This window comes from Argiope bruennichi, chromosome X1, assembly GCF_947563725.1.
Source record: "Argiope bruennichi chromosome X1, qqArgBrue1.1, whole genome shotgun sequence".
Lineage (NCBI taxonomy): Eukaryota > Metazoa > Arthropoda > Arachnida > Araneae > Araneidae > Argiope > Argiope bruennichi.
The window spans coordinates 75,246,995-75,308,173 of NC_079162.1; the positions used below are offsets into that span (position 1 = coordinate 75,246,995).

Below are 61,179 nucleotides of genomic sequence, written 5' to 3' on the forward strand. Positions count from 1 at the left end.
ATTTTAGTTTTCATCAATCAAATTTAAAATTTTGCAGAACAGTCTTTGTAAAATAACTTAAGGTAAGTGGGCCATTTTTTTTTTTTTTTTTAGTTTTTTCAATAAATACATTTTTATTCAATTTTACTTTTTAAGCAAAAGAAAGTTAGTTGAAAGATTAAGCAAAAAAAAAAAATTATTTTTGTGGAATGAATTTATTTATTTTTATTTCACATTATTCAAATATTAAAAAAAGTCCGATTCTGTCATCTGTCTGAAATCAAAACTCTGTCAAAAATTCAATCGATGAAAAAATTTGAAACTATCACTAAAAACACATAAGATGGAGCAGAATAAGGTTTTAAACAAAATAAATCCTAAATTTTGAAACTGCATTAAATATGCATTGCATTTGAAATCAATAGAGTATTTCGTAATGCTCTATTAAATATTTTGAAAACTTCAGTAACGCAGGTTTTGAGGAAGGGAAATCATAAACTTAACTATTTATAAATATTTTTGTCAATACATGTGTATGTTATGGTTAATATGATTAATCGAATATTATTGACAACAACAGGTGAAAGTGATTAATCACTTTATCAAAATGATTTGTTAATATTAATAATTATCGGTTATTATCAATTCCAACCATGGTTGTTATTAATAGTAACCAATTAATCACATTGACCAATTAATCACAAGAAATAATATTAATCGCATTCTTAAATTTCAAACAATAATGAATTGAAATTGCTTTAAAATGTTTAAATTCGATTAAATATTCTTAATCAATCAATTAATTAATTCTTTATTAATTGATTTCCAAATATTCGATTTAAGTCAAGAATGAGTTTACATGGTCAGAAATTGGTTTTGGAATAATTTATATCCTAAAACTACTAGTTTTTCCCCTCTAATAGTTCTTGAATTGACAAGGTGCAAGACAGGTGCCAATGCTTCTATGGATAGAAAATTCGTTGAACTTTTTCATTGGTTTAGATTCTTTTTTTATATCCTTATTTATTATTGCAGTAATCACTGCTTTTCAATCGTGCCAATGTACTTTCTAAGTGATCTAGCAAATGTATTTTTACTTTCTCGTATACGAAATATAAAATATCGTAATCGTCAAAATTTCGAACTCGAGATTTTGATGAATCTGTATGTTTCAAACATCCCGGAGTTCGAAAAACACGTTTGCGGCAGTATGTCTGTCAGTCTATCTATGAATACGATATCTCGAAAGTTCTTTGAGCTAGATGGATGAAATCTTGTGTGTGGACTATAGACCAAATTTGTAGATTGTTATCAAGTTTTGAACGAAAGCCAATTAGAGGAAATCTGCTAGTTTGGTTATCCGCGTACAAGTGAGCTCGGTAACGTTAAAATGTAAGGAGCTAGACAAATAAAATTTGGTTCATCAGTTTAACAGCTAAAATGTAGATTCGTATCAACTTTTGAACTGAATTTGTCTACAGATTTATCATCCCTCTATCTGTAATTTCGCATGTAAGTAAACGCAATATCTCTTTAACGCGGTGACATAAATGAATAAAATTCGATATGCGATCTTGTGACTGCAATTGTAATTCTGTGTCAAATTTTGATTTCAATCAATCAGACAGACATCCAAAATACATATTCATATGATAAATTCGATAATAATGTTAAATTCATGCCAAAGCATTATATATCGTAACTATTTTTGCCACTTCCATGAAAGGCATTCGCAACCTTACCACGCACATGTCCACAATTTTATGTGGGTGGCAGGAGTTAAGACCTCTATTAAAGAGTATGCAAGAAAGTTTCTGGGAGATTACTCCCGCAGATTTTTACTTGTTTTTTTAAATACTGTAAGTAGTCTGGGAACAAAAGAAAAAATTTTGTAATTTACTTCCACAGGTTGATCTTGAATGAAAAAGTTTGAGTGTATTTTTAGAGCATACTACGCATGATCAAACTTCTATACTTCCTCCTTACTACTCTTTGAAAAAATCGGCTTTGATAAAAAATAAATAAATAAAGACTGCGAAGGCTGTCTTATGTCAACCTGGAGTGTCCAAATTAAATCTCCTTTTTCAAAATCAACATTTTTTTTTTCAATCATCTGATTTGATAATGTTTTTTACTGTTATTCCCTTTTTCTATTTTTAATGCCCACCCACTAAAAAAAAACGAATTGCCTTTTTTTTTATCTCTCTCTAAATGATTCACAAATGAATCAATGAATCTCGATGTTGAATAGTTCATTATGAGCTATTGAAACCATTGAGTTTATTTGAAACCTTGAACTTGATTTGGACGTTATTTTGCCTTTCCCTTGTTATGGAATTATAAAACACATTTTGTTACCTCATGTTGCTACCATACAACTATTCTTTTATCACAAATGCCAACCACTTAGCTTTATAACCTCATATATAACATAGGATCTTGTTAGAAGTATCTAATATATCCACGTTCCTTTTCTTTCAGCTTTTAATTATTTTAAGCATTATATAAAATCTTTAAATTAGACTTGAGTGAACGTATTCAATTGGAAAATTAAATCATTCCGATAAAAGATCAAGAATAAAATGGTAACCAAAAGGTAAACCATATTTACTTAATGAATCGAAAAAATGAAATCATTTCAATAAAAGATCTAAAAATAATTACCAAAAAGTAACCTGTTTTGTTTAAATTAATTAAACGAAAAATGAAATCATTCCTCTAAAAGGTCAAAGATAAATTAATAATCAGAAGATAAAACTATTTTTAGAGCAGCAATTTAAAATGACATTTAAATTATTAAATACAGTAAAATCCCTTGTAACCGGTTCTCAAATAACCAGCAATATTAAACTAATGGCAATTTTAAAGATAATTATTTGAATCGGAGTGAAAGCATAGGAGACTTCTAAAAAAAACACGCGAGTTTTAACAATCTGGAAATTATGTCATATGTATAAAAATAATGAGGAGAAGGAGGAGGAGGAGGGAACGGATGAAGACAACACTAAAACTAAGAAATTACGTGTGAGAAGGCAAATGAAGAATTAGTTTCGCAGGATTTGCCAAGCAATGTTTGTATTTCTTAAAACCATAAGGCTTGTAATCAGGCAAGCTTTCAAAGTTATGTTGAAAAAATGCCGGAATTATTTGTTCTTTTTTATCACAAAGTATCACTTTATTATTCAATTCAGATTTTCATTTTATTTTATGCTGAAGTTGTTAAAATCACAGTATTTCATAGAGAAGGTGGCGTCAGAATGTTTTAAGATCGTTTAAGATATTTAAACATATTCTAGTCGGAAAATATTTGAAGAATTCAAGGAAGGGCGAACCAAATAACATGTTGACTTTCTTATTAAATCCGAATGTTAATCTGACAAGTTAACGTTTTAATATAAATGAATCTCATGGTGGTTAAAAGTAAAACTCCATCGCGAAATTGTGCGCTGTAACATTTAATAGGTATTTTGCATTGTTGCATTTGTGGCGTAATATGTTGTTACAAAAGAGCCAAATGCAACCATAAATGATTTCAGAAAAGATCATTTCCAAAACAACTCAAATGTACCAAAATTTATTTATCTTTTTAACCTTATTAAACCTGTCGAAATCAAAAAATTTGGGAGTTAAGGAAAGAATATCCGATTACTTATTTATTGATTTTCAACACAAATCAAATCAATCTGGCTATGGCTGAATAGCAAATTATGATTAAGAACTAAGCTATTTATAACAATTTTTTGTTAGATAATTAATTCACTTACAGTATTCAGATGTGTTGTGAGTTTCCTGAAAAGAAAGCTTTTACTTTTTTTTCAGTTTGCTGTAATTTCTTTCCGATCAATAATATTGAATCTTTTATTAAATTTTAAGACTTCTTATATTGCGTTTTTATTAAGTTTTATGACTTTTTACATCCGATTCGAAAGTCCTTTTTATGCAAAATTTATTTATATCTGAAGATGACATAAAAAACATCATATAATTAGTATGCAATGTATAAATATAAAAAATATCAGAAAGTTATACGATTTTTTATCAATGAGTGAAATTTCTTATTATCTTTCATTGAAATTCTTCTTAAAAACATTGAAAAAAAAAACTAGTTTGACTGAAAAGAAATCCCAAGTAAAATCTTTTAAAATCTCTTTTTCTCTCATCTGCATCCTTACATTCTCTCTCTTCTCGCAAATTTTCCCATTTAATTTTTTTTTAATTTAACCAAAAATGAAACTCGCACAAAAACTATAAGATTGTGCGGATTTAACTTCAATATCCTTATTAAAAATTCAGCCAGTTAGGGAATCTGAATGAAAAGGGGGTGGAGTTTCTATTGGGTTCAAGGGGAGATTGAATGTATGGCATTGCGAGTCAGTTGAGGCTTTTTCATTCGAACGTGAATGAAAACAGAGAAGTTAAATTATAGCATATTTTACTCTAACCTTTTGTTTATCATTATTCTGGTATATTTTTCTAACTTTTAAATTAATTTATATTGATTTTTATTGTTCTGAGCTCTCATTCACTTTTCTTCATTGCCCGTTTTTTTTTTTTTTTTTTTTTTTTTTTGTTATGCGGTATGCTATCAAAGTCAGTTTTTTTTTCGACGATGTCTAATGTATAAAGAAAAATGGTTATCACAGAATTTTCCCGATAATGAAACATCCTTTGTTTCTTATCACACTCAAATTTTCATTATTTTAAATACAATTACTATTTTTTTTCCCACAAGGATTTTTACAAAAACACAAACTGTTTTGAGATATAGCAGTGTGCATTTTGAGCTCAGTAGAACATTTAATTATTTAATAAAATAAGAAGATAGGAGAAAGAAAAATAAGGGGAGGGAAACGAATAGTGTTGCACGAAAAAGTGATGATGGGTTAAAAAAATGTAAGTGGATTTTTGCGTTTCAGAAAATTACAAGACTTTATGAGAAGTCCTTAAAAAACCCTACTTTTATTTGATTAAATAGTTAGGGTCATCACATATTAACATACGTACCTTTTATTTCTTATAAATTATCACCAATAACAAATTTTGTGCTATAATTTTAAATCTGTGTTATGTTATAGTGGATTAATTCGTATCTTTTTTTGGTGTTTTGAAATTTCATGATCCCATTATATGCAATAAGAAATTTAATTAGCTATAATTGGTCCTTCACTTGGAGAAATCTTCATAAAGTATTTTTATTAAGTCAATTATTCTTAGCGATTTATTTTCAACGTTGCATATTTTTTAGCTAATATACTGACAGATCCAAAAAAATATCTACTTTATGACACATGCCTTATATAATATACTGGGATCTGTTTTTCGTACAGAGCATACTGTTATTTACCTTGAAAATGCCAGATAAATTTTAGATTATCTGAAAAATCTTGCTCTTATTTAGTTGGAACTAATTAAGTTTAACAGTATAACAAACTAAAGAGTAAATTTAGTAAAAGTAAAAGGATAAGAATCCAACCCCATTCTAATTCAAACTTGAATCGCGTATGTTAATATGTTTGAAACCATCTAGTGTTAATACTTAAATAATCAAAGACAAATCTGCCTTAAGTCAACAACAACAACAGAAAGAAAAAAACCGTCAGAAGAGTCCCAAACATTAAATTTATTTAATCCCATCCCGATCCAATTAATAATTGGACAAAAGTCATTCTTGCCGCCTGTTTATGAGTGCACCATTAACATAATAAAAATTATATTTCTGACTTATCTTTATAAATATCTGAAATAAATAATAAGAGATTGTTTCTTAAAGAGTCGACACTTATCATATTTAATGCGTGGTACATATCAAATAATGGACAAAAAGTACCAGCAACCATAGTGTCAAAATCATGCTTCCCTTCTTCCTGCATTCGATACATTTTTCAAATTCAAACTGCTGATTCATGAAATGATATTTTATTTTCTAATTTGATTGACAGCGCATTTAAGATATGTGGCATGCAAGAGGGAAATCTGATTAGATTTCGTCAATATGTAGACAAAAAAGAAATACATTAATGTATTTGGGGGGGATAATAGCTAGGGGTTGGTGATCTAGAAGGTTGTAATAATAGGCATTTCCTTCTTTCTAATTCTTATAGTTTAGAAGCAAAAGCTATTATTTATGGCAAGTATAAGAGAAACATTTCGCCATTTAGCTTAAACTCAGCGATAATTACATCCGTAATGCATCTCTTGGACACACTTCTTTTCCTCAGTCATTACAAATTCCAAATGAGCATAAAAACATAAGCGTACAAGAAGTCTGAAAGAGAATCATATGACTTAACTTCGATTTATTAGCGGAACCATTTATCTAGAGAAAACATATTATGCATGTTAGACCTCATCTCACATGTATGCATAACTAATTTCCTCAAAGTTATATGACGAAACAACATTGGCAATTTATCAGGCATTTCGCGAATGTATACAATATTTAATGCTAATTAACCTTTTGATAGCCCGATACCTTTTAATGCACCTAGGCAATAACAAAATTATAATAATCATAGAATAAAAAATTTTAAAATCTTTTTTTTTCTCTTTTTTTAATCTATATAAATTATTTTCATAAAGTTTACAAAAATGACGCGTCTTTTCTTTCAACTAAAAATGTTACTTTAATACTTCTGTACAATAGAATAGTAAATACTGTACTTTTTTTTTTTTTTTTTTTTTTTTTTACGTATAGTTCATTACTTTTGGGAATCTACTTTTGTTCCAGATACATACATAGACACATGGATCGATATTTCCTCTGCTACTTTTATTTAAAGAATAGATTTTTTTTTTTTTTATCATTCGAGACTTACAATTTAATCGCAGAGAATCTTAGATCTCATTAGTAGGCTAATTAGATCATTACGAAATCGCTCCTTCGGATAACTCTCTGAGAAAAAGAAATTTATTTTTATTAGAAGAGCCATGAAATAGTTGCTAGCGGTGGTTCATCAATAAAGGAAAATAAAATATGTTTTTACAGCAAAAAAAATTTTAAAAAATTCGGTAATGCAAAAAATATGTTTAAAATCTCTTTTTAATTGCTTTTAACCCAATATTTTTTTCATTAAATGGCAAAATTTGACATTTTATTCGTTTTAACAACATTAATTGAATAAATTCTATTATCTGCTTAATCTGCTTGCTCCTAGTTAATGCAAAATTTTTATTTAAAACTGTATTCCGAAACACATTTATTTTTTCACGTGGGATTAGTCATAATTATCTGTACCAATAATTGATTCATAACAAGAGAAACGAAGAAAATATTTAATTAGCCCCTAATAAATAGGACGCCTTGAAAATAATCAGGAAAGGAGGAGGAACAAAAACGGGAAGATTGAATGAACACCAATTTCTGAATTACGTAAAACTTGAACTTTATTTAAATAAGAAAGGGTACTGAGCTAAGAAATCCTAATAATATTTTCCAGCATCTTCGTTTAACTTATACATTATTTTGGCATTGCACTTGCCAACTTTCTCAGCAATTATTACAGCGAGAAAGTGCTCAACAGCTCTAAGCGTTGATTCGGGTGGAAACTTCGCTGTTTGAAGATAGGTGAAAAAAAACATGCTATTATTATTTATAAATATGTTTGATGTCGTCTTTGATGTTACTGGAAGGTTCTTCTATTTCATTTTGTAGTCAGTGTAGTTCATTGGATTTTTTATTTGAAGAAACGTTCGATGCGTTTGATGTTACTGGGGTATTTTTCAATTTCATTTTGTAGTCAATGTGGGCATTAGATTATTTATTTAGAGAAATGTTCAATGCCTTTTTTGATGTTACTGGAAGAGTCTTCAATTTCATCTTGTAACCAGTCTTCAATTTCATGTTGTATCGACAGCGGCAATATGTTCGATGAATTTGTATTGTTTCACTGTTCCAAAAGTAGTTTCTAACACTGCAAGCTTGACAATGTGTTTATTCTTCATTATATTATATTTTTTTCACTCTATAGGTAAATAAATTACTTTCGATAATCGATTATTATCAGTATATATAATTCATGCACTGATATTTCAATTAAAATTTATAACAGAACTCAGAATTCGAATTTATATTTGCAGTTAATTATTTAAATTGGAATGTTAGCAATTATTATAATGCAGAAAAAAAAGCATCTTAAGTCAAGATCAAGGCCCGACAAAGAATTCCGGAAACGCGTGCATCTTATTACGCGCACATGCATTACCTACCCTTTAATTAAGTTAATCGCCTGAAAGTGAATCCTGAAACTAACAGTACTTAAAGTTTTCGCATCATAAATGCAGCCAAATCATTTATTTACTTCACTACTTAAAATAAAATCTTTCAGTAAGTTTATTACACGTTGTTTTTAAAGTATACTTCAAATCGGTAAAAGAGGCAAATTCATTAAATTGTAACCAAATCTAATCACAATCTTTTTGTCTGCACCTATAACGAAAGTTTGCAAAGATGGAAAAAAATGGATTTGAAATAAATGAAATCAAATAAACATCTCTTTATTGTGGTATGATTGGTATTTGGAGAATCAAGACTCTCGATCAGTAGATTTAATATTGGGCTGGAAAAAATGAAACAGAAATAAAGGAACACTTTATTAGTTTATATTTCGATTTTTTTTTTTTTTTTTTTTTTTTTTTTTGCAAAGGTTTGGATAGTTTATATTTTATTTTATATTAACGATAACATAGTATTGTTAGATTGATTTTTTTAGGATATTTTGATTGGTTTAACTAGGTGAATTAACTGGCGGACAATTTTTACAACAAGATTTGTCATTGGATTTTATGTTGGTTGATATCCTTTGTAAAAGGGTCAAGCCATTATTTCAATAAACAATTAACTGTCATTTTATATCAATCATTAAAGAATTCAATTTATTATATTGTAAAAATGCCAACTAATAAAATTCAAGCTATTATTAATATTTAGAATTGGATGAAGACAAATTATTCCCATTAAATGAAAATAAGTCCCATTAAATAAAATAGTCTGTGAATTATATCATTTAATGCTACGAGTCAAAAATGAAAGCAAATATTTTATTTAGCAACAGCTAATATTCAAAACATATCCTTTTTTGCTATAAATTATTTAATAAACTAAAAATTGAAAACTATTAGCTTTTACATTTGGAACTTTCTCCTTATATATGATATTTCTCATTATTTATAATAAGAAATTAAAATTATTTTGTGATGACATATTAGAATATCGGCAAACTTTAAATACTATTTAAGTTATTTATCAAAATGCTCAAAAAATAAAATGAAGATCTTTCAACCATCAAAACTTAGACTTTAAAATTTTGAGAAATGCTGTAATTTCAAATTTGCCGAAAAATATATGTAATTACAGTAATAAGTTATGTTAAGGTTTTAATACAATGTATTGAAAAATTGGGGAACCCAACTACACTGCGAGGGGGTCACGTAGAATGCTTAAAGCAACTTATAATCTTTCAGAGTGACATCTTTCAGTTTCATATATATTTTTAAGCGAAGAGAAGTAAGGAAAGCCATTTTCCGATTTTTCATTAAAAAAATTTCTGAATAATTATTTTAAGCTTAATTTCATTGGATTTATCGTTTCTTCAATCTTCTGTAACTTATTTATGATTTCTAATCAAGGGGCAACAATAATTTACTTCCTAAAAAAATAGAGTCAAATTCTTTTTTTCATCCTAAATAGATTTATGAGAATAAAAAGTTTAATAAATCTTTAAGTACAACGATTACTGAAATGAGTCACAAACTTTTACCGTGTGAATCATAATAGTAATTCTTCAGATGCTGAAATATTAAATGTGGTTTCAATTATGACATTTAAAAAGGTATCATCACGAAGAGCTGTAAAATCAGAATCTGATTCTTCAGTAATTTTTTTATCAAAATCTTTTTAAATTTAAATAGCAACTACAAAAAAAAAAAAAAAAACTTTTTCTTGTAATGTTAGATGTTTCTGAATTTTTTCAGGCAAAATCTAGAAATATATATTATTAGTTAAAATATCAAGGCAAAAATTTAATGTTTCTGTCAGTATCCTTGAAAATTACTTTTATATTTCAAAAGAATATATTTATTTTTGAAAATTGTTCTCTAATGCAAAAATATCCTAAATTATTTTGAAGAATACAACCATTCTAATGCATTCTTTCAGTTATTATGGGAAATTTCAAATATAATTAACATTTTATTGCATTTCTTTTCATGGTATATTTCGTATCTATCATTTCTGAATTCAAAGTAATTTTAATATTTACTTTAGGGAGGAGGGGAAGGATAAGTTGTGGCTTTTTGCTTTATAAATATAAAGCAAATTAATTTGAATATCGTTTTTTTTTTAAACTTTTATTTCTCTCTTTTTGTTGTTGTTGCTTATTTAGTATGGAAAAGAAACGCGTCGAGCTATATATTAATAAAGTCTCATGATTCGAGAGTCTTTCTTTTCCTTCTTTTTCCTCTGCGATGTACTAAAAATTAATTTTCTTGATTAACCAAACAATTTCTTTTTTAAAAAAATGCCTTAAATCTTTCATTGTTCAGTATAAACTCTTTCCGTAAGATGGCTTGAATTTTTGAATACCATAATAAAGCTATTAACATAGTAATTAATCATGTAAATAAATCTCGGGGTTTTTTTTTTTATTATTATTATTCTGTCTCCCTCTGTTGTTGTTATTGCTTTTTTGGTAAGGAAAAGAAATGCGTCGAGGCATTTATTAAAAAAGCCTCATAGTTCGAGGGTCTTTCGTATCCTTCTTTTTCCTCTGCGATGTACTAATATTTAATTTTCATGATTAACCAGACTTAATTTTTAAAAAAAATGCCTTAAATCGTTCACTGTTCAGTATAAACTCTTTCCTAAAGATGGCTTGAATTTTTGAATACCATAATAAAGCTATCAGCATAGTAGTTCATTACGAAAATAAATATCGGGCTTGTTTGTTTTACTGCTGTCTCTCTTTCTTTTGTTGTTGTTGCTTGTTTGGTAAAAAAAAAAAAAAAAAAATGCGTCGAGGTATTTATTAAAAATACCTCATGATTTGAGAATCTCTCTTCTCTTTTTTTCTTTTGAGATGGACTAAAATTTAATTTTCATGATTAACCAAACTTAATTTCTTTTAAAAAACACTTTAAAGCATTCAGTGTTCAATACAAATTTTTTCAGTAAGACGGCTTGAATCTTTGAATATCATAATAAAGCTATTATCATTGCAGTTAATTACGAAAATATAAGTCAAGTGGATTTCTTGAATGCTTTTGTTTCTATGATTCCTTTACATTTCCATAATGGAATGTATCATTTAATTAGATAATTCATCTCCCTTTCAAGGGTTAATTTCCAAAACATTCTTTAAGCCGGAATTATAATGGAGAAAATAGATGTAAGAGTTATAGCATGATTACAGTTTTAAGCTCTGTTTAATAAAGTTAATGAGTAACTAAATAGTCACAATAGCGGAAGCTAATTATAATTGGTGAAGTTAAAATTAGTAACAATCGATACTCCTCAGGCACCTATGAAGCGCTCTTAACTTAATAGTGATATAATAACTGACTCATTTTTATGTGATGAAACATTCGTTTGATTTACGTTTAATTGGTTAATTAGACATTATTAACTATTTCTCCTTTTATGCATTGGATAAAAGACTTTTCGGATAACACTGAACTTATGTTATCTTTTAAATCATCTTAATAAGAACTAAATTAATTATACTAAAATTTAATTGGACTTAATTGTAACTTAACATCGTAATTTGGTCAAATATATGATGCTATAAGTATCAAACTTTAAATAAAATTTTAAATTATTTCATCATTTCTGAAGATGAGCTCAAATAAATAAAAATCGTAACAAATAAAAAAAAACTGAAAACTAGTTATAAAAAATTTAAAAAAAAGAATGTCATATAGTTTATTCGTGAGAATCAAAATTTTTATAATTTAAATCGAAATAGAAAATTGGTTAAAAATGAATAAATGGATTAGACACATACTGACACATTTGTACACACAAACTTACTGACACATTTGTATGAGAGAACGAATTTGCATAAATACTAAGTTGAATAAGTAAGCCTATAATCATGTTAAAGTCAAATGCGAAAATATGATCACGTCTTTATTCATCAAATTTGATCTTTTTAGCTTTAAGAATTTGGAAATAACTAAAATAAAGTTTTCTTGATACAGTTTCTAATTTATTGGCAACAATCATCCCTTTAAGAAACCAATGAGTAGTGATTTACGAAAATCAGAGTAGATCAATAATCAAAGATATATAAGCTAAATTGGTTTTTGAAACTGATAATTGATTTTACAAAATTTGAATGGAGTATATACGTTTTTTAATAAATCTGATACATTTCTGAATTTGTGCTAATAAAAAGCTAATAACTGTTTATCTATACTGTCATTTTATAATAAAGAATGATTTTGATAGAAAATTAGTACACTTTTGCTACAAGTACTATATCTAATCCAATTTCAGTAAATTATATTTAGAAGACGTTTATTGCACATTGCCCTTTTAGATACCTAGTGACTAATAAAAATGGCGTATCCACTCGCGATATAAATATATCTGTAAAAGCTCCCACTATACAAACTTCATGTCAGTGACAATTTAGACTCACAAACTTTAGAATTTAAAAAATTTTAAATGAAACTTATTGATATTTTAGATATCCTATGCATTATTTTTGTTATCAGTATCCCTAATACAATGCCTAAGGCTACAATTAAAAATTCAATTTGGATGCAATTAAATGCTATTTGAAATACAAATATATAGATATAGCTTAGTCAGTTTACACTTAAATACATTGTTTATTTAAAATCTAATTTAAAACAAAAATAAATCATTGCAAACATTGTGACGCCATAGATAGTGAAAGGAAAACTAAAGGGTACGAAAGCTCCCGGGTTCTGTTTTTACTGATTATGACGACGTATCCCTTATGAAGTAATTGAGGACAGACAAACAGAAATAAAATATATTTTATATTAAAGCATCTTCAAAGATAATTCCACTTATTTTTTTAAAATCATTTGATGGTGAAATTCAAACTAAGGACTGACATCGAATACTCAAGTTTTCTTAAATAATCGAGCTCGAGCCACATTCGTGACAAAGTTATGGATTCGTAACAGCTGATATAGTTTAAATAATTCTGCCTTGTCATTTTATTTAACTAATTTTATCATACAAGAACTGTTACTTATTTCCATGATCCCTACCATTTAAATATTAAGCTACGGTCATTTATTACAATATTTATTCGGACATTCAAATAAAGAAGAAGAAAATTTATTTTGCTTCGTATTCACTATCAAAGAATTTTGAGAAAAAAAATCGATCTAAGAAGTTTTTTTTAATTATTTAATATTTTGTATTTTTAGGAATTTAATAAATTACATATTAATTTATTTTTATTAAAGCGTAACTTTTTCTATACCTCAAGAGCTAACTTAAACTACTGAATTTAAATATACTCCAAAGAAAAACCTATTTTTGGCATTAAGTTTGTTTGTGAACACGATAACTCAAAAGGACTTTAAGCTAGACGGAAGCATTCTCTATGCTGCCTTTAAGACAGAAACTATAACATAATCTGTGAAAGGAAACATAAGAAATAATTTTAAACGATTTAGATGGTCACATGTGGTTACCGAACGCACATTAGTGACTGCGAACATGCTTTAAAGTGCCTGATATGAAATGGAAGAATTCAAAGATATTACCAGCTTTACCATAAAAACTCACATAAAGCAACTGTTAAGTATGAAGACAAAAATTTAAGCTTCCTTCTTTACTATACTCAAATTTTTCATTTTGTCCTTGTTTATGAGGAAGTTATAATTACTTGTAATCAGAGTAATTGTTTTGGATTATCCTGTAAATTATTGCTTTACAGTTTTAATCTCCTTCAAACAGTTTTTTTTATTATTATTATTTCTGTTAAATGACAGATTACCTTACTTCAATGGAAATTTTAATTTTTCAGATGCGTGGCCAGAGAGCTCCAGAGAACTCCTCAACGGTAAGTTGACATCTATACGTTTTATATTTAACTTTTTTCTTTTCTCTTAAATTCAAGCATGGTTCATAGGTATAAGATGTTGATAATATACTAGAATTTTTTTTAAAAATTGAAGAAAATTGAACAAAAATTGATGAAAACAACAGTTGGACTCGATTCATGCTCACGTTAAATTTGCTGTGGTAATTAAAACTTAAGACTCCACAGCATATCTTGCAAAGGCGCGAAGTCACGATAATATGTTAGATGGTAAATGTTCTCAATAATATGTCAGACGGTTGGGTTTGTCGCAGGAATTAGCTCCATTACATCTTTAAAAAATATAAAATGTGTAAACTAAAAGATCTGGCTGTCAAAGTTTACTCGCAGAAAGGCAGCATGCACTTTCCACTAGAATATGAGGATTGTTATCTGCGCCCCCTTCGGATCTATTACATTTAAATAATTCAAAACGACGAGCAAGTTCAAAGTTCGATAGTTGAGATGTAGCACATACTTATCAATTGAATATCAGAATTGTTATCAGCGCTCACTTAAAATCCCTCTGTAAAATTATATGAATCTCTATATCATTAAAGCTAATTATGTTAAAAGTTAGCAGTTGTTTTTATAATAATATTATTATTTTGTCCAATATTCATTTCTTACATCGAAATGTCGTTATAATAATAACATATTTTACAATAAAAATTGGTTTTAAAAGACAAAAATTTTGAAACTTGAAGATACAAAAAATGACAAATGAAGTACGAATTGGTTATACCATTCAATATTGCCTTCGTTAGAAAGAAGGGAATTATACACACACACGCACGCACACGCACACACACACACACACACACACACACACACACACACACACACACACACACACGCGCGCGCGCGCGCGCATATATTGCTAAATCTACTATGATCTTCAGCTTCAGAAGCAATAAAATTTCTGCAGAATTATGCAAATTATAAAATTTGTAATGAAAAAAGGACCGTTTAATCTTTAAAATTCTTGCTTTATGTTATTTTATACTTGAGTACAATCGTAGTAGTGATTGAATACATTTATGAATAAATATTTCACTAATACAAACTACGTTCATCATTATTTGCCCTCTAGACAATATTGCTATGCATTCTATTTTTGTAGTATTTATTTAAATATTAGTAGACATTATTTAATAAGTTAGTATTTATTTAGGCATTAGAAATTATAGTATTTTGTTTTCAATTCTTATGGCAATTATTTCCACATTTCCAATTTCAATTTCCGTAGGTCCAAAGCAAAACCACTCTTTACTTCGCCCGCACTCCACTCCGGCTACGCTTGTATGGTAAGTTTTTCCCATTTGTCATTATTGTTTAAAACTTATTAAAGAAAAGCTTTCATTAGTCAATAATACTTATAATTCCAGTCGTATAGTCGGTTTAACTCTCAGTAATTCAATATTTATCGACAATAGATATTAGTGGAACTGATACTTACAGTCGAATGTCTTAACTATGACATGTACTGTTTTCCGATGCTTTAGGGACTTCATGCGTGATCCTTTTAACACAACTGAATAGTAACGAATAGGTCAATCAAAGGCATTAATATAAAAACAATTGCAGTCGTAAAACGCCACTTTGGGACATTCATTAAGTTACCAAGGCATTTGATTTCAAATGTCGGAATGAACTGTGAATGGCATGTTAGCCACGCTCACATAATCATGAATCTGGTGCATCATTGAAAAACTTCACCACGTGACATATATATAGTCCCATATACAATCCTCATTCAATTGCAAATACTTATACGACTAAAACATTGAATAAAAATTCATTATTATATATATCATTCAATCCTGAAATCATTTTTATTTTTATTTTGGCAGGCGGTGACACCATTGAATCAAAATTTAGTGAAATTAGTCATTACTTGATAATTAAGTTCTGGAAACATTAAAATAGTGTCTTTCTGTCATAAAAAACGTTAGTGTATAAAATTACAAAACTTTATCACATTAAGATGTAAGTGAAAAATTCCGTCTTTACTATCATAAAACGAATCTTCATATAAAAGTGCATATATACGAAGATAACTTAGACGCTTAAATATTTATTTTAAAATAACATACAGCTTATGTGTTGCCCCAATATGCATCAGCGACAAAGTTTTTATAAAGAATTTCAATAAAAATTTTTGAAGGAAGAAAGCATTATTTACAGTATTCAAAAATTTCTAAAATTACATAAATAATTCTTAAACTTAAATATCTGAAGAGATAAGAATATGTTTAGTTTCTTGTAAGCATTATTGGCGACTTTAAAAAAAATGATGCCTTTATTCTCTTCCGTTCAGATAACTTACGATTCTAACTTTTTGAATGCTCCATTCTCTAAAGCCCTTTCATTTCAAATAAAAACCACAAAAGTATAAAGAAATATTTTTCAAACTTTTTGAATAATCGGCTTTAGCTTTATTCAGCTTTCAGCGTCACAAATGTAAAAATACACTTAAGTAAATAATAAGATCAAGACCATACATAGCCATTTTTACAAAATATAAAATTGTCCCTTTTTTTGCCTCTTTGATTTTTAAAAGGTTTTGTTTCAGGATTTATTTTTCTGCTATATAATTTTTTCTTACTTTCATATATCTGTTATATTTTCAATTTTATTTTTCTGTCTTTCTCGAATGAATGCATGAACTATGAACTTTATGCAAATAATATTCTTTTATGTAATGAATTCTAAAATTGAAAAATTCAGTTACAGTATTTTTTTTCCTTTTCTCGTTTTATTTCTTTTTAATAATTTTAGCTTTCAGGGTAATATACCGAGTTAAACTCAAATACAGTGGCTGCCAAAAATGTTAATACACATGCGAATTTAGTGAAATATTGCTCTATCCATTTCTAAAAAATGAGTTTGAAATGTTTCAAAATGATAACTTTTTAAATAAAATTTGTGACTACTTTTTAAAAAATTTCATTAAATATTTTTAAAACATGTCTATTTTTAAACATTTTTTAAATCAAAAAACGAAAAGAAACTAAAAAATTATCTTCACAAAAGTCATCATAGATTTTTTATGCATATTAATAAGTATTAATTAATTAATAATTATTGCTTATTACGCATCAATAAGGAATCTATGCATATTAATAAGTATTTTAATATTTTGGTTAATTGATAGGATATCTTGCAATATCCACAATATTTACATTCTCATGCTGTAATTCTAATGCAATTAAATCCCTATAAGTATATTTACTAATAATGTAAAAATAAAGTTATGTGAAAGCATTGTGAATTCCAAGCTAATAAACAGAAAGTCATATATGCATGTTCAAGAAGAAAAATGCTCTTAATGGCACAAGGAATTATTTTTTCATATCATTTGATTTAATAATTTTATCACTGAAAAAATTATTTATTAAGTCTAAATTTTTTAAAAAAATGACCCATTATCATTTTAAACAAACAAAAAAAATCCTTTCTTCTGACGTCATAACTGATCGAGTTTTTAAACTTTGAATTTCATCATTTTAAGTCAATCAACGGATGCCTGCTGATTTGCGAATCTTCTTAGAGGCCACCATTGGAATGATCTGAAATCATATAAAGTAGTAGTATTCAAAATTTCATAACTCGGTTAATTTTAATCACACGAAAATTGAGCTTTTTGATTAAAATATCAGAGCCAAGAATATTTTATTAAATATGATTGATAGGATCTGAGAACTATATAGATATGCAGGTATTGTACTAATTTCATAGATGCATTTACTGATTTAAACAACAAAAAATGTAATTCTTCAATTTAGAGCACTTTTTAACTGGAAGTATATGGTTTACTTTAACGTTATTAAATATGATTCATAGGATCGAAGAACTGTATAGATGTGCAGACATCGTATTTTTTCAAAAATACATTTACTGACTTATACAACAAAAAAATAATTCTTCTTAGAGCATTTTTTTCAACTGGAAATATATGGTTCACTTTAACGGTTTATAAATTAGATGTTGGACCACGATTTAAGGGGCGTCTTGTATGAAATAATATTATTTCTAATTTCTTTTTAAAATAACAGAGATAAAGTTATTTATTGATCTATAATGTTTTGATAATGTATCCTCGTTTTTATTTTGAATGGATTTCAATTTCTTTACATTAAATCTTCTTTTTTTTCATATCTTAACAATTAGAATTTTTCTTACGTTTTCTAGTTTGTAAGAAATGAAAAGCAATATTCTAAAGCTTCAGAATGTGTAATGCTCATTGTTTTTCGAATTTTTTTATTTATTTCGTACTTCGTAATAAGCCACAAATACAAATGAGGGAGAAAAAACGTATTCCGCATTTCCTTTAGCAACGGCATTTCTAGAAAGAGGAAGATAATTTTTCTTTTTTCTAAATGAAACTAAAGTAACTGTCGATTTGTTTTCCCGATTTGCTTAATTCATCTTAATTTATCTTTCGTTATTTTTATTTAATTATTTCTTTGCAAGTGTAGGAATTGGCTTAATTTTCGTATTCTGGGATACATTTCTTTTAAATCACATTAATTAAGTGTTTCTAATAATGCTTCAATTACACGATAGTTGTAAGGTTAAACGTGAATGAATTAAATATAATGATATTCATGCTATATTTAAAAACTCAGAAAAACATCGTAGGCGTTGAGAAAAATACTTAAAATATTTTTTTATTGTAGATTATAAATGATGGAATTGTTTCTCTCTATCTGTGATTTTTTTTCTATTTTTAATTAAATTTTATCAATTAAATATGTAAACATGTCATTGTAACAATTTTACAACAAAGATAAAAAATACTTTGTTAACTAACTCGACATAACAATAAAAAAGTTTCTTTTATACCGTGGATGTGTAATGTTCTGTTGAAAATTAGAGGAAAAACGCCGTATCAAATGAAAAAAAATTGTCATAAAACTTTGCAATTTGAGTATTCTGTTTAGAATTTAAAGCTTTTGTAATAATAAACTAAACGAAGAAAATCATATATATATACAGTAGGCAAAATGATTATTTGTACACCACTTTTTTTTAAAGTTTTAGAAACATATAAGCAGATATTTTATTCATTGCGACGTGTGAGCGTGAGTTTGTTGTTTATTTCTAAGTAAACGAAAAAAATATTTTTAAATAATTGAAAATAAAATCTAAATCTAACAAACTTGGAAAATTTCTTGCAAAAAGTATATTTGTACACCTATATCTCCGGTAAGTATTACTATCATTTCATGTAATTTTTCACATTATAGTTAATTTTTTGGATAGTTTGTATTTTTTAAACATTGAAGGTTATCTTTTTTAACAGTGAAGGTCACTCGCAGAGAAAAGTTGAGAAATGGCCACGAAATCAAAAGAAGTCTCTTTAGCCATGATAACTCATATTGTTAACCTTAATAAAAGTGGAAAATCTTATCGCGAAATTCAAAAGATGATTAAGTTACCCTTTACAACTATTGGTTACATCGTAAGAAAATATAAAAATACTGGACGCGTTGAAAATGAACGTAGGCCAGGCGGCCCGAGTAAATTAACTTAAAGAAATAAACGAAGTATTGTTAAAGCTATTAGAAAACCACAAATTTCTGCTCAGAAAATTGCAGATGACCTTCTCGCATCTTCTAACATTAGAGTGACCGCTCAAACAATAAGAAATGTGTTACATAGTGCTGGTTTAAAAGGCAGAACTCCGAGAAAAAAAACCAATGATCTCTGAATTAAATAGAAAGAAGCATTTAGAATTTGCTATGAAATACAAAGACAAACCGATGGACTTCTGGAAAAAGGTTATTTTTTCAGATGAGAGTAAGTTTGAAATTTTTTCATCCCCTAGTATCCGAAAAATCTGGCGAAAAAATAAAACAGCCCTTGATAGTAAAAATGTACTTCAAACCCTGAAACATGATGGTGGAAATGTGATGGTTTGAGGCTGTGTAGCTCATGGCGGTGTTGGAAAATTATACTTTATTGACACAAAAACGACAGCTTTAGGTTACATTGATGTGTTGCGGTATAACTTATTAGACAGTGCTAGAAAATTGGGTATCGGTGACACTTTCTTATTCCAACAAGATAACAATCCAAAACACACTGCGATAGTTACTAAAACACGGTTGCTTTATAATGCGCCAAGACTCCTTGGAACTCCACCACAATCCCCTGATATAAATCCAATTAAAAATTTGTGGGTGCTATTGGATGCTCAAGTCCGAAAAAAAACAACATTACAAGTAAAAATAGTTTGAAAGAAGCACTCATGGAAGCTTGGGAAGAAATAGATCAAGAAACCACCAAAAAGTTAATAGAATCAATGCCAAGACGTCTTGAAGCAATTGTAAAAGCCAATGGAATGCATACAAAGTATTAAATTTCTATAAAATAATTATAATTATGTTTAAAATGTGTCACTAAGTAAGTGTACAAATACCCTTTTTGTACAGTTTTTATAAAGTTTTATTCATTAATCAACTAAAGTTTATGTGATTATTTTTTGTTGATATTTTATTATTATTTTACCTCACTAGAATATATTTCTGCAATTTTAACTTAGTTAACTTATTTTATTTTGCTATAATATTCCAAAATTGAAGTGTACAAATAAACATTTTGTCAACTGTATATATATGGAATTATGATAATATTTATACATTTTCAACTTTTCTGTCCATGTATTCAACATAGGTATATAGAAAGTAAATGAGGCGCCTGGAGTATGCCATTATTCTTCAGCCCTCTCATCGTATTTAACTTTAAAAACTAGCATCGTAATACTAATATTTTGTCTTCATGGCTCCCCCTAAGATTGGTACAAGGGACAAGGACCCTTCCTTGTCTCTTAGTTTCTACGTCACTGGTATCACTTGTTAGCACAAACAAAAATATGATATATTTGTATTAGAAGAATTGTGCAATAGATATCGTGTTAGAAATGGCTAAAGGCAAAAAAAAAAAAGAAGAAAAATATATTTTGCCATTAAGTAATTACAGGTACAGATAATTACTTATGATTAATGATTAAGATTATTGATAAAATAAAGTTAAACTCTTCAATTAAATTAAAAAGGATGGCAACAATCACCATTTGTATTCAATCAATATTTAATTAAATGAATCAATTAAATAATAAAATTATTAAATTAAAGTATTACAATTGAGAACACAGAACTATTCAAAATTTTAAAACTCAGTTACATAGGAAGGTGAGTGGAATATCCGTTCAATGGAACATCTCATTTTTATAATCATGAAACAAGTCAAGTTAAATAAAAGTTTGTGAAATTGCCCTTATTTGTTTGAAAAGCGAGACTTTTTCCCGAATAAATACAAAAAAAGAATGTATGTTAAGTTTTAAAAGTGAGGCGAAGAGAACATAACTAGGATAGAAACCCGGTATAGAATTCTAAATAGCGTTCTTGAGTATATAATTCGATACAATTTTAGAACTGACTATATAAATTATTTAATATTCGTGGAGAATTCATTTAGATTTCCCTTAATAATACCATGTGTGTCTCTCCAAATTGAGAATAACTCCTGCCTTACCTTGGCATCTGGATCATTCTGTATAATCATCATTGCAATGGAGGGAAGCGGGAAGCTGGAGTTGGGTTCCAAACCGTAGCCATCACAAGCTACGATACAACTCCCGTAGGAGGTACGCCTAGTTATTCGAGGCTTATCCGCCAAAGCTATGCTTATCAAGGAAGTAGTGAAGACCAAAGTAAGGGTAAAAAAAGCATTTTACTTCCATAAATTTAAAGAATATTAGTGTTTTACTGTATATATCTGCGAGCTGCAAAATAATGGATATATACAAATATAATTTTGAAAAATATTAGCATTTTTAATTCGAAGGAGGGAAAAGAAGGAACAGAGAATAACTTAATTACAAATCAATTCGGGTAAATAACCCGGTTAACTGAAATAAACCTAAATAGTAAAGTTTTAAATTAAATGAATGTTTAATGAATCCCAAATGTCATCCAGCATTGTTTTACATCTGGGACGCGTTATTTTTAGTTCTGCAATGTTTATTTTGATCTTCTTTTACCACCAAAGGGAAGTCTGACTTCATAATAAATTAAAATACTCCAAATTACAAAAATGAATTTGTAAGATTGTCGTTGTCATTGTAAAAAAATATAATTGATAGCTGAAAAACAAGGAACATTTTCAAAACCAGAATAATAAATATTTATAATTACTGCTAAAATTTTAATAACTTTTAGTACCAGATTTACTCCATAAAATATCCCCCCCCCCTCTCCAGGAAAAAAACTTGTAAATTGCATTCACAACGCCCATTTCAGTAGCCACAGTTTCCATAAATTGAGTTAACAAAGGGGTCCTACAAAATAAAACAAATAATCAAAATTAAATTTTAAAAAATAAGTTTAAAAAGTAAAAACAGTTTCAGCAGTTGTAGAATTAAAATTATGGAAACAGATTAGACATTAAAAAATAACACCGCCATATACATATTGCAAAACATAAGCCATTTATAGCTGAAAACTTGCAGCTCAAAGTTAACAGCAAAAAATGGCGGAACGATCCCGATTACCCTTGCACCTGCCATTTACAACTTCCGATCCTACGAAAACCCTTCAATAGCAACAGCTTTCCAAAAATAGTCAACAAATCCTCTTTTTCAGCAGTTCCCTGAAACTCGCGCCTTCCATTCAGATGGCTCATGTCATGTCAAGTGGAGCGCCGTCGGTTGTTATCCCCCTCCCCCTTGTGACAGAAATCTCCCCATTACAAACGTATTTAAGCACTCTCGTGCACGTGCGCAGAGTGTGCGCGAGCTTAGGAAGAGAGCATAACAACGATCAGCCCAGTACCTCCCCACGATCACCTAGGTGTAATTACTGGTGAAGACTGATGTGATTGAAATAGGGATCAGACTACTTAGACCGGGGAGTAATACGAAACAATAAAAGGAAAAAGGGGGAGTTAGCAACCATGTTAGAGATTGGTGTTGGACGTGAGAATGTAATAAGCGTCAAGAATAAAATATTTCTAATAGCACAGTATGAATGAAAGGAGAAGACACCTGTGATACAAAAATCAGTTATTAGTCACACTCTTTGTGGATGAGTTGCGAATTACATTATTTGAATAACTTCAAGGAAGAATTTTTTGTTTTCTCAAGTTGTATTAAATAAAGCATATAAATTGTTTTTCAAGGGGCTTAGTTTCTTGATTTCGTTTTCTTGACTTTTCAGTCTCTGAAGCTTGTGCATTTTCAGTCTCTGCCTTATTTTTATTCACTTATTTATTTTTGAATCGGTGATTTGACTTGTACACTTTTTTTAATTTTCTTTTCTTAACTTTTCAGTCTCTGAAATAGTCTTATTTTTTTAAAAATTTGCTACTTAGTTTTATTTTGAAACTTTATTTTAGAAAATACGTATCCTCTATATGTGGACATAATCTACCAGTTAAACTCTGTCCAATTTAATACAATGTAATTGGATTTGCTACTTCCGCGGTCGGCTTATAAAAATCAATTTGATTTGTTATATTTAATTGCTGCTACTCCAGCTTCTGCTGTTATTTTTCAAGGAGCTATCTAGCTTTTCTCTGTCTCTTTTATCTAGCTTTTTCTAGAAACAACCCAGTTAATTTGTTTCGTTCCTTCAAAGATTTTTATTCCTATTTATTTCTAATTGAATAAAATTAGATTACTGATTATATCTTTTCTTAGAAATGAACTAATGTATTGCAGTTTAATGTTAATATCTGACAGTTTATAATAAATAATTAGATGCACAGTTGCATGGACTTTTATTTAACACATATAAATACAAATTGTATTTAAATGTGTTAGTATAATAGTGGCATTATGTATTAAAATAAGATCTAAAATATTACATAATATTTAAATAATTATTTACATGATTTTATGCAATTCCGCAAAGCCATAAAAAGGGATGTTTTGAATATATTTAATAACTTCTTGAATATATTTAATTGAATTTAGAAAAAATAGAAAGTTTTTCAATTCGTTTGTTAATAACCAAACTATTCGACAACTCTAAAATTCTTACATCGAATTCGAATCTGGCATTCAAAAGCGAATCTGATACAATTTTTCATATCAATTTCTTAAAAATGTTTTTCATTCTTGTTAAATTTTAAATTTTCTTTTAAGTTTGGGAGTTTTATAAAAACATTTAAAATATTCAATTGGTTTAGGTTTTTTTAGGTCGATTTTGTTGATAAATTGATTTTTAGAGGTAAAATCAGTAGTGCTTTTTTAACATATTTAATTTTTATGTTCTGCCGTCATTTGTATTTCCTACCCTCATTTCCAATGTCGTATTCTGCAGCTAAAATGCACCAGTTAAGCATTTTTATTCAATACAATCCTGTTTCATACTGAAAATGAATTGTATTGCTAAAAAAACTTTTCAGACAGAAATCTTTCTATTTGGCAGTATCAAATAGCAGTATATATAACCGTCCACCAACATTGGCAACGCTGGGCGGAGTTAAAAATATCTCTGCTCCTTTATTTGCGTCATTATCAGATGTGAAATCACAGCTTCTGTTTTGATGTCTAAAGTGAGACAATTTTTTAATGTTTAAATTGACTTAATTAAATATGAGAATAATAGTGAATTAAATGTTAGACAGTTTTATCGATGTACGAATACAGTTCGACAAGAATAAAAATCATCTATGGGATCGTAAACTTCCCATTTTATTTACATTTTTTATACTGGAATGTAGCAAAGGTTAATAAAGTAAGGTCTACAATTTTATTATTTTATTTAATCCGATTTTAGCGATTAGTTTTGATTTGAGTGTTCGTAACATTCTGAATAGAGTAGATCTCATTGTAAGAAAACAAAACAACTATTGTTATTATATATTTACATCTAAAGCGTACTGCAGATAATATATTTTAATTTCTTAAGCACTCTGCTAATGTTCATGATATTTTCTACTACAGTTTTTGTTAATGAATCTGTGACAATTATGTCAGAGGTATTATTAGCAGGATAACAACCTGTTTAGAAGGGCACATCTTCTAGATAATAAATAAGCAAATAACATGGCTTTTTTTACTAAAAAAATGGCTTTAAAAATATACTAATTTTTAAGAAAGGTGTTACGAAAATGAAAAACCATATCTTTGTGCATTCAATAATAAATGTAAAAAATTCATAAACTTTATTGAAATAAAAATTATTGAATCATCGGCTAAGCTGTCAATACATTGTTAATCTTTATAAGACAGAAACACGTTTTTTCTCATTCTTTCGCGCCATTCAGGTTTTAAGTCCACGAAATAAGGTGGTTAGATAAAAGGTGGAAGAAATATTTATTTTTTAATAAATAATATATAGAAACATTAAAAAATTTGAATTAAAACGAGTGAATAGGATTCTTAAAGATATTCAAAATCAATATCGGAATTAAAAAAAAACTATTAGAAAAACGTGCCTGACAAAGAATTTCGGGAAAATGGCCTTCTTACTCATATGGGCGAGGAAAATCGTCCATAAATGAAAGACGCGATTTTCTGAAGCAGATGGTATATGTTTAGTTCGAAATTGATATTACAACATAAAAATTCGATTTGTTCCTCAAAAATTCGTATTAAGAAGATGGTTATAGAACTGAGCACAATAAGGGGAAAAAAAACCATAATTTTTAAACAGAAATGACAATAAAAATTTATTTATTTTATAATATTTAACAGTTTTAATAAATAATGCATACTAATAAATAAGCATGTAAATTTAATAAATGAAGCGATAATAATTCTTTTTTAATTATTTGAAAAATAATAATTTCAGTAATAAGTATGTGATTTTAAAAAGGAAATAGAATGCAACACTCTGAATACAACAATTATACAATAAAACTTTAAAATAATAAATGCAATTTACATTTAAAATGTTTTAAACATTTTGAAATCAGATTTTTAAAATTTATTTTTTGATTGAATGCGTTGTATAGTAAGTAGTAAAGTCCTGGAACGAATTTAGAGTCTTAAGAATTATTCATTTCTTGTCAGTAAGCACACAAGATATGAGCAGATACATAGAGACGTCTTAATGGGGGAAAAAAATCAGTTTTTAATTTTGGCTTCGAATTAACCCAAATTAATTCGAATTTAAGACAATTTTATAATATTAAATTCACTGGAATTTCTAGGTTCTAGAGAAAAAAAAAAAATTCAACTTATCAATGAATGATAAACAAGTTATACTATATTTTGAAAAAGTTTTTTTTTAAAGAAAGAGCGGGAAAGAGAAAAGAAATATATTTCACGGTGAAATCAAATTAGCTAAGCTCCATCGCATTTTGGAAAAAGGTTTAAAAAATGATGTTTTGTATTTCATCGTCATTTTTTGGGAACTATGAAGAAATAACTTTCATAATGTTGCTAAAAGTAACAAATTCTTTTCATTCCCTGAGAAAACCAACAAATACCACTGCGGGTTTTTTTTTTTTTTTTTCCATATAAACCTTTTGACCGAACACAATAATGCGCATCATTTGGGGAATGATAAAAGGAATTTGGAAGTAAACAGAATACCACACTTTTTTTTAATAAACCCACATTCTGCTTAAATATCTCTTTTCTAGATAGAATAAAATGTTGCTGTACTTTATAATTATTTTTTAGAAAACATTATATTCCATGTCAAGTGATCCAGAAAAAAATAGTTGTTTACTTAAATATTTCATTATTAAATGATTTTTTTGCCCATAAATTCCTACACGATTATAGAATCCAATAAGAAAAATGTCAGATTTTTTTATTAATCTAAATTCCGATGGCAGGCATTTTTGTCTTACAGCATATGCTGGTTTTTATATTTGCAAGGGTTTGCGCTAATTTTTATCACTTAAAAACTGATGAATCATAGGTCGACGAAACAAAATTTAGTTTATTCAGGAAGAAGCAGTCTTTATTTATCTCTTTTACGTGTTTAATGAAGTTCGTATCAAAAATAGCAAACATCTTTCATGATATCTGACATCAAAAATGACAAATTTTCAACTGTTGAAGGTATATCACTTCAAGACGAAATATACTTTTTACCCTAGATTTTTTAGAATGTGTAACAAAAAAAAAAAAAAAAAAAATAAGTAAATAAATAAATAAAATAAAATAAAATAAATCGAGATTTGAGATACGCTTAAGAGCAATATTTACAGATGAATCGTCTACTGCATATATTATATGAATTTCATGTTTGAGATTTATCTACAAGTCTAGTTCATTAACCTTACACCTTAAATCTTATGTTTGCAAACAAAAATGCTTTCTAACATAATATATTGTTGCATTAAATTTATTATATATTACTCTTAATAATAAGAAGAAATGATATTAATTAACATTGTTTATTACAGTTAAATAAACTCTTTTAGAAGGAATATGAATAATTGTAATTAACTGATTGATAATTGAAGAAAATGTGCAAAAAGTTTGAACTCTGTACTTAGTTTCTATCTTTTCCGTGAGTTAGAAAAATGGGCGAGAACTTTGATTAATTTATCAGATATTTTACATTTTTTTTTCTTTTATCTTCTTTATCAAATATTCATATTCAGCGTTAAGAAAGAGGGAAAATATAACTCTCAGAAGAACAATTCCAGATTTTTCGTAATTATACTTGAAATCCTATTCAAATGTTTTTCGAACCACTAACATTTTCAGCTTTTCTTATTGCCTTTAGATAAGGAAAGTCCTGAAATAGATCATGTGGAGTTTATTGAGACTTAATGGCTGACAAAATTCTGTATAAAAAAATCTCCTAATATTTTTTTTCTCCGTATAACAAAGAATTGGTGAAGCAGATTGGAAAAAAAAAATCACTACTTTTGATAGCCTTTTTAACTTTAACCTTATCAAAAAAAGAAAATGTTTTATCTTCTTAGCTGTTCAAGAGCTCGAGTAAAGCTCTCTTGCTCAACTGCTATTGAATCTTTATACTTGCTGGAATCTTCTCTCCACCTTTCCCCCCTCATTTTTTGGAAGCAATTGATAAAAATAGTTTTTGGCATTTATATTTACATTTTTTGATGCTTAATGTTTAGATAAATTTTTTGAATATCCGTGTATTATTTTTACAATATCTAATCAAGCATATCCTAACGCTTCAAATTTTTTTTAGCCTGCATACTTTCGTAATTCGAATACAATGAAGTTACGAAGATAGTTACGGATCTAGTCGATTTCTGAATAATGTCTTATAAGGGATTCAATTGTATTCGGCTTCTCCAGCTCTGTTTTCTTATCAAAATGCATTGTGAAAATTGAAATTGACGAAATTGATTAATTTCTAAAACTACTTTGAACATGCTGCCATAAACTAATCGAAACGTTTTGTTACTGAAACTTGAATAATTAGAAACTTTAATTTATTGGCCAAAATTGAAAATCTGCAGAAAAATCTGCAGATGGGTTTTTGTGTAAAATAAAAATAAAAACAGATAAATGTCATTGTATTATTTTGTTTATAAAACACACATGCACTTATTTTTTTAGAAATGCACGGTGAAATAGTAAATATGAAGATAAGTAACAGGCATTAATTGACTTTTTGGTTATAAAGCAAGTCTGAAACTTGGACTTACGAGTTATAACTGTAAAAATATGATAATAATTTGTCGATTTCAGGAAATTAGTAACTTTCCAGAGTCTTTTTTCATATATAAGTTACGAAAGATTGGAATGTATAGAATGAATACGTTGACTAAACTATCATTTTTTTGTCATTGTTTCTTTTTCGAATGTTCAAAAAAATATTTCGAGTGTTAATTTATTAACTTTCCTTACATTTTCAATAGCAAAATTGATTTTATTAACTTAAATAAAACTATTCATTGCATAACGTCATTCGTTTAATATTAATACATTAATCAGATTTTAATGGCTAGACATAAAATTCTGTAATTGAGAATTTTCTGAATAAGATTCATAATCCTTTCCACATTGTATCATTCACGAAATAAACCAATTATCATTTTTTTTCAGAAAGTAAGTAATTTGTAATTTCTTGTCTACATTTGTTTAATACTGATGCATTAGTCACATTTCAATGGTTCTTTAATTGAGAATTTGATGCGTAAAATTCATCACTCTTACTGCCTTGAATTATTCCCAAAATAAACCAATCGTCGCTTTTTTTCAAGAAAAAAAGTATTTTGTAAACGATAGTTCCACAGTGAGAAAAATAAGGTAAGTATTTCACTTCACTTCTTATTAATTGTTTCATTCATTTTCTAATCATGATAAAAAAAAAATTTCTTTAAGAATGAAATGCAGGGTGATTCAAAACTTCCGAGCAATCAAAAATCAATAATTTATTAACGAATAAAATTGGGAATATTCCGTTTACACAAAAAAGATAGAAATGAAACTAGATTTTTTTTTCTTTCATCATGGTAGAGAATTTATTGGTTGCATAGTTTACAATTTAAAACCAGACGGTTCTGCAGTTGGTCTAACGACCCATTACATAGCATAACATGCTGCTCGAAGTAGCGGCTTGCGAATTTTCATTAAATCGTTCTTCATCCAAGAGTTCTATTATTAGACGAAGAATTCCACTTTTTCATCGTATTAAGCAATAGTTCTGTTTATTCAGTCAATCTGTAGCCAAAGTTGTTTAATACTGCCAAAAGTAGGACTCCTCATCCTCTTAAATGAAGGACGATACATTGAACATTCAGCTATTTTTTCACAAGTAAGTATCCTATCCTATGTATAATCACTTCCCTAATTATAGAACATTCTTCTGTTTTAGACTTTAATCCATGATACATTTTTTGTGAAAGGAAAAAAATCGATTTCATTTCTCTCCTTTTTGTACAAGTGAGATCTTTCTAACTTCCTTCATTCGCCAATAATTGATTTTTAAATTTGCCCCAGACTTTTGAATCGCTCTATATATCATCAATTTTATTCGTAAATTGTATAATTGCTAATGATTTTCAAAATAAGTAAGCAACTTTCTCTTTGCTAGGTTAGAAGAAAATTATGAAACTGCCGAAGGGGTCTGTATACCTAGAAGCACGCTGTACATGCATTATGTAGACTTCTGTGCGAAAAATTACATGCAGCCGGTAAATGCGGCATCTTTTGGAAAAGTAATTAATTACTCTATTGTTCTTTCTTATTTTCTGATAATAATTCTGAAGTATTATTTAAGTTGGGTGAAGGGGGATTTATAAACATTTCAAATCAAAAATCTAAATTAGTATCCATGGAAAGTTGAATTATTACATTTAAAATGCTAATTTCTTTTCTCAGCTCAATAGTGTAAAAATGCTCATTAAAACTTAGTAAAAAAAAAAAAAAATACAAGAAATGCTCTCTACTCTACTTTTTTTATATTTACAGAACATGGCGCCTTCTGTGGTTTTTTTGCAGTAGCATTAAATATGTATTTTGTACCTTTCCCATTTTACCGAATGGGTTCAAAACTTTAATTTTATATACAGATTTTAGATTATAATTTTGGTTTAAAGACCAAATACCAAGTTGCACTTATCGTATTCATTGTATTTTGGAGATTTCACACACACATACTTACGTACAGACCGACAGATAGTCAATCTTTTGGCAGATTTGGTCAAAATTTTTCTATATATTTAAAGTTCTGGTGAAAGAACCCATGTTAATTTATATCTATCTAGTTCTACGCATTTTTGAATCATTGTATTTTCATGAGCATGATCAAACGGTCAGTCAGACAAATTCCCCCTAGAAGGATTTTGCCCTAAATTTGACAGAAATTTAGATAAGAATGTGCTAAACGGAAGATAAATTCTATTTGTCTGGCTCATTCCTATTTTCAATAATTATATTTCCAGACATTCAAACAGATAACTAGACAGAATTACTAAAATGTTTTTATTAGTTAGTAAAAAGATTAGAAACAGTCATTTGAGCCTTTTTCATTAAATATCGTTGAATGCATGCTTGGGTGGATTAAACGTAGAGGCACTTGACACGCCAGGAATCCTAATCCTATAGCGTAAATATTTATATAAGTGAATTCCAGATGTAAAATTAAAACGATCATATATAAAGTTAACTATAAGAATGTTAATTAAAGTATTTAAAAAATTGAAATAAACAATAAATTCTTTATTATTAATAAAAATATAATTATTAAAATTTTGTGAAATTATATATTATTAAAAAACATAACAACTAATAATTCGGCATATACAAGTACGCATGTCTCATGCTTCCAGCGGGAAGATAGCGTGATATAAATGCTAGAAAACATTGAACAGCATTATGCACTATCACAAACTTAGAAAGAAAAAAAAAACGGGCATAGGTATTTGGATTATAAGCCTGGATTCAGCGGTTGATAATCAGCTCAGAAAAAAAAATGCTATAAAAAATTATCTCAACTGAATACAAATTGAAATAATTTTTTTTTTAAATTTATCTCTGAGTAGCTCAAACTTTTTGATTATGGTCATCCGAATTGTATTTAAGAAAATAACCGGCGCCTCATTTCTCAATGACAGATTTTTAACGAATGAAAACGAAGATGTATTAGATAGATCTGATTTTATCAACTATATATATGTGTGATTTTTGCTATAAAAAACAAAGCAAAAATCATAAAACTACAAACTAGAGGAAGTCAAACACACACACACACAAAATAAATAAATAAATAATTAAAAAAAAAACACGAGTTTAGCCTTGGATATGAGGAAAGAGATGGTGAAGTGCCAAACGTGAGCTGCAGCGATCTATGCCGAACCATCTCTAAATTCTTTTTGCTTTCCTTTCTATCTCTTAGTGATTTACAATGTGTGAATTTTGATACTTTCCAGAGTGAATTGCTATTCAACCCCAGCTTGTGTATCTTTTACAAGTTGATTCCTTTTCTGCTTTCGTTTTTGTTTTTTCTTTGTTTATGGTGCTCATCGAACTCTCAGACCTAAAAACAATTAAATTAAATTAAAAACGAAAACGCAAGTTTTTAAAATAATATCAAGAGGGATCACAGCTCTGCAGCACTCATATTGGGCGAGACGTCACTGCTTAGATTATTAGCATCTTCACGAAATATATGTTCATTACAGATCATATTTTCACCAAAGATTTTGTTTAATACGACATATATTGTACATAATGTGTTTCCGCTCTTTCTTAACTTATTACCCGACATCAGCATTCTTTTACTACCCAAATATTTCTACTACTATCTAAATTTACTACCCAAATATCAGAACCAATGTACAATCTCTCAAACTCTTAAGAATTAAATTCGTAGTTGAATTTGTGCATAAAACTGATGAATTCTCTTTCGTTCGTCAATCAGATTTTTGTAAGTGATTTCCACTGATCTTTTATAAATTACTTTACGATCACCACATCAAACAACCAAAATCGTTGAAGCGATAAATTATTTTGCAATTACTGGCCATTCTTCTCTCCGCAGATCATCCGGCAACAGTTTCCTCAACTGACAACCCGAAGACTAGGCACAAGAGGGCAGTCTAGGTACGCTATCTTTACAAAATCGAGTTATTCTACCAGTCAGCCAACCCATCTTTAGATCATGCCACAATGATTCCTTTTTCTTCCCCTTATATCTTTTCAGATACCATTATTATGGAATAGCGATCCGGGAAAATTCGACGTACTTTCAAGTTTCATTTTCAAAGAAAGGAGCCACGGGGTAAGGATGAAATAGTTCTATCATCAGATATTTCAAGCATGGTTGCATTTCTCCCGGAAACGGGAGTATGGCTTAAAAAATGTAACCTTTTAACGAAAAAAAAAAAAAATCGCCGGTTAGAAAGATAGTTTGCCGTTACCATGGCTCAACTGCTTTTTAAACGGTGATTTCTCTGAGAGCATTTTACTAGAATTATAGGCAGATGACACTACATATTAAACTGTTTCTTTTCAGCTGCGAGCCTCGTAGGGATGCTGCCAAACAGGTAGGTGGATATTCTTTGAATTTATATATTATTTTGTTACATATTCTTTCGTGTAATTTAAGGAGAAAAGTTGATTTAAGTCGGCAGAAATAGGCTGGTTTGATCCAAACAACTTATTAAAACTTTGTATCTAATAGTTGTAAATCTTTCACTTAATTTAATAATATTCTTCTTTTCTCGGTGATTATCATGGCAAAAGTGTTGACTTTGAAGGTCTGGGAACTTTAAAATTTTCTTTTACAAAATAAGAACTTTATAGAAAAAGTGTAATAGAACTCCGGTTATCCGAATTTCAATTATCCGGTAGACTTGGAAGGAAAAAAAGAAAAAAGAAAGAAACCCGCAAATAAAATTTTCTCGAATAAAAGCGAGTAAATAGTGAAATAGCTGACTTTCATATGTTCAGGTAATGATAATTTAATCAATTATTAAGTATACAAAATATAAACAGGATTGTTTTTGTTTTCATTAAATTAACTGATTATAAGCAAATTTTATTTTTCTTAGAAATAAACCTTTTTTTCGTTGATTATCCAATTATATGAATTATTGGAGTTGTACTATACTTAAACATATTTTTTTTATTGTTTAGTCAAAAAAGTTGCTATTTGACAGTTTTTCATTATGAAATAAGAAATATATATGAAATCTACGGTATGTTATGTACATTATATTGCATTTGATTATAACATTTAAAATCCAAATGAAATAAAGGGCTTATGAGATTTCTTTTATCGGTCGTTATATTGCAGTTATTACTCCTTAACCTTATGGCATTGAACAATAATGACAAAATGAATGTACTACTTATTACATGGCATTGAAATTTTGTAAATCTTTCTTCGCATGATCTTCTTAAAAGTACTTTGTAAATCTTTCGAAACAAAACTTCTGATCGTCAAAAATCAAAAGTTTGAATCAAGCACTAGTCTAAGACTGGAACCTAAATATTGATTAAAAAGTTTAACACAGACTGGAGAGTGTATAGGTAAGTAAGAGGCAAAAGAAGTTAGTCTAAGAATAATTAGCTGTGAATGCATGAATGTATGAAAGATAATGTATGAATGGTACTTAAATTCTCATTCTAGATAAAAGGAGTCAAAAGTAAGTAGTAAAGCGATGGGGTTAGCTAAATACTGCAAGTGCTCCTGCAAATTATAAGGCTGTTTTCTGTGGTGAAATAATGAATAAAAATTCTGAAAAGACGGACTCGATCCGTCTTCGGTTATAGCGGTTAAAAGAAAAAGAACTTTATAATTAAAAAAAAAACACACATATAAAAACATAGCTTGATACCAGCCGGCACTTGTGGCAGATTTTATCATTAAATTTTCTCAAAATTAATAATTTTAATTTTAAAATTGATAATATTTCCTTAACTTATTATTTAAAAAACATTAAAACAAAAAATGTATAAAATTAAGAAACAAATAAAAGATATTTACAGGACTAGTTTTAACTTGTTATTTTTCTCTGAAATAGCAAGGATCTTTCAGTAACTGGAAGTTTTGTAATGAAGATTTAACAGACAGTGAAGTGACATAAAATCATTTCGAGCAATTTTGCTTGTAAAATGTTACCATATATTTTTTGTTTACATTTTAAATCGGTTTCAAGAAGAAATAATTTTACTTTCATATATTTGTGCTTCATAAATTTATACACACAAGAAATTGAAAAATAATACATCTACTTAGTGAAATTGAAATGTTTTTTTAGAAAAAAAATTTAATGTAATTAATATTTCTTTATAAAAAATTACTTAACTAAAATCAATAAATTGGACGGTCTTCATAAAATGAAAAACAAATGCAAATAAACTTCAGTTTTAAATCTGTTTTCTCCTCCTACTGATTTTAGTGAAGAAAATAATAAATGTACTCAAGTTGCAATTAATAAAAAAAGCTTTATTTTGTAAATAAAAGCATATTCTTCGTAATTTTACATTTTCTAAAGCAAGGATTGATTTTGATCTTAAAACAAATGTTTGAATTGAATAAAAGAAAGCAATTGAGAAACCATAGCCTTTATTAAATAGAATATCCTTAAATAAGAAATAAATTATAAAAAAAAGAGTTTGATTAAAAATGCCATACTACATAAAGAAAATTATCTCACTGAAAATCTAGATGTGAAAATTCGTAGGAATACTTTAAATTGTGTATGCTAAGTTCTAAAATATAGACAAATTTTTTATGGTTGAACTGAACCGAACTGATATTTCAAATGAATTATTTAATGACATCGATTCAAAAAATTTGTTTAATATTTAAAAAAATTTAAATAAGCAAGATGAAGAATTTTGAATAAGCAGTTCGATTCTTTATTTTAAAAGAACAAAAAAATGTTCTAAATCTTTAAAAATCATGACTTAAATGATAAAATTATCGAACATTTAATGAATTGCAATTTTTGAATACTTAATTTCAACTACATAAAAATAATTAAATTTCACCTACTGTTCCAAACATCTAAATTAAAAATCTTCCTACATTTTCATAAATATTTAGATAAAAAAATGATATTTTTTCAAAAACCTTCCTTAAAATATATGCTGAAAGAAAAAAAATTTTAACAAATTTCAGATAAAAAGGATATATAATGAAATATTTATACAGCTTGAAATGTTAGTTATATTTTACGAAAGCTAAATAATTACGAATGTTTAAAGTATTTTTAAAAGTAAATAATTATGAAATTAAATTAATAATTATTTTTCTTTAAATTAATGGAAAATTTACCTTTGAGAATCAAACATTCAAATTATAAATAATTTTTTTATATTCATTTAAAATAACAATTTCTATAATTTTAATTTATACATAATAATATGAACTTTTTATATTACTATGAAATAACTCAAACTATTTAACTAAACGAAATTTGCAAATAACTAAACTTGTTTTACAGATTGTCCTTTTAATTAAATTAAAATGAATGTGCAGAAAATTTTAGAAATATGGTTTTGTGCGGAAAACGATGAAAAAACATCGTTTTCCGCACAAAACCATATTTCTAAAATTTTCTGGCAATATTAAATATATATATTAAGTGTTGCTCCAAAGATGTTTTCTTTTCTCCTTCATCTCCAAAGAACTTTTTAAGATCCTGATCAGAAGACTGGAATTTTAAAATTTCACAATGGTTTATATGGTTATCTGAATCAAGGAGCATATGCAAGAGAGCAATATACAACACACTCGTTGAAAGTTCAGATGATTTTTCTTTTGCTAATTAATGAATATTTTCTTTCCAATAAAGCGAAGGAAAAACTTTTTGATTTGCCATTTTTTTTCAGTAATTTTCATTCATTTTGAAAATTTAGTACATTTTTCTCAAAATAACGACCGATCATTGAAGTCTCTACATTTTCTTCTAAGGTAATATTTCTAAAGTACTAAGTATCACCAAAAATATTTTCATTTTGTGCTGCTAATAGTGCTTAAGGAACAGGCGACTAACTCTAAAGATAACTTCTAAGTATAACATCAAATTCAAATCATCCATAAAACAATTAGCCTTATAAAATGAAATTCAGGGACTTCAATATACAACATTACAAAACAAACATTACAAAAAAAACATTAAAAAGAGTGGTTTACTCGACAGAAATAATTTAAAAAGGAATAAGATCTCAATATTAAAATGAGACAAAATGGGTTTTAAGTGTTCACGGCAAACGTTTTGATGAAATAGTTTTTAATCCTAAGGCTAGATATTTAGGACTTTTAGAAAAGATGAAAACAGCTTTTGTAGACTTATCCATACAAATATTTATTAGTGACGAATGCTATCAAAATATTGACTTTTATTTAAATCCTTTGTTACCTGGTTGAAGACCAGCCATGGAGACCAACATGAAGAAAGGCTGCAGAAAGGATTATAAATTTATGTAAAAATCGCGATAGATTAGCAAATGAAGCTGATATTTCAGATTCCATTTCCTTGTGTAGAATAAGTCTGGTAAATTAAAATTAAACTAAAGGGTAAACCTTAAGTAAAACTCCAACTCTTCACTTGGACCAGTAAATCTGACTGATCATATAGGCTGGGATAGCAACACGGTTACTGAGAACCATACATTTTGATACTTAAAAACAAAATTTGTTCCATGTTTATGTCGGTCTAATATCCAATTTTATGCTTATTTCACGGATGCAAATATTTAAACGTATGTTTGTTCAAAGAATTTTATTGCAATTAAAATTCTTTCTCTTGAAAGGCATTAAGGTTGTTTATCTTTTTAATTACGTTATTTCATAACCATATACATTTTTTAAAAAAATTTTACAATTTTTTTTAAGGAAAAATACCGAAATACTCAGGAAACCTATATTTCAAAAACTGTTAAACCTATCTCTAGTAAGCATTTTCTCTTTAATTTCGAAAAAAAAAAAAAAAGCAACAAAATCATTTAATTTTTAAGTTCAAAAAGAGTTAAAAAAGAAAAGAACAAACCTTATAACATTATATCACTTTTTTTCATAGCACGTGTTTGCTGATTTTGACATAACTAGTGTTTTATCACTTAAAAAAATTAAATAAATAAAAGTGAATAGAGAAAAAAAAATACTCTTTTAGGCAAAAAAAGATTAAGGTAACTGACCTTTCCTAAAGAACATACTTGAACATAGCAAATGAGGAAAAAATTAATTTTGAAGCAATGCATTTTAAAATACATAAATTAATAACAAAAATTAGTACTTTTTAAATTGAAAGATACCATCAAATTAGTGGATTTCTTAATATCTACGGGACACAATTACTAATTTATTCATAGGTACATTTATTTAGCTACACTTATTGTAGTGATTTCTATTATAGGCTCCTCTTTATGCCACTAGAGCAAGAACCGGAACCGTTTTACCAGAATTTCCAAGTGTTAAAGATCTACATTTACCTCCAACTGTTGACGTAGACAAGGTAAGTGAGCATGATATTGACAAAAGTTTTAATTAAATAACTTTAAATTCATTTACCTCAAAATTATCTAACGTATGACAAAAGTCAGGGAGGAAATGTCAAAATAAAATAACAACAACAACAAAAAATCTTATCCATTTCGAAAAATGCTTTGCAATGGAATCGACTCATGATCAAAAGTTACTCGTTAAATACGAGGATCCAATGAAATTTGAGAATCCAGTGCGCATTTGGCAACTGGAAAAATGAAATACCTAAACTTTTAGTTAGTTAGTTATATTCACGTGCCATTTTAAAGCAACGTTAGGGCTATTTTGTGACGTACCTCGTAATTTTGAACCGCGGTCAGATGACGAGGACAACACCTGTGCTGGCACCACCCTTCTCCAAACATTCACACCACACCAGCGGGAGGACGTTTGGCCCCAACGGAATTAGATGCACCAGACCAGCTTACATGATGGTTCTTCGGTGGAATCCGGTCTCGAAACGGAAACTCCTTGACTCCGAAGCCGAGGCCTCATCACAAAGTCACCGCGGCCCATACCTAAAAGTTTAATAGAGTTAAATGAATCATAAAATATGCAAAAATGTTCGAAGATATTATAAATACAACAAATATAATAATACAACAATAAAACGCAAAAAAAATTTTTTTTTGATTGTTTGAAAATCACTAGAATAAAAACTACTAAACAATGTAATAAAGGGGAACAATTATAATATAAAACCAAATAAAACTTATTCACAACACCGAATGTTAAGTGAAATAAACATGAATCCAAGACATAAAATTGGGAAAACCAAATATTAAAAGGCAGAAAAGACGGGGCATTCAGGCTTGCATATTTAATGTGAAACGCGTTAAATACGCAGCGCCAATTCTATTTTAGAATCCAATGTGCCTCTGGAAGCTGAAATAAGGACATAATGTCACAGTATAGTAGTAAGCCAAACTTAAGTTAGATGACAAGCGGATTTATGTTTATCATGTGACTGTAATATGCCATGAATTGATTAACCATAGTAAGACAACAAGATATTCTTCTGTAACAGTCCACTTTTTTTTTTTTTTAAATTGCATAGCACATGCACAATGATGTTTGTCATGTAACTATGATATCGTATAATTTAATTCCATTGCATATGAATTAACTCCAGGATAATTAAAAATATTTTGAAAATAAGAAAACGAAGTTGGAAAGGTACTTTGATTTTCTTTCAGAATCAGCCGTCCAATAAATGATCCAATGATTTTACAGTGTCTCTATTCTTAGCGAGCATTTTTTTTTTTTTTTCAACTTTTAGGGGACGTGTTGGTTTGACTATAAAGCACCGAAATTGGAAGATTCAAAGTTTTTCACTCTTTTTCACCAATGTATATGGGCTTAGTGCACATTATATATGATCTCGAAGTTGATACATCCTTTTGTTGATGTAGTGTGAAAGTTTTTAAAAGAAATAGTGTCATTGAAATGAAATCGATTCCTTCTCATGATTTAGAATTGTAATGTCCCTCCCAAAATAATACGAAAGTACTTTAAACAGGGAGCTAATGCAACTAAGAAAATTATTTATTTTTCAGCATATTTAAACTGTTTTAAGCTTCTTCCTACGAGATAAATAATGCAAGCCCCTTAATTCTTCATTTTGTCACCTTATCTAATAAATAATATATTAGCTAAGAAGCATTTTGCATGGCATATGAAAAACGGTTTCAGTGAATAAAAACTTGAATTCATTGTCAAAAGAATCTATCGGTAAAGTGCTTCATTATATTAATCTATACTTATAATAAAGCTCAATGTGTGTGTGTGTGTGTGTTGGCGCTCTACAGGCCAGGTCATTTGACATACAGCTATCAAATTTGGTACATGTATACCTTAGAGGTCGGGAATGTGCACCTGGGGTCCCTTTTTTTTGAAATTTTAATTAGAATTTTAATTATTAATTAAAAACTAACTTTCCCGCCAAAAAAATCTTCCATTTTCCCCACCGCCAACCTTTCCGCCAAAAAAAAATCTTCCATTTCCCCCACCGCCAAATGAGTAAAACTTCCGTTTCTTTTTTCTCCCAACAGTAATGAGGCTAGGGTTAATATTTTTCGGCGGATTGTTTTAAACGATTCTGTTTATTTTCTTAATGTTTTATGCATTTAAAACTAAACATTGTTAATTAATCCATGTTTCAGATTCATTCTGAAGTACTTTTGAATTAAAATAACACAGAATAAAGGAAATTAAAAATGTATAATCTGCCTAGCGTTACCCCAACTGGCGTAGAAAAATTCACGCATTTGCGTTACCTAACTGGCGAAGAAAATTCACTCATGCGCATTGTTCTGATTGTTGTCATGACAACCACTTTCAACGGATGATTTAAATTATTTTTAGGTTAATTGCATGCTTTTGTAAGTAAATTGTATTTATGTTAGTTATATATTTTTTGTATATGCTTATAGTTTTAAGTACATCGTTTTTTAAGTAGTTTTTTTAACCTGTTTTCAATGATTTAAATTATTTTTAGGTTAGTTGTGTACTTTTGTAATTAAATTGTATTTATGTTAGTTATATATTTTTTTGTATATGCTTATAGTTTTAAGTACATCATTTTTTAAGTAGTTTTTTTTAACCTGTTTTAGACCGATTATTTTAAACGATTCATTTTATTTTCTTAGTGTTTAATGCATTTAAAATGAAACATTGTTCATTAAACGATCTGTTCATGATGAATCTGAGAAAATTTTGTTGACAAATTCTTGAGATATTACATAAATTAAGAAAGATATTCTTTAGTGCCCATAAAGTTTAAACGCTCAGTGACTCTATTATCAGTAATCATATTATTAAAAAAAATGCTTTGTTTCAGTAAAAAATATTATTATATTAATTGCAGATTAATCATTAACACTTTAATTTAAAGCATAAATTCTACGAGGGGTAACAAAAAATTAGAGAGATACATATCACGTTATGACTGAAGGCCTTTATAATATTATGAGTGAATTATATGACTATCAAAATTTGAAGTTTTAAAATATTTTGCTGAAGAATCTATTAAAGTTGGAATTGCATAAAATATTTAATTATTAAAATTTTAACGAACATTAAGATTGGCGAACCGGCTGGTCGCCAAAGGCGGCTAGTATAAAATAAATTCAAAAATCTTTTTCACTGATTTTAAAAATCCTTTTAACGATCAACACTGTATGAAAGCATCCGCTGAGTCAATAATTTCACAGGTAAAATAGATATAATAATGAATATCGTTGTTCCAGGTTATACTCTCCCTTGCTATTTTTTATCATTTTTTCAGATTTTTAATTTTTATTAATGAACATATACCTTTATAATGTCATAATGGTCATTTAATGGCCGGGTTACTTTTCTTTTCAGATGAGTACATTCCTAATGATGTACAGAACGCATTGTCAAAGACTTCTTGACACAATTGTTAGGGCGAGCTTCGATGAGGTAAGTTCTACAACTCAGTCGGAATAAAAATATCAGAATCCGTTTAATGAAGTTTTTCCTTATGTTTCATTTTAAGATTTCTTTTTAAATCTTAAAATGAAAGATAAGGAAAATGTAATTGACTTGATTATAATTTTTATATGCTTCTGCTCAATGGCCAGTGATAAGATATTGAGAGCAAAGTAACGCTTTTTCGATAAACGTTACATTTGTTAAATCACTGGATTAAGTTTTGAAACAGAAAATCTCTCACATTTGCTAGATGAGTAACTTTAATGGGCTCGAGAAAAGAGCAATACAATTTAAAAGCAGAAGTTTTCGAATTAAAATTTTGTTGCTTTTAAATTTAAAACAGAATAAAGTGTAAAGCAGTTATCATGTATATATGTCTAAAAACAAATTAGATTAAAAAACAGGAAAAAATATCATAATACCATTTCAATTACTCCCTCCATTATCTTTTTGTAGAGGATCAAAAGATAATGGAGAGAATAATTGAAATGGATCGTGTGGTTACACAATAAATAATGAGTATATCACAAAAATGGGAAGTAGCGGAATAGAGAGGTGCATCGTGGCGCCATCATCTGACCACAGCGCAAACTTTCGAAATCTCTCCTTTAATACAATGCATCACTCCGTATCTTCACTTAAGAGCTTTATGCTATAAAAATAATAAATTAGTTACTTGTAAATTCACTTACGAACATAATTTAATTTATAAAATTAATAAATTAGTTACTTGTAAATTTTTCACATGAGAACTTTAATTTATAAAATTAATAAATTATTTACTTGTAGATTAAGATTGAAAGAGCTCTTTTCACCATGTTATCAGTGTATGGAGAGAGAGGAGGGATTGTAACTTCACATGAAGTCTTGCATAATTTTTAGATTAATATTTTTGATAAAAAAACTCATAATAATTGAATAATTTTGATAGTAAATTCATAATTCATTAATAAAAATTTGATAGGTTCAGAATTTTCTGTTGCATTTTTGGCAAGGGATTCCTCCACATCTTCTACCAATTTTGGAATCGAACGCGCTTGTAAATTTAGTTGGTGTTTGTGACTGCATATTATATCGCACCATATCCAATGTTCTCTTACCGTCAATGCTTCACACCCTACCAGAAAGGTTAGTATATATCATATTTATTGTTTATTTATAATTTACTTTTCTTAAATTATAACTAAGTATTCACTAAATAATATAGTATAGAAGAATGTTTGTTAACTAACATTTCAAAATGCTTTAATTTTGTATAACTGCTTTCTATAATTTTTAATATAAATATTTAAAGCATATTAGACTATTAATAATATCTTTAAGATGGTCTTATCATTGATTTTATTTCACAGCTATATATGTTCTTTAATGTAAAGGTCTATTCGTAGATTATCAGATAAATTCTAATTTCAAAAATCGAATTTTATACACGTTGCACAATGTAATATACAAATCACCAATGGTAAAATGGGCAACAATGGACGAGCCCTTTCGAAAGTATCCGGCATTTTGTGGACATTTTCAGCAATGATGGACGTTCTTGGGACGAATGTGGTTTCTTATTGGAGGGTCTCCCACCAATAAGAAATCCCTTTTAAATAAATCGAGCATTACCAATCCAACTACAATTCCCTGTAACTTGACTCCGTCATACTTCTCATGCTTTTTTTTTTTTTTTGATAGAGAGAGAGGGGGGGGGCTTGGTTCCTACTTCTCTTAACGTTGAATTTTGAATGATCCTGTGTACAGAAACGATTGCGAAATTTTAAATAGACCTTCTACTTTGCCGTGTTTAAACATCATTTTATTCGATATGGTGAATAATAAAGTTAAAAGAAACGTTTTCAAGGTACAGATAAAAAGAAAATATAAAAGTTAGTTCATGACTAATACTGATTGGAAATGAAACTCAACATTGGTTGATTTAAAAGTTCAAAGCAATAAAAATCACCATTTGACAATGAAATTAATCAATCATCCATTTTGTTTCCATTTTAATAATAGAGGGAGTAGGGAAATGAGAATCATTGTTAAAAACTTTTGAATATTATTTATTCAACCCATCGAATATTCTCAAGTTTAATATCAGCAATAAGTGGAAAATGATTTCAAAATGTCCTTTAATAACAGAGTTAATATATGAAGAAATTATGAATAAATACAACAAATTACGTAGATTTTGAAAATAATATCAAACACAATGCAGGTTTTGTCTGAAGAATTTTGTTCCCATTATGCATTATATTAAGCTTAATGCATAAGAATTTAAATTAATCGGCTATAATACAGAATCGGTTCAAATCTTGAAAAGCATAAATCCTGGTTTGTTGGGCAATCCGAACTTGATAAGAACTTAAATAAATATTTATATTCATTTAAATGTATATGAACAAAAATATCTATTTAATGTAATATATGTAAATGTAAGTATATCGATATCTACGCGATTCCACATGCCAGTTGCATTAAAACTAAATTAAATTTCTGAAGGTTATTTTTATTCAACTTTAATTCATTTTTATTTCTATCTCTTGTAGTTTAACTAAAGTTGTTCGAAAGTTTGCCGAGGAGCTTGACTGCTGGTTGAAAGCAGCTATTGCTCATCTTCCAGATAACCTCAAAATTGTGAAGTTGGAAAGTAAATCGCCATTTAATTATAGTTGATTATTTTGCAATCGATTGCAATCTTATATATAGCAATCTTACTTATGTTTTCATTCCAGTGGCTACAAGGTTCGCCCACACATTACGACGACAAATGTCTCTCAATCATTTAGCTCAAGCCTCTAGAATGGTTGTTCACAACAGCGATATCACATCTCAAATGCTGCATGATTGGAGGCAACTCGATTTAGATGCTATCTGCAGAGAAACGCTTTTCAGTACCGAACATAATGCCACAACTTGCCAATTGATATTAAAATGTAAGAGAATTTTTTTTTTTCTTCGCGCTTAAAAGATACTTAAGTTGAAGGAGTCACACATAAGTTACTAGTAGTCCTCTTTGGTCTAATTAATTATATGATTCATAAACTGATGATAATAAGAAAATATTATTCATTTTTGTCCACTGTAAAAAAGTTCTTATTGAACAACAAATAGGTCTTGGGGAGGAGAGTGTACATTGATATCACATTCTTCAGTATTCTTCATCACAGGACGTTTGATCTATGACGACAAAATTGCCATGTACCAGGCACTGCGGATCTTCGACCGAATGGAGCTTCGAACAGGAGATATGGTGTTTGGTTTCCTAAACCGAAAAAATAAAGCAGCATTTACTGCTATGACGCCCTATCGTTCAAATGATAATGATACACTGGAGAGAGAATTTGAGGTTTCTTTCCTTGTTTGAAATACTTTTCTTGGTGTTCAATCAATACTCTGAACTTTAAAAGGATTGATCGATGAACTTAATGAAAAAGAAACTGATGAAATCAAAATGCGGAAGATCAATTGATACTTGTATTTTTTTTATCTCCACTTTTTGGTATAGCTTTGATCGCAAACCAAGTATAACTCACTTTCCTTTGAGATGAAAGCAGTGAAAGAAGGTGAAAAGCAAATGATCGAGCATGACAAATTTTCCAGCTTTTAATGATTTCAATGTCTATTGCGCAATGATTGAGTTTCAAATTTAAAATTCTGTTCCCATGATGATCTGTCTTTTTAATAATGATAAGAGATTGGAAGGCAGTTTGGAATGTCTTATGTTTCAGTTCATATTCTTAGCAGGGTTGTGCCAATTTTCAATATATTTTTAAAAATCTATATTTTGGAAAAATCGATATTTATATCAATATTCAAAAGAAATCAATTTATCGATATCATAGCAAAGATGATTCCCGACAGTAAATCGATAATTAATTTTTGAGTGAAAATTAATTATGATTTGAATTATTATCTCTTAATTATTTCGGATTGAATGTGAATGAAATATATTAGGGGTATTCGATTCGAGATCATGGAAATGAAACTGGTTCTATATAGATGAAAGAACGATTTTGATGCCAATATATAATTGGTGAAATAATAAATTTTTATTACTCGGATTTGTTTTTTTATACAATTGAAATATATATTCCATTTTTTTTTATACCCGCACACAGTTAAAAAAATATTTTCTTTCTTATTCATGTACATTTTTATTTTCAAATATGCAGTGTTTTGAATTGATTAATAGTGCTCTTCGTATAAATTACTTAAAGCAAATTTGTGGAATTATTTTATTTTGTTTTAAAGAAAAATATTATTTTTAGTGGTGGCTTTTCAATCAATAATTGGCGTTTTTATATTTTAATTTTCAATTTAAGAATTCGAATTTCTTACTATATCTAAATGTTGATAGATTAATTATTAATATTCAGAAACATAAGCTTTTTATATGAGTTTTGGATTTTTTCCGATTAATTTATATTAAAAATAATTTATAATGACGAATTTTTCTTTTATTTTTTCATGTTGTTTCATAATCGTATAACAACTGGAAGATTTTTCTAAAATTTTTAATTTATTACATTATTTCTCCATGAATGCGCTTATCCTTCTTAATACTTGTAATTCATATTTTACACATTTGGGAATTACTATTTTTCAATTTCTTTTTGTAAATTATTATAAAGCTTCTTTAGTTGTAATAGTCTAATTTACTAATTGAGTTAAAATTCTAGTTACATATTTAAATTAAATAGGCAACTAAAACTTTTAAAATAAAAAGAAAATTTTTTTGTTATTCTTATACGGAATTAATTTTTCATGGCATTAAACTTTAGATTTCGAATTCAAGATTTATCAAAATTACTTAATTTTCTGTGGAAGGCATTAATTTGTTTCTCTTTTGTTTATGAATAATGAAAAAAGATGACATTTTCTAAATCAGCAATAAATAAAGTAAAATTTTTAAAATCACAATATTATTGAAGAAATGAAATATTATAATAAATTGTAAAATGCCTACAATGTTTGACATTGACATATATTATTGAAGGGATTTTAACATAAATATTTTTTAATTATTTTATTGGAAGGAAAAGAACGAATATTTTTTTTTATATGAAATGAAAATTCAATGAGATAAAATGAAATTTCCTTTTAGTTGGAGAAGTTCTATTTAGTCAGTATTTTAAAAAAGTTATATATTATTTATAATCGGAATAAATAAATAAATAATAAAATTTCGATATATCGAGAAATATCGATTTATTTTGGACGATATATCGTGATAATGAAGTTTGGTCATTACATACCCCTAATTCTTAGGAAAACGCTGCCATCAGGAAATAAGAATGTTTATATTTTCAGTGGGACGAGATTTTGAAACTCTCTTAGAAGAAGAAGCACCAATTGAAGGCTATATTGAATGGTTAGAGTCATTAGTCAACAAATGCGCCGTCCATGTGAGTATCTCTAGATGTGTATTACGCTCTTAATTAAATAGTTCAATGAATTGCATTCTAATTTTTAACTTTCCGCAGTTTCTTTTAACGCAAAGGTGTCAGTCTGCTGAACATAAAATTATGCATTCACATTTTGATCACGAGTATCTGTAAAAATATTGTTCTTATTAATTCACTTTTTTTAAAAAATTTATATCAATAACTTATACTTTCTCAATTATTCCGTGTGTATATAGCGCAGTGGAATGAAAGTGGGACTGTGGTTCTTGCGACATTATTTCAAATGGGACATTTTAAAGATTTCTACGTAGATGGCTGAGTATGTCTGAAGAAATATGATATACAGTAATTAATTATACTACTGTATTGCTGAGTGTGCTGTTGAGTGAAATAGTAGAAACGGCAAAACAAGTGACATCATATCATGGATTCTTACTTAAGCAAAAATAAAGAGGAACATGTATTCCTCTAAAGCACACTGAATATTAGTCTTTTTTTTTTTTTTTTTTTGTTACCAAAAAGACAAGAATAATTGGCATTTATAGACAAAAGTATCTAGCAGTGTAGAGTGTATATCACTTGTTTTGCCGTAGTGTAGTGATTCTAATCGCGGTTATTTGAGGACATCCGGCATGTATGTGTTGTTATTATTATTATTATTATTTTATTTTCTGCTATCATTCACCATATAATTAACAGAGTGATATCATTTTAAAGGAAAATACTTCTGTAGAAACTCTTATATGAAAAAAAAACATTCTCTTGGGGATTTTTTACATAATGTAATATCGACTAATTTAAAAATATCCAATGACAACACCAATTGCCAATATCGTAACTGAGCATAGCAGTCAAAATTAGTTTTGGCCAATCAAATAAAATCATTCATCCAATTTAAACAAACAAAAAAAAAAGCCCGAATTCTAATTTAATCGTTTTGCAAATAATATTCGGAAACATTCGATACTTTTTTGTATTAAGAAGTTATCTCAATTTTCAAATAATAAAGCATTTATATCATTTCGATATTAACAATTTTTGAGACAACTTTATGAAATATAATGTGTTTCATACATTTTTTTCTTTGTTGTAGGCAATAGGTAGGAGAAAAGGAGGAGGTCGCCGTCTGGCACGTCAGTTTTTGCTCTTGTGGTCTGCTTTTGGAACTCGTGTTATCCGTGACATGACACTACACAGTGCAGCTAGTTTCGGTAACTCTAAATAATATGTTATTTAAAATTTATTAGTTGAAAATTCCAGAAAAAAGACAAGCCAAACCAAATTTGGAATAAAAAATAAAATTTATATCTTTAATAGAATGCATAACAACATGTTAAAGTAAATTATATGCCATGGCATTACATTTTTTTAAAATGGTTCCTTACGTATATTTATTTTCATTTATTCTACTTCTCGACCATCTAATATATCTGTATACTACTTATATATGTTTACTTGCATAAGGCAATGTTTGATTCTGATTTAACATACCCAAGCCCACATGAACAGCAATTTAAATTTAAATTTGTGTCGAACTCGTAATTCTCAAAATGAAAAGCAATAGCTTTGCCGCTAAGCTACAGCCTCCTTAATTTCATTTAAATAATCAGAACTAGTTTCGATTAAGAATTGAAATAAAAAGAATTTGAAATATAAAGAATAAGAAGAAACGTTCAAAAACACTTTTGTCAATCACTTCTATCTAACCTTTTAAGAAAATTTAATCCTGGATCCGTCACTGGTATAATGTAATAATCTTATTAACTATAATTCTGTAACCTATTTGGTTCTGTCCTTAGGCTCTTTTCATCTCTTGAGGCTCATGTTCGACGATTATGTTCTCTTTCTCGTAGAGACTATTCATACAGAAGATCAAATGAAGGACTTCATGAGAAATCTCATGAGTGATTCCCCACCTCAAATCACAGCATTTTCAGGTTTGTAATTTTTTTAATATACTAATTAATTTAATTTACTGCTTTCCTTTTCTAGGTTTGTGAAAAGTTATTAGATTTTACAGTTAAATAAGTTTTAGTTTATTTACATTAACGTCCAGTTTTTAAACTAACACTAGGGTTGTTTTGGGACGGACCTCGTAATTTTGGACCACGGTCAGATGACAAAGACGACACATGACCTGGCATCCCCTCTCAAAACTTCCACAATTCATCAGAGGGGGGACGTTTCGTCCCGACGGATTTAACGTGCACTAGACCCACTTACACAAAGGTTCTTCGGTTGAATCGGGTCTAGAACCTGAAACCCTCCGATTCCGAAGTCGAGACCTTAACACAAGACCACCGCGGCCGAAGTTATGCAAGGAAGCTCTCAACAATGTTAAAGAATGAGAAATTTCATTGGGATTTTAAAATTCTAACGCATACATTGTATAATTCTAAATTATTCATGAGGTATTCTCCACCTCATGAGCGTTGAATTTTAAGACACACGTATGTGCAAATGTTTCATTCATACTTCAGGCAAAGAATACTTTCATAGAATATTATACTCAAGTTCGGCAGAAAGGTTGCCCTGATTTGATGGAGGAATTGTTCGACTTATAAGGAACATAAAGTAGTTGGCGTGGTAAGTTAAAATGCGTGAGATCTTGCCATTTTTAAACATTATTGCTGTTATCACACTTCTGCTTTCCACCTGTGCTGAGTACTGAGCGTTTAGCAAGAATTTCGCAATTGTGGTCTCTTACCAGCCACATAAATCATTGCAAGAAGTTTCTGTAGTCAGCCTTTTCACTCAGACGTTATTTTTCTAGAGATACAAAAGATTGGTGTTAGATTAACTGTTATATCTTCTCATTGTTGTGAACTACTTCTTCTTTCGTAAATCCTTGAATCACTCAACGATCCAATTTATAAGATCTATGGTTCCAACAAAATTCTGCCACATCACATATTTCAAGAAGTTAACTCTGAATTTTTTCAGAAATGTTTCCTGGCCATTTTGTCTCACTTCGCGGCGGTATTGGGTGACCCTATGCTCATCGGATTCGAACCCGTGTGGATTTTTTCTATGTGGATACCTCAAATCAGCTCGAAATTTCGCAACTGCATAACTATTAGCTGCATCCACTTAAATGACAGATTTTCAAAATGTCTTGAATTACAATGATATTTTACGTACTGAAAAGTACGTAAAATACCATTTTCGTAAAAAAAAAAAAAATGTTCCCTGTATCTTCATTTGTTTGAATTTAATTACATCTTGATACCAAGGCATATTGCTTATTTCGAAGCGCTTTCTTCGCGATCTAGGATTAAAAAGGCATGAAATATTAGTAAGAAAGGAATGAAATATTAATTGTAATTGCAAAAGCTAACAGAAGTAGGCAAAAAGAAGTAAAGAGAAGACAAGAAATGAAACAACATAGTAGCATGGTAAAAATATTTTAATCATCACATTTACAGTAACAATAATAATAAAAAAAATGCCCATGAAATGTTTGATATTTTAATCACAAGCTCTTCTCGCTCTCGTAGAATTTCTAACATTTTAGAAGATTCCTGCCTTATCTTGGACCTCTCCGACAGCTATAGAAATGTGAGTGATATGATGTTCAAATGATCTGAAGATGGTTTCGTTCACATTTAGATTTATAAGACTCCCTGAAAAAGAAGGCATGGAATAATAATTCCTATGATCTAGCAGATCAATGAACCGGACCATCAAGCCCAATCTAGTGCTGTCCGATGTAATGTTTAGATATTTTCGAACTTCATCGGTGAAATAGAAAAGTTCTCATCTTGCCGAAAACGCATTGAGCAGCTCAGTGACTGAAGAATACGTTCATCTTTGGAAAGTTCCGACAGACCTCTTTGTTTGAGTACTAAGGAGTGTTGTAGAAAGATTAGCACTTTTTAACACCCAAACAAAGAGGCTTACAGTTTTTAATAATATCGGCGAAACGACTGTGGGCTAAACACATACAGTTCAGTTCCCATTCAACGCCCTCTATCACATGAAGAAGGCATTTCTGATGCTGTAATACCATGTGAATTCGAATGTGTATGCCTCACTTATATTGAATTAGCTTACATTACCAAATATCACAATTCAAGAGCCATTTTCAGAGTCTGTACGGACGTACTTTAAAATAAAATTAGAATTTACTTAGTAAAACATTATGCTAATATTTCTATAAAGAATACGTAATGTATTCATATTAATACACTGACAATTATTTTTCTGGAAGGATTTTGATTAGTGTTCATAATGTAATATGTATATAGCTGAACATTTTAAATCCACCTGTTCAAAAGAAAAACAATACAAATTTTATTTGTTAAAAATAAACAATTGTTCAGTTTTTACTTTTTACTGAAATAATTTGTTCCAAAAAAATACAAAGAACTTTGATTTACCTATGATATACTCAAAAGATTATGAAATACTGAAAGTATATTATAAAATTTTGTCGAGTTGTCAAAAATGAATAAAATAAGACACGCATTTTTACAATTTCAGGGTTTAATGGTTTCTTTCATAAATAAAAAAAAATGCTCATAATATTTTTCAAAAGTAAAAAAAATTGGCGCATACATTACATATATTAAGGGTTAACGGCTATGATTCTGGTGTCAACATTTAAGTTTTAACTCTAAGTTTCATATCATTTTTATACATTTCAGATTATCAGACATTGCCAAACAGTGTCGAAACAGAAAATATAGAATCTTTTTCTGCGCAATCCACCCCAAATTATGCTCCTTGTTCCTCTGAATCTCCAACGGCACATTACGAAGAAACTCCATCAGGTACGAATTTTATCTTTCAAATTTCTTCTTTCACGATTTAAACTTATTTTCCTTTGATCATTTACAGGATTTGAAAAATTGTTGATATACGGAGAGAATATTTGAAAAAGAACAATTCTCATCATCTTTCCAGGGGAAAAAATATAATATTAATTTAGCTCAATTGAACTGATAACACGATAAAGACGTGTCCAAGGCCTGTAATTAAAGATTAGAGATCCGGAGGCAATAGATAATGCTTCCTGTCGTTTATTATTTCTCTAATCACTTTTCTTTTAATTTCTTTGATAATTTTTTAATAATTAAAGTAGCTTTATACACTTATATTAAATGGAAAGTTTTTCAATAACTATATCGGTATGCAAAGTATTAGGTTAATTATATTCATTGTTTTAATTCCTTTACGTTAAAATAAAATATAATACCCGAAACCATTTGAACTCAAATATAGCATAAAATAAAGCATATGCTTTTTAATGAGGTAAAATGCTTATTAATAAATCATTTAGTGCACTTTACTTTTAGCTTAGATTTCTACCAGAACACTTTCTTGAGTACCACATTATCTATCATACTTTTTAGTAATTCCTAGCATTGCCTTTCATCTAAATTGGTCTGTATAGTAGTGCTATCTGGTAACAGATCGTAATCTTATTAGTCATCAATTTATTTGCGTGTATCATTTTTTGTTTAGTTTAAAATAAACTTTATTTCTAATTAGATAAATAATTTCTTGCATGAAAAGTGAAGATAATAATATTATTAGTGAAGTTTAATTTTGAAAAATTTTTTGAGTTAAATCCCCAATATATATATATATATATATATATATATATATATATATATATATATATATATATATATATATATATATATATATATTTCTTTTGACTGGAGACAATACTCGGTGTCTGTTACGGCCCTGGAAGTGTCTATCAATTTTCAACTGTTGCAAAATTATCAAGGCGAAAAGTAGGCAGTAACCCACTCTCAGCACTTCCACGGTGAAGCGGTGTTCCTACGACCTGGCCGCCTGCAGACGAAGCACGCTTTCCCGTGTTTTTCCTCTCTTGTGCCTGTCTCTAGACGCACACAAGTCGTTGGAACGGTCGTATCTTGAACCTGTAACTCCCCAATTCAGAAACCGAGATTAGTTAATGCTTCACTTGAACGCATATTTTTCTATGTCGAAGCGTATTTGAAGTTTCCGAAGAATTTTTCTTGGCCAAATGTGTTGGCAAGAAGATTTTTTTTTTCAAATAAAAAAATGCCATATGTGGGAAAAAAAATTAAAGAGATGTACAAAAGAGCATCTAGTATGATGACATGCATTCATCAGTAAATTTCGCTAGTTTTTTTTCTTTTCTTTAAATTTTGTACACATAATTTTGAATTACTTCGAAAATATAAATCGGTAAAGTGTATTTATTCCATTGTAATACCTGAATTTTCCTTATTACTATAATTATAGTAATATAATACAGTATAGTACTATAGTTATTTTAGAAAAAGTAATCTCTGCGACTATCTTTGAAAAGATTTCTAGTTTGGTTTTTCGTTCAAAGAAATTTAAGTGTGCAATAATAATTTCTAGTATTCTGGATTGTTTCGATCCAAAATTATTGGCATACCATTATATTTAAAGAGGAAAAATCATTTTTTAAGAAAATTATGAACAACAAATAACATTCCACAATTTAAAACATATGAAATATTTTTATAAATTATGTAAATGATACTCAATTTCAAAACGGATGGCTGCCTTGAAAATTCTATCAAAATTAACAGTAGTGTTCATCAGCAATTGAAGAATATTTTATACGAATTATTGTCATCTACTGCATGTATATATCGATTGTCTTTTGCAGAGGACTTATCTTCTGGATGGATGCCTGGAGACTGTTATCAAAGGTTAATATTTCAATCATTTGTCCATTTGAATCTAACCTAATGTTTATAAAAACGAAATTGTGAGTGAGTTATCCTAAGAAGGTATTTGTTGCATATAATTTATTTTAAAACTGTATACAGGTAATACCAGAGGAATAATTTTAGCTTATATCCAAGAATCTATTTATAAAATTTTGCTTAACAAGAATTCAGTAATTGACATTTGAATTTTTTTTACCAGTGAAGACAGAAAGACATACAGTTTTTAATGCTTTTCAGGATTTTTTTTTAAAATTGGGGGGGGGGGGAATATCTTAAGTTTTGTTTTTGACATATGAAATGATAATTTTTTTCTCAGTTTAGGAATTTCTACTGTAAAGCAAACAATACTTTTTCGGTCTAATGACAAAACGCCACTAAAGCTCGTAAGCTGAAACCTTGATGAGCTTCTGTCGGTTTGGATGATTGTCTACGGATAGAGTTCTTCGCTCAAATAGCCAGATTCTTCTAAATTATTCCCAGTATTCTAATAAAACCCACAAGAGAATCACAATCATAAGTGAGTGTAATCTCACTACTGGTCAAACTCTAACATCATGAAATGCCACTTAAAATGCCCAATTAATGGTTTGAAAATCAAACAGTGAATTATTTCTATCATAAAAATCTGTTACCAGTTTAAATTAATGGAAAACTTAAGATATCTTCAGTAATTGGATTTCTTCCCTCCTTCGAATTTGTAGCAAAATCAGATTTGCAAGAAATATATAGCTCCCTTGACCACAGTCACAATAAAAGTTATGTCTGTATCCTGTTTAGAGAAAAATGATTGTAACATCTCAAAAGTTTCTACGATGTATTATGCAAGACTTCAGAACATCACGCTAAAGTGGAATTTTATGTGGCAATTAATTAATGTCATTTTAGAATCCTATTTCAGTTGTAGCTTCTGAGCCTTCTCATCTGTTACAGATCCAGAATACAAGCGATTTATGGTTTCTAGGAACACTACAAGAAGAAAATTACATCATTCCAACTCTATCTTAATATTTTGAAACTGAAAAATAATATATGGATCTTATTGATATGTATTTTATGGCTGATAGGCTAATTACTAATTTATTTTGAAACACAGAAAATAAGTAAAACTAGTTCATTTTAATAGGCCATTACTTGTTTCATTCCGTAATACAGAAAATTGGTTTATTTTAAGAATAATATACCAGATTCCTTTGCTTTTCAGTTTCTATCCTAGTGCTAACTCATGCGATAGTCGACGGTCATGGAATCCTTCAACCAGGCATGAAAATAAAGCATATAACTATCAGCAAACAGCTCAGGTAACCAATTTTTCAGATTCCAAATACATACTTTTTAAAAACAAATTTTTAAATAATAAATCTGTTATATAAATTATTTTGCCACCATCTTATTGAAAATGTATTATTATATTCAACATAACTTATAAAAGTTAAAACTAATGGAAATCAAATTTTTCATATTTTCAAAATTAGAGGTAACTCATAAGAGTTACAATTGACCAAAAAACTTCTTTATTACTTTAATGTACGTAATTTATACTTTAATTACTTTTAATGTATTAAATAAGTATTAACCTTTTTGAGTTGCAAAATTTTAAGGTCTATTTTTCTAAAGAAAAGAGTAAAAGAAATTATAAGAAAACAATTCGGAATGCTTCATAATAATAAAAATATATCCCTTGTTTTAAAAACATATGTCATATATACAGGTGGTTATCAAAATAATGGAAACACCGTAGATTTATAAAGAATCCTTTATTAATATGGTGTAGGACCGTCTTTGACATATAAAACAGCTTGGATTCTCCTAGGAATCGATTCGTAAAAGTGTTGAATAGCGTTTAGAGGAATATTGTACCATTCTTCCTGGAGATATTGTGAAAGTTCTGGGAGAGATGCCCGTGGAGGATATCGATTCCATATTGAACGCTCTAAAACAGACCATAACGGTTCCATTATATTGAGATCGGGTAACTGTGCGGGCCAGGGCAGATGTTTAATTTCATCCTCGTGTTCATCAAACCATGATTGGACAAGTTTCGCTGCATGGATAGGTGTATTATCATCTTGGAAAATTCCATCTCTTGCAGGAAACAAAATTTGCATCATAGGATGGACCTGGTTAGCTAAAATTTCTCTATACTTCTCCCCATCGATCCTTCCTTTTAGGGTTACGATTGGTTCAACAGAAAACTATAGCATGGTTGCCCATATCCTGACAGATCCACTTCCACGGTTGACAGTTGGAAGGAGACAATACGCTTGTGCAGGTGTCCTCCAAACGTGCACCCGTCCTATTGTAGGGAAAAGTGTGAAACACGATTAGTCAGACCATATTACTTTCTTCCACTTATCAGTCGACCAGGTTTTGTGAGTGCGACATCACTGTAGACTACGTGTACCATTAACATCTGTGACAAGTGGCTTGAGAATTGCTGTTCTGCCATAAATGTTCTGTTTATGAAGGTGCCTTCTAACTGTAATCACTGACACTGGAGAATCCAGTGTCAGTGATTACAGTTAGTCAGTGACTAAAGCTCTGCTGTCATTTTTGCTGCAGTCGTTCGCTTTTTAGACATTACAATCCGCTTCAATACCCGTTGATCTCTTTGAAAGAGCTTCTCTTTCCACGCATTATTTTGTTTTGCCGAGTTGTGTGTATGCTATCATGACTTTAGACACCGTACCTCTAGAAACGCCTAAAAGTTGGGATGTTTCTGTCACACTTGCTCTAGATAGACGGGCTCCTGAGAGGTCCGACTTTAACGCTTTTAAAAAATATCCAAGAATTACAGAACTTTAATAAAGCTAACATATATTACCAGAATATATACAATGCTATTTATAAAAAAAAACTAGTTGTTTTTATTATATTTTAAAGCTTACAAAGAGCATTCAAAAATGCCACTTTTGTTCACAAGTGTTTCCTTTATTTTGATAACCACCTGTATATATATATATATATATATATATATATATATATATATATATATATATATATATATATATATATATATATATATATATATATATATACTCATTCTTGTTCAAACACTTAATTTTGTCAATGAGAAATTTTTGTAACCGGCGACTCAAAATTTACACTTTTAACATTACACACTTGTAATCTATTTTCAAATGCTTATTTGAGATCTGTTTCAAAGATATTTAATTTGAAACATATATTGGAAATACTCTAATGACGACTCATTTATAATAATTAAATTTTGGAGAATCGAAGGTATGGTCTGCTATACCTTTCTATATTGATATAACCACAAAGCAAAATCTTTTTAGTATTTATCACATCATCAATTAATGTACTCCTTTCTTTCTTTTTTTATTTTTTCAGTACTTCATCGTTAGTCAAGACGATACGGGGTCAATGCAACCTACTCAGCACGCTGGGTAAGTGTCTTTATATCGAATTATTACAATTTTACTACAATCAATAAAGCCTCATTTTACCTCGAAGAGCTGGGATAATTATCCTTAGTACATAGAAAAAATTATCTTTAACTCAAATTAAATTTTAAAAATTCTATCAGCTACACACTTTCCTTGTTTCGATATCTTTGCTAACTTAAAACCCTACACAAAAATAACGAATATATCTTGAGACAAAGGTTCTCAACCTATGGTACATATAAAACTGGTGGTATATATATTATTTTTGTTGGTACAATTTTTGCACAAAAATTTAAATGAACATAAAACGGCTCTCATTTTAACGTTTTGTTTTAATATTTATCATTCAGACACATATATTTCCCCCCATTCTTGGCATTCTCTTTAAATTGGCGCCGCATTTGCCATACGCGAAGATACTGAGCTAAATAATGTTTAAGTTGAAAAAAAAAATTAATAAGTTTTCAGATTTTTCATGAGGCAGAAATCTCATAAGGGGTTTAAAAAAAGGACGGCTTACACAATTTTTGATTGAAAGAAGATATGAATATACAGGGTGGCCCTAAAATAACTTTCCCAGCTTGGCGGCATCTACAGTTTAAACAGATGAACGAAATGGAACCATATTTCATATACAGACTGGGAAAAGCATGGAAAGATGAATTTCGTAGGAAAAAAATAAGTACCAAAAGTTGCCGATAGGGGAAATACTGGCGCTGAGGGAGTACATTTATGATAGAATTCATGAAAATCACAGAAAATAATCTTTTATTTATCTGGAAGCCATGCAACAATTTTAGTTTGCTGGCCTCCTCTGTGTACAACATACTACATACGATGTATGACGTTCTCTGTCTGTAAACTGTCAGTTTCGATGCTCATAACAGCCCATCTTATGCTCCGTTTCAAGATATGCAAGTTTGGAGCTCCACCAGCGTACATTACGGATTTCAGGTATCCACAGGTTAAAAGCCCATATTAAGCACTGATATACAGTCAATAGCAAACAACAGTCAAGAACACATCAATAGTCAAGACCGAACTGGTAATAGGTCATTTGCTCTTTTTATAAGGCATGCATGGCGCTACTTTCACGCTCGCACAAGGAATTTTACGTAATGCATGTCGAAATGCAAATTTTCTCGTTTGTGCGTGGCAGCAGCACCAATATTTCTTCTATCGGCAACTTTTGGTACTTTTTTTCCTTCTTCTGTGGAATCCATCTTTCCATGCATTCCACAGTCTGTATATGAAATGTGGTTTCATTCCGTTCATTGGTTTTAGCTGTAGATGCCGCCAAACAGGGAAAGTTATTTTATGGTATTTCAGATAAAAAGATAAAAATTTTAATTTTTCAATAGATCATATTCTTGCGAAATTGGATTCTCAACTACGGTGGTATTAATTAAAAATAAATATAGGACACGGTTGTAACTTGAACTTGCTTTAAGTTTGAAATTAATGAATATAATATCAAACTGGTTGCCATGCTAATCCATTGCCTTAATTTTTATCTATTATAAATATCAGTAACTGCTATTGTATTTCATTATTTATTACAATATATTTATATTTTATCATAATGAAAAAGTCCCATTCAATGATATAACTGAATAATGTAAATTTAGAATGTTTCATTAATTGATAATAAACATCCCATTTAGGATGCACTAATTTTTATTTAGAAAATGCTTTTATGACAGCACACACTTTTTTATTTTTATTTATTCTGTACATAATTTAAATAAGTAGAGAACTTTTGTCTTGAGATTTAAGAGAGTGTGTCACGTTTTGTTTATTATAAGTTTTTATTGTTGCAAAATTTCAGTAAAGAAAGGGTAGAAAAATGGGATGAATGAAGAATGAAAAGGACTGGAATCAGCCACTGGGATTTAAAGATCATGTACATTTTTTTTTCTTTAATCCTTGCTCTTGCACTAAAAAGTAACAAACAACGCTTTCTCCAACGCGCCTAGGTCATATCTTCCCGCGCTTTCCTTCACCTAGGCAAGGCCTGGTGGTTGTATCTTCAATCTTCAGATAGAAATCACTCACTTTTGAGCTTCAATTGAACTAAAGATGCTAAAAATCTGTCACAAATCGAGTTTTGAATTAATGAGAAAATGTATGAAGCCATTTCTTAGCGTAAATGTGTAGCATCAAATGGATCATAATTGGTGGCAGGTTTCCAATTAGAAGCGGCCTAGGGCCGCTGGGTTGAAAAGGAAAGTAGTCAAGATAATTAAAAAATGTGATTAACCTAGTTACTAATTACATAAATTTGCAGAAATATAAATTTTATTAATTATAAAACATTTCGACTACATTGCGCATTTATATTAAATTATTAAAATCCTTATTAAATTTAAATAATTATTCATTCATAATATATTGAAATATGAATTATTCATTTAACTATTTATGTTATATTGATGTAATATATTTGTTTGGAGCTTTTTATATCAATAATCTCTCATAATAGTTAGCTATTATATGCAGTTTCTATAGTTTCGAAAGTTTTAATAGGGGCGGATGATCAAACCAATCCCAATAACATGCATTTAATGCAACAATGTAGGCAATCCTTCTTTAAAGTAGTGAAGCTTAAAAACTTACTAAATCATAAGAACAGAAATTAAATGCTTTCCAAACTACTTGCCACAGATAGATTCTTAAAATATATTGCCCAAATATAACTTCAGAAACTGAATTGCAATACAAAATTTCTGACAAACCTATTTCCACTTTAAAATAAAAAAAAAAAAAAGAAGTTATGTATGGAATGAATATATAATACTAGAAATGCGCTGACTTGGGGACCGGACGGGAAAAAGAATATCAAGAGGCTATAGAGGAAGAAAGTTCTTTTGGATGACCGAGTTGGGAATGCGCTCTGGAGGCAACATTAGACCAGGATGGATGGCGTACAGTACCTCATGCACCAGCCTGGTGTAAAAAGAAATGGCGATGATTATATGCAATTAAGGAAATCAATAACTTATAATTATGCTCAGTTTTTGTGAAAATTCTATTCCATGTTATTTTTTCCACAAACTAAATAAAAAGTATACTTTTTACAAAGTTGTTAAATAAAAAAAATTACCTTTAAAATAAATAATTTGCAAGAAGATTAAGTTAAAAATGGGAAACTTAATAGACCATTTATTAAAAGGACAGCCTTAGGTAGCTACATGTCTAAATCAGCAACTTATCACTATTTACTACAAATGTAATAAAATTACCAACAACTAATTTTTTTTCTAGATACGATGAAGGTTATAATCGCCCCGAGGAAGCATCTACAGAGCAAAGTGGTCCCTCTTCTATCATGTACACAGCTTCTGGAGCGATTTACCAAAGTTACACATTCGTTACGCATGATGCAGGAGCCCCTGACACACCTCCTCTGGCACCTGATAAAAAAGTGCACCATCATCTTACAGTACGAATGGATGGAACTTTATACTGCGATGGCTGAATTCCAAATAAATAGATTACTCTTGATTTTCTGTTTCAACTATAATGAATGCAAAACAATTAACTCAGATAGCTATTCTACATATTGCTTATTTATATTAGAAGATAACCTCTCTATATAGCTTTCTTATACATTGATATTTTTCCTCAGTATTCTTAGTGTAAAAAGTTGAATTACTGAATGTAATTAATTGTGGAAAAATAAATTTAAATCATTGTTTGGTTAAAAATTATAAGTTTTCACTCCTTTCTCCATGTGCGCCTGAAAATTTCTAAGAGCAGTAAATTTTAAGACAACAAAGAAAAGTGTGTTTAAGTTTGGTTTGGTTATATTAACGTCCCGTTTGAAGCAACACTAGGGCTATAAGTGTGTTTAAGAACAGTTCAAGATGAAGAAATATTGCTAACTTATTATAGTTTTGAGGATGCTTTTACTTATATACAAGAAAAAGGTACTATGTACATATAATTTCATTTCTGTGTTAAGGATTTTTAATAAACTATTATGAAATCTAAACAAAGTTTATTTTATTAGTCTATCTGCAAATTTTCTTTCGGATTTCTATGTACTTTACAGATTTTTGAAAGAAGTAAATAATCGTATCAAAAAAAAAAAAAAAAAAGTTCAGTAAAAGTAATGTTTTTTTTTATCAATTAGAAATTGACTTCTTAAAGCTCATTAATGCTACAATATTTTTACGAATAAAAATTTTCAATTTTAAGTCCCTTTTTAATTATTATCCCCTTGACAAAACATTTACATAATGATGTCGTATAACCATGTACTGACATGGTTATGG

General features: G+C 28.8%; 1 protein-coding gene across 1 annotated transcript; it reads left to right on the top strand.

Annotated features, from left to right (window-relative positions):
• Positions 1-14,009: 14,009 nt before the first annotated feature.
• Positions 14,010-60,415, top strand: LOC129959287 (transcription factor RFX4-like). Its single transcript, XM_056072109.1, has 19 exons — positions 14,010-14,021; positions 15,289-15,346; positions 30,035-30,158; positions 32,483-32,544; positions 32,645-32,722; positions 32,957-32,987; positions 37,812-37,910; positions 41,306-41,383; positions 42,360-42,523; positions 43,933-44,033; positions 44,119-44,319; positions 46,697-46,791; positions 47,885-48,002; positions 48,591-48,728; positions 51,438-51,563; positions 53,432-53,474; positions 54,697-54,793; positions 56,847-56,902; positions 60,167-60,415. The coding sequence occupies exons 3-19, from the start codon at positions 30,093-30,095 to the stop codon at positions 60,378-60,380; spliced, it is 1,767 nt and encodes a 588-aa protein (XP_055928084.1). The 5' UTR covers positions 14,010-14,021; positions 15,289-15,346; positions 30,035-30,092; the 3' UTR covers positions 60,381-60,415.
• The last annotated feature ends 764 nt before the right edge of the window (positions 60,416-61,179 follow it).

Coding starts and splice junctions, on each gene's coding strand:
- LOC129959287 (XM_056072109.1), top strand. CDS start 30,093: ATGCATTATGTAGACTTCTGTGCGAAAAATTACATGCAGCCGGTAAAT. Junction 44,320..46,696: donor TTGCCAATTGATATTAAAAT/GTAAGAGAATTT, acceptor TTATATTTTCAG/TGGGACGAGATTTTGAAACT. Junction 56,903..60,166: donor CAACCTACTCAGCACGCTGG/GTAAGTGTCTTT, acceptor TTTTTTTTCTAG/ATACGATGAAGGTTATAATC.